We start from the raw sequence: 64,655 nt of genomic DNA on the forward strand, positions 1-64,655 counted from the left end.
ACAAGCTGTCAAACATAACAATAAATATTTTTGCTTGATCTCAAAATATAATGTCACATGCTAGATGACAGGCCATGGTATAGTCATATCAAAGCTAGGGGAGGTGTTTTTTTATCTTGCAAAATCCTCACAAAAGGCCCAAATCGTCAACAGGTTTTTCCAGCCACAATCCTTCCATGTTCTTGAACTGGTTGATGTGTTGTCGGGTATGCAATACATGTTGTACCCAATGTCAGAGTATGTATTGCAGTACCCATTATCATGGTTCTTGGAGGCCAGTTTATGATGTCAGTACTGGCATCATATTGATGACATCAGGTATCTTCATATATGCAGATTTGCAGATTTTTATCATGTTTATTATGTCCTCAACTTCATTCAAATAGGATTTGGGTGCAAAATCAGCAAAGTTGCCTTTTAAGACAACTGTATTTATGTACAGTACGTGACTATAGCTTGTGTAAAGCAAAATATGGATGGGGGAGGAGTAGAATGAGCGATCCTCACCTGTGACTGACCAACAGTAACCATAAGGTAATGGTGAAACATGGTAGTGATGACTCCACTGAGACCTCTCTCCCATGTCTCTACTGAGACTCCTTCTCCACTTCGGCCTTCAAAGTTCTCATTTGAATATATTCTAATACCACCATGATCTGCACCCGCAGCAGCTCCACCCGGGCCGGCACCAACGTTTTATGCGCCTTCTACTCTTCGCCGTGTTCCTCCTACTTGTCACGGCGTAGCCCTCAAAGCTCCCATTGCCAACAACGGCCGGGTAAGGGTCCGACACTCCATTTTCAGAGCTATTTAATTCGGCAGGTGAGTTGGTACACATGCAATAGCGGCTTCCAACTTCCAGTCTCAAAATCCAAAATCCAAAATCCTGTCTCTCTCCTTCTTGTCATCTGTCAACGAAGTTCCTCTTTTTCCATGATGGTCCTCTGAGCGGAGAACATCTTACCTATGGACACCTGTCTCTGTATGAGGGACAGTGTCTTGTATCCGTCCTCCACCAGTTTCTGGACAGTTTGATGATCCTCTATTGTCCTGTTGGCTTGAAACGCATCTCGCACCCTCCTCAAAGCATAGGTCCTGTAATTGTATGAGGGGAATCCCCTGCTCTCTCTGAGCAACATTCTGTACAGAGACAGAACCTGTGTTCTTGTGGACGCTGCCATATTGATTAACAGCCAGGTCAAAGGCAAGGGGGATGATGTTATTGCCCTGTCTGTTTGTGTCCACGGCTAATCTCGCAAACCGCTACACGGAACAGTAGCGTCTTGTGCACGCTGCCGCAGGCCAAGGAACTCAATCCCCAAATACTGTTATTCTTTGGAATATATAACCTCAGACCCACCGCCCCTCCCGGCTATGGGATCAGATCAGAGTATGTCCAGTCTTGCCCAAATGGAGTTCATCATGGCTTCAGACTGGCCTCTAAGTACTGATGTCACACTGATAATGTCATATTGGTGACATCAGTCTTGCCCAAATATAGAGTTCCATCTGACCGGGCAGAGATATGCTCTCCACTGAGCATCAGGCTAGCCGTCTATGAAAGGGTCTGTCTGTATGACAGAGTGTCTGCCAGTGTCTGTGTGTCCAGAGCTAATCTCACAAACCGCCAGACTCATCAGTGCCAAACTTGGTATGCACACTGCCTGTAGGCCAAAGAAGCTTCCTTTTTTCCAGATGCTTCATACTTTTTGAAATGTAACTTTGCGATGTGATGTGGTGCGAGAATATGGACTTCTGGATCGCTGCCCTCCAGTCCCTCCTGTCTAGCATCAGAGTCTTGAGCTCTGCAGTGTTGCTAGCTCCGCTGTCACGCCGCAGTGTTTCTACGTACGTAAGTGCATGGTGTGCCTCTTTCCTCTTGGGTTGGTTCCCACAGTGTCAGCTTGCTCACTACCAGTTCTGGGTGTCTGACCCAGTGCCCTGAATCCTCTGCAGAGGTCCACGTTTCTGATGTGGCCTGCCTCTGACTGTGTTACACATCAAGTGCCATTCGTAGAATTCTCGTGTAAGGCCTTTCAGGGGCCTTTTACTGCTGTACTGTGAGCACAAAACACGCAAAACGACACAATGTGAGCTTGTAGATCTGCCAAATATTTTCCCCAGAATGGGGACGCTAGGGATGTGGTTAAATGAAAAAAAATAATATCCCATCATTGTGATTCTTATTTTTTTCACTCCTATACATGACTTTGTCTGTGTGTCCGTATGTATGTATGTATGTATGTATGTATGTATGTATGTCCACAAACATTGATGACAACATAAATACGGGGTCAATACGGGGCTCATCAAAGGCACCACTCACTTCACACAGGTGATTTTTTCTTTACTGATGTGCTTGACTGCAGGAGAAAAAGGCCAACACTAATCTAAGCTCTATACTCACATTATCATTATCGTAAAGGCCAAAAAGCTGTGCTGATGGCTTTATTGTGTGTCTAGCTATCCATCTATCTCTCAATCCATCCACCCATAAATTGAGATTGGAATGAATTAAAAAGCCTTTGAGAACTGTAATAATTGCCAATATGTGCATGATATTTATGCTGGCATTGCTGTCACTGCTGTGTCAACAAGTAAGGTGTTCATTAACATATTGTCCACTATGTGAAAAATTAAATAGTACCATGTTGTGATTGTTCTGTGAATGAGGTCCAACTGCAATTCAATGCATAAAACATGAAGGACATTCAGTTGGACAAACCCCATTAATATTGGATGACCTGCCTTTGTGTGCTGCAATCACCTTGGGGAAGGTCATTGTGTGCATGTGAAGATAATGAATCAAATAACCAGACCCACTGTGCAGAAAGTTAAATAGATGTCTGGATACAGGAATTAACCACTTAAACCCAATCATTGGAATGGTGGGGAAAGCTTTCGCTGAAAATAGCAGATCGACAAGCTTGCGTCGCGTTGTGAGCTTGTCGATTGGCTATTTTCAGAGAAAGCTTTCCCCACAATATCAGAAAACAGAAAAGACTATATTGAGCCCTGAGGGACTCCGGTTACCCATATGGGGTTTAAGTGGTTAATGGATGGATTGATAGATGGATTGATAGAGAGACTGTAGAGAGATTTAAATGGTAAATGGTGCATTTACATAGCGCCTTTATCCAAGGCGCTTTACAGTGTGCATTACATTCAGTCATTCACACACCCATTCACACGCACATTCATACACCGACGGCAGAGGAAACCATGCAAGGCACCAACCTGCTCATCGGAAGCAATTAGGGGTTCAGTGTCTTGCTCAAGGACACTTCGACACTAACTCTGGGGGAGCCCGGGATTGAACTGGAAACCTTCTGGTTCCCAAGCAAGCGGCCACTCTACTTCCTAAGCCACTACCGCCCCTATGTGTTGAATGGATGGATTGGATTTCACGAACTGAAACTAAGCCAGCAAGCTGACAGACATGACGGCAAATACTATATGTATGGACGTATAGTATGCATGTATAGTATTAGGCAGGCAGGAGAGATGAAAATCTGATACCAGTCATCTATACTGAATTAAACTGAACTGAATTGGAAAATGGAGAGATGGATGGACCAAGAGGACGGACTGGTGATAAGTCAACATTGCATGGAGAATCCATCACACTGATGCAGTTCATGGATTATCATCTCTAATGTTAAAAATTATAATGAATAACAATCACTCTTTGCTGCAGGAAAAGTAATCCTCACAATTTCACAACAGGAAATCTACAGCAAGTTGTTTAAGGGAAAAAAGATACCAACACTGTAATCAGTGAGTAAAAGCAAGTCTATGTGATGGACAGTAAAAACAAGGTGTCAAACATAATACAAAGTGGAATAACTATTTACAGTGAACAGTGTTTTTTTTCTGCCATGGTGTTTATCCCCTGATCCTCTAATAAACAAGGTCACTGCTAATCACCATGAATATAATTTGGCTGATTAATGGCACTCTTCAATATGAAGCAGCTGAAAGGTGGATTATTTGTCGGGTCTCTTGAAAATGGCTGCTGCTTGCCTTGTGTATGCACACTGCCCAATTACACACTGTGCGCATGCATACTAGATACATACTGTAAATGTCGACACTCAGTATTTCCTCAAATGCTCATTTGAGATGATCAGGTTGTGGCTTAATTTGAATTCACAATTTCCACTTTCACCACATGATCCCTATCGTCCGTATAATGGGCTTGTCATAATAGGCGAACATTCATCAAAAATAGAACTTTCTATGAAAATAGAAGAACATTTTTCAGTCTGCTTCAATCCTCAACACCCTCACTAATTATCACCAGCTGCAAATTGTCACTGTATGTCCAAAACTTTTCAGGAAAAGGAAAATGTGTCCCAATGGATCCAATGTAGTCTTTATTCACAAGCATTTATTAACACTTGTTAAATATCTTATATAAATAAAATTCTCTTATGGGTGGACATTGGACATCACACACCTAACATGCCCATATATGGAGTTTTTCCAGACCATTATGTTTGTAAAACTGGCCATGTCACATCATGTCACAAGATGCCCATACTGTAGTAGTAGTGTAGCATAGATTTTTTGAGAGCCTAAACATGCTCAAAAGGTTGTGCACTTGCACACACACATCACAAGTGGTGAAAAATTACGTATATTTATTTCTGCATTTTTTACATTGGATGACGTAGTGTAGCCTGGCAATTTTTTATGTTTTTTTATGGGGTTACCATTACATGGAGACTATTCTGACACGTTGAATGATAAGCTGAGAGGACAGTCAGTCAGATCAGTGGATGTCCAAAAAATATTGGTAAATCCCCATATATGGAGTGCCCTGATGTCATCAATATGACGTCATAGTACTGACGTCAAAGACTGGCCTGGACTCCATATTTGGACATGCCTCACATGGAACTCCATGCATGGCCATAAAAGGGACACAGACAGGCAGATCATGAAATCTCTGTGTATTGGACATTTAAAGGACACATTCAAATAGACAGGTACAACGGATACTCTCACAATGGGTACAACAGGTATTGCATAACCGGGTGGGGCATACATTCCCAACTTGCATCGTTCCCGACCTGTGTGGTCCCAGAGTAGGTCAGAGCCTGAAGGGCACAGTCTAGTTTATAAAACACACAGACAGACATAACCACTTTCAACCTGGCGTCCTTATTTTGGGTTTGTCATTAGAGTGAAGAATTTCACAAAATAGTGAAAATAGCTAATCTACAAGGTAACAAATTGTCACATTGCAATGCATTGTGCCCTTATATAATTTGCTACTTTTGAACAACACGGTCATAAAATGAGGTATAAAATAGAACATAATTTTTTGCCTGACAGCGATGAAATGCGATGCAAGGTACAACACAAAGAATTCTTCCTATATGGTGCATATGGTCTCCTATTCACACTGGTGGCATTCCCATGGTTACAAGCTACAGAAAATAGCAGTGAGCTTGACCTACAAGACCTGGGAGGCCGGGTGTGGATTATGTCACCTCTCATTGTCATCTGGAACAGAAACGCGTATGCAATAAACGTGGTACATTACATTACATTACAGTCATTTAGCAGACGCTTTTATCCAAAGCGACTTACAATAAGTGCATTCAACATAGGTAGGCAAGGAAACTACTAATCACCAGAAGTTTTAAGTGCTTTCTCTTCTAAAGCAAGCAACTAAGAGTATACCTAGCGCTAAGGTAAAAGTGCAGATGAGACATCTGCACTGATACAAATAGATGAGACAAATAGGAAAATCAAATGAGCAAGAGCTAAAACAAATAAGTGTATTGAATAAACAAGATCCAATAAGACAAGAGCTCGTACAACTAATTGACAACAAGTAGGCAAAGCAAAGAGGAAGGGTAGTGTTTCCTGAAGAGGTGGGTTTTCAGCCTGCGGCGAAAGATGGGCAGTGACTCTGCTGTCCTGACATCAGTGGGAAGTTCATTCCACCACTGTGGGGCCAGAACAGAAAAAAGCAGTGACCGTGTAGATCGGCCGGAAGGACCACTGAGCGACGAGGCAACCAGATGCCCCGAGGCGGCAGACCGAAGTGGTAAGTGGTAAGAAGGAGTAAGTGCTGCATGGTTCTGAGTGACAGGTGCACAGTAAAGTCTGCAATGTTAATTTAGCCATTTGTAACTCAGAGAGTGTACAAATGTATGCAATGCAATGAGATACTATGTGATGGGAGAGTGCGGACAGGCCAACACCAACTCGGGACTCGCATGCCCTCCACACACTCCTTGTCAGTTTCTGATAGTTTCAATTGATTGGCTCAGATTGAACCGGAAAAAATGTTATTGCGTGTCAGAAACTGACCCGGAACAGGAAATGCTACCTTCTGGAAAAGGGAACTACAGTCATGCACAGAGCCGATCGTTTGCAATGACTATTATAAAGGACTTCATGCATTGTCCAGAGCTACAGTATGGGCTCACGTTTGGTATTGAGTCGAGTCTGAATTTGTTTGATTTGGACGGTTAGGTGTGTAATGTGACTCTTTTAGGAACTACCTAGCGGATAAGGAGGACGCTAATCCCTGAGGTCAGGTCTGGCGCCATAGCTGACGTTTTGGCGAGGTCTCTGTTCTGGCTGTGGTACAGTTGTTTGGTTTCTCTGTCGGTGAGCACAGGAATTAGCCTGTGTGTTATCAGAGATAGTTGAAAGTGGATGAAAGCAATTTGATTTGATTTTGTGCAACAATTTTGGATTACCTCCAAACAGACCTCACAGCCTCCCTGTGATCTTTTGCGCCCCCCCCCCCCAAAGGGTTGGGAAACACTGGTTTCAAGGAAATTTGCAATGTGGCTCTGCCCTCCAGTTCCAACTAATTGAAAGCTCCTCACTGGCTGCTGTTACATGGACAGTTGTATTCGGAATGAATACACTTCTATTCGGAATGAATGAATGGATGAATTCATTCCGAATAGATTTGCTCATGTAAACACCCCAATTGGAATAGAATATTCCATTCCAGTCTGACCCGAATGCATTTTCATTCGGAATAGGAGGGGTGGTATAGACCGTTTGAATCGGGTTAAATCAATCGGAATTGACCATGTAAACACTTTATTCCAAACGCTCCTGTCTGTTTGGAATACATGCATTCCTTTGCGCATGTCCGTGCTTAGAAGGGCTGTCAGAATTGTCCAAAAATGACCTATCAAATCTCTAATTCGGCCACGGTTGGTGCAGAGAAGCGCTCGCTCCTGCGGGATAAAATTAATGATTCTAATAGCGTAATTTAATAAGCCTGTAATGGTTAAGCCCAGACTTGTCCAGGAGAACGGACGCTCCGAGGATTGCTGGCCTAGGCTACACTTATATGGATCTTTTTCTAAACAGGTATTTTAGTCCTCAGTTTTTAAAAAGAATCCCTGGCCACATGACAAAGATTTTTTTTTTTAAATCCCTGTACACACGTAAACGCAGAAACGCATTGATCAGCATGCAAGTTTAAATTTTAAATCAGATTTTATTTTATTATTTTTATTTATTTTATATATGAGGTGCCAAATACATATACATTTTTAATCGCATGTTAAGGCCCAATACTGCAATAGCTGCATTATTTTAATAGCATACGTGAACAAAAATAAATGAAAACAACATTATTAGGGGATTTAGGGCACAACTGCAGCGAAAATAGATGAGTTTTACTTCATCAATTCATTACATGGGCAGCCGGAACGGTTGTCCCAAAACACCCCGCCCCACGCACCTTTTGAGCGGGCCATCCACGGCTGCTCCATGGTGGCTGGATTTTGACCGGGGGCGATTATGTTTTAGGGCGACAGACCCGTTATATTATACCTCTATGGACAGACCCCGTGTGCGCACCGCGCGCTACTCGGCGCAGAAAGAGGGTTTTCGTCACAGTGAATGAGTTACAGCATGTTTCAAAGCTTTTTCATAATAATACAAGAAAACGTGACACTCGGCATAATGAGTAGGCTAGCTTATACTTTCTACTTTTGATGCCAATACTTTTGTACTTTTGCCATAAATGAGCGTGCCTTGTTTCATAGACTGCAGTGTTTCTCTCTCTCTCTCTCTCTCTCTCTCTCTCTCTCTCTCTCTCTCTCTCTCTCTCTCTCTCTCTCTCTCTCTCTCTCTCTCTCTCTCTCTCTCTCTCTCTCTCTCTCTCTCTCTCTCTCTCTCTCTCTCTCTCTCTCTCTCTCTCTCTCTCTCTCTCTCTCTCTCTCTCTCTCTCTCTCTCTCTCTCTCTCTCTCTCTCTCTCTCTCTCTCTCTCTCTCTCTCTCTCTCTCTCTCTCTCTCTCTCTCTCTCTCTCTCTCTCTCTCTCTCTCTCTCTCTCTCATTATAATGACCATGAGCGGTCCGGTGTTTATTATTATTATAATGACCATGTGCGAATGCGCGATGACATCATCGTACGGTACCTACATGAGAATTGTGACAAATATAGGCTAGTCTACGTTTTACCGTGTCTGGTACCAATACAAAAAGAGAAACTGGTCTGAACTTGTAGATCTGCTACTTTTGCATTAAAACAGCAAGGACAAAGGAACACAGGCTTGCACCGCATACAACGCTGCCTGGTGCGTTGCTTCCGGGCCTGCCTACGACCGATAGACCTCCGCCGCGGAGGCACAAGGGGGCTATTGCCTCCTCCCATGCCCACCAGGGGAAGCTCTGCTCCGGGTAGTGGCCCCTGGTCCATGCCCGGGCGTAGGCGGGAACCACTTTGCGCATGTCAAAAGTTATATTCTGAATGAATGATTTGGTCATGTAAACGAGGAATACTTTTATTCAGGTCCCATGTAAACAGGTGAGTGGATCAGATTCCTCTATTCAGAATGAGTTCATTCGGAATGAATTCATTCTGAATGAATACATGATGGTCCATGTAACTGTGGCCACTGATAACCCTCATTGCAGAACCTTTTCTTTTGCTTATTGTTTCATTTGCTCAGTGGGTTGTGAATCTACTCACTAGGTTGATTATCATGGACCCACTCACCCATCTTTGCTCCCTCGGGCAAATATGCTGAGGCATCATATGTCAAGAAAAGGTTGCAGTAAGACAAACATGACCAGCATAATCATTAGAGAGCGGCAGACAGACGCTAAATCGATCTTGGTCTTATTACATGTTGCTGTACTATCGTGAAAGTGATGGTGGAATAAGAACTCAGATTAAGTAAGAGTGGCAATACCACAATGTAGAAATGCTCTGTTACAAGTAAAAGGCCTGTATTCAAAATGTTACTTAAATGAAAGTACAAACGTATTGGCATCATTATACACTTGAAAGTACCATAGTAAAAGCACTCATTCTTTTTCTAGACTAGAGAATATTCGCACTAACAAGGGAGGGATGGTCACACGTGGATCCAGGACACAATCACACGTGCAAATAAATATTCTCCTCCCGTTCACCTCCATTCTATGCTAATGAAGTGGCAGTGATTCAAGTGGCAAAGCAAATTATCATCTTCTGCTTTGCGTGGAATAACTATGACCAGGGTCAACCAGTAGCAAAGTAGTGGGTGTGGTCGATCCCACTTGGCTGTCATTGCCCACCCTACATTTTTCAAATTGACCTCATGGTGGCGCTATAACAGGCCAATTCACGTTTTGGCCTTAAACTCTTGAACCGAAGGTCATAGTAACAATCAAAATGATTTTCCCCTTGGATTCCTTTACAGAATTTCCTGAATAAGCCACGGCCATTTCCACCTGACAAGTTTTCCGTCATATTGCGTTTCCTTTGCAAAACACAGTTTTTGCTACTACTCCTGCCGATTATGTCCAAACCTCACCCAAATTGGTAAACATTATCTCTATGGTCATGTGATCAAGAAGTATCTGTCCGATTTTTCGGATTGTATTCCGAATGACTACGATTGGCTTTCAAAGTTTGCTGGAGGGGCCCGTTTTGCACGACATGCTACAAGCACCACTGGACCGATCAGCAGGAAACGTTGCACGCACAATCACAGAAGGCTAAGGAAGAATCTGCACCCAATTCGTTTGCTATATAGCGGCACCATGAGACTAGATTTTTCAAATCACATTTTTTATATACTACTCCTACAGATTCACACAAATCGATATACCTTATCTCTGGGGTCAAGATGTACAAGTTTGATTATTCTGATCCCATTCCAAGTGGCTATGACCACAGACCTGGCAGAGACTTGTGCTCTGAGGAACACACTTTTCTAGTTTTAACTGTGGTGAAATTGGTAGTGAATATTAAAACCCAACGGGGACATCTGGTCACTGTACCATACCCTCAGTGTTGTAGCTCAACTCATGTAGTCTCTCCCCTAGACCACTCCCCTGTAGACCACACCCACATTCATTCCACCTCACCTCATTGACGATCTACTCACCTGTTCCCACGCCATTCATCAGCCCTGCACTTACATGGCCCCTCTCATCTGTGTCCATTTTCCCTAATCTAACCCTCATTAAGCTCTGAGGATCCCTGTTTTCACTTCCAGATTGTGAACTACAGTATATGTTACCTTGTGGACACAAGCCACCCTGTTCGGTTCTTGCTCCTGCCATCTAAAAATTGTTAATGGGACATCAAATTACACACCACCCATCTCAGTAGCACTTTCTTTCCACAGATTGTGAATGCTGTATAACATGTCATGTTATTGCATACTGTATATTGTGTATATAATGTCTATATGAGTGCATTGTGTACACAATCTACTGTATGTGCTGGAGGTGTTTTTTGGTTGGTTTTGGAATGATGCATCCTTTGTGTTAAGGCAGAATGAGCCAGAGCACAAACTGTAACCATGTGTATAATAATACACATGACAATAAACTTGAACTTGTGTCCCTGCATTAGAGCTCGAGCCATTGTCCATACATATTGTTCCTGAGTGCTGCTTCAGGCTCTGCCTGCCATACCTTTGTTTTTGACCTTTGCCTGTCCTTGGCCTTCTCACTTTTGGATTTGTTTGCCTTCAGAAGGCAAACAATTTTCCAAGAAAATTCCTGGTTTTGGCATTTGCCTTTTTCACCTTGCTATATGCCTTGTCCCTCTTGCATCTGTCACCTTGCTGTAATCATTGTCCCTCCTGTATCTGTCACCTTGCTGTAAGCCCAGCCCCTATTTGTCAATAAATCCTTTGTATTGAACCTGCTATGCTGGTCGTCTGCGTCTGCATCGTCCTTTCCCCTGACACTGTGGCATGCCCATTGCATCCGTGAAGCTTTCACTATATTCCCTTATGTCTCCTCAGTGCCTCAAGATTTATTTGGCACGTTATACTTTATTTCATGTAGGAGAGTATTGAAAGACAGTAAACCATGGGGCAAAGATATGAGAGACTTGAGGGGTCAGTCTGTTTAGAACTGTGATCCTCATGCTTATAAGGATCATAGGTCTGTGCACTAACCAGCACAGCCACCAGGCACCCCCAACACCACAAGTTAACATAGTTAACTCTATCCTATGAAACTATCAATTTTCAATCCTCGCCACTACAGCAAGTCTAAAACTATGATGCTAGTCTGTTATTTGCAGCTTACTAGCAATTCCTTGATAGTTGTAGTAGACCATAATTCAAGACCGTGTTCCCTGTCCCCCTCATCTGTGTTACTCTGTGATTAATAATGAAATGGCAGGAAATTTGTGTTGAGTTGGAGAGAAAATATTATATTCTTAAGGGGCTGACTACCATATATTGAGTCAAGCTGGGCTGTGTGGTTCCTGAGCTAACACCCTGAGAGGGAGACAAACAGATCAGCTCAATGACAGAAAGATGTTCAGATATTCACCCGCAAAAATATTCATGATGAGCAAGTGGCATTTTCCTTTCTTTATTCAGTAAAGCAATCAGTCCAGTATGCTACTTGGGGGGAAAAAGAAAGGAGAGTTTTATTAACTCTCAGTTGGCACACATGCACATGCACACACGTGTGGGCATGTGCAAGTGGATCTAGGTTACTGGAACGAGCGTGGGAGTTCATGTTTTAGAAAGAAGAGAAATAATAAATAAGAGATTTCAATTAACTTTGAGGCTTTTCCTCACGGACGTCGTAAGCTTAAACTTCCTCCACTAATTGATAATAGACCAAATTACGGATGCTGCCACGGTGCTACGGCTGATGTCACATCCTAATGAGAAGTGTTAACTTATCACTACCACAGCAGCAGCAGCTTTATTAATTTATGAGTTTGAACCAAATTATGGACAGCGTTACTGCCATTGACTCATAAAGACCTTAAATGAAGCCTATTTTTCAGCAATTTCAAACCCGCCATATTTCTATATCGTGTCATATCGCGTCATATCCTATGCACAAGGAAATGAATGCGATTGGTTGGGACCACAGCGGGGGTGGGGAATGAATGCTATTGGTTGTGTAGCTTGTCAATCAAATCATCACAAGGTAGCCACGCCCACTCCTACAGCATACCCTACTTTACCATCAATTTTAAAATAAATGGGACCATTCATGTGAACATTTCCTATTTACAACAATTTACAACTCAGAAGCTGGCGACTCAACTATGCACCTCTAGGTTGCCCTTGTTACTGTATGCTTGCAACACACACACACACACACACACACACACACACACACACACACACACACACACACACACACACACACACACACACACACACACACACACACACACACACACACACACACACACACACACACACACACACACTTAACATTCCACTCAAGGAGCACTTCACCTATTAATATCTAATGTGCATTATAAGATGGTACAATTTCTGTCTACTTGCTCTGTGTCTCAGAGGTGGGCTGTGGAAAGTTCAGAAACCTTACCTTAATGACATCATCGGTAGATTCAAACAAGATTTCATACTTTAAAGAAGAGGTGCAAGACAAGAGAACAAATCTAACAGGGGCTTTCAGTAAAGTGATTGCACAAGTTGTCTATTTGACAATACTGAATCAAGTCAAAAACGGGCTCATCCACAATCAGAGAACAGATTCTCATCAAATTCTGATGTTTGTGTACAAATTGACAAATATGCGGGTAATTATATAAAAAAGAAAATTCTTGGAATACTGATTCTATAGGCCTACTGGTAAGAAGAATGTGCTAAAATAATTGCAGGCAAATATGCACCACATAAATAACTATCACACATGAACAGCATGTGTCTGTCTGTCATTGAGGTTATTTGTTACAGCAATGTGCTCAGTCACACCCTATAAACAGTAGAGTAGGTCACACACATCTGTCCGTTTGCCCAGGGGCAGTGAGAGACACAGAGAGCAAAAGGGTGGTACAGCTGGGGCAGACTGGCACACCCAGCCCCATAATAGCCACAACACAGACACAAGCCCCAACCAGCAGGGTCACGCTGAGGTAACAGATATGACAGCATGTGGCAGATAGAGATACAAACCACCTCCCAGTCAACCCCTGTCCACCTGACACCTAGCCAGACACGGCTTCTGTGTCTCTGACCATGGGGAGATGAGTTGGACTGAGAGGACAAACTGTGCAAGGAGACAAGAGGATTGAATAGCCTCTGCAGCCACCATCTTCTAACAGTCTCTGGTTTCCGCCCCCCCGCTGACTACGAATCTTTGGGGCCCAGTGGGGTCTGGTGAATGAGTATAGGACTGACACCCGAGTTTTTAATTTTCTTTCATCGGCTTTCCCTGGGAGGGCAATGCTGCTGTATCACATAGCAGACAGTATGGCATTCATTCTGGATGCTAAACTGAACCTCAGATACCGTAGGCCTACAACTACAGGCTGCTTTTGATTTATCACCAAATCAACCTACAAGCTGGCTCTGCAATGTGCTTTTTCCAAGAAATTATGAGCACTTGCAGTTTGCAATGTGCTCAAAAAAAATAATTCCCCCAGAGTTGGTCAGAATGCAGGTCAGCATCTCGCTTTTTCCACTGGGAGTGCTGTGTCTCGTTCAAGGACATTCTGCATGGATAACTATTGGCTGTTGCAGGGACTGAAACAGTGACTTTTCAGTTGAACCTGTCCACCCTGTTATTCTGTTCTACTGAGTCATGTTTGTCATCGATAAAATCAGTTCACAAAACTAATAACCACACCAGATAAAACAGTATTTGTACTGTCTACTATTCTTGAATGCATGGGGTACATCTACCACACCATCAGTACCAGTGGGCTTTGTCCAAACATTCTCATTGACGTACCTGATCAAGCGGCAAAATGTATGACAAGTAGGGGATGATGACGAAATGTGTTCCGTGTAGACTCAACATTGAAAACAAGGCAGTGTGCCGTCAGAGGCGGGCTTGAGCTCCATGAGGCTTCAGCTCTAAAAAGAAAAAGAAAAGATTAAACTTATTTGAGAAGCATTTACTCATTAAACTTCATCAAAATGATAACGATGTCATTGGCTTTTGTCATGACATTCTTGAGAACGTGTCCAACAGGGAAAATAGATTGTGCCCTAAGAGAGGAGGCTCTTGGAGATAGTAGAGATAAAGGTACAGAATGAATGCCATCATCAGCTATCATTTCCATCTAATCCTGGCTGACACAGCCAAAAGCAGGTAGGTTGGGGTAAAAAAATAAGGTGAGAGCAGAGGAAAGCTGGAAGCCATCTCTTACACAGGTTAGTCTTCTTTCATATCGTCAGATGTCCAGCTCAACTTCGTATAGGTCCCACGTCGAAGAGGCCAGCTTCTGAAGGTGGTCTGTATAGGGGGGCAGGTTATATTTGGCAGCCTGCTCAGACTCGCCACACTTGCATGCTGTGCTGCACTGCTGTCTGCCAAGCCCCACTTCTTCACAGATGATCGGCCGACCCCAGTATGTAGGCGGTTCAGCAAGGTCCATTGCCGGTATGGTCACCTTTGACGGAATCTCACGGGTCACAGATGTAGCCATGGACTTGTCTTGTGTGGGCCCGGCCATCTCACACTCCTGCTTCCAAGATACAGTACCACCCATGCATTAAGTTGTGAAGACTGATCTTTATCAACACAGATACGAAGTCAGTTCCAATGTTCAATGACAGCTTGTTAAAGGACGACTCTTCATATTATTGGTCCTTACTAGTGCTCATGATACTATGCTAACATTTTTGTCTACTCAGTCTGTGTCTCAGAGGAGGCCAGTGGACAGTCCAGAAACCTGCCTACCAATGACATCATCGATGGGGAATCCAAGCAAATAAAATGGCAGGCTTTCTATTCCTGGAAGGTTAGCATGCTATAATAGAAGCCATTGTTCTCCATTAATAATTTTTTTTTTTTTTTTTTAAATCTTCCTGCCTAATGATGATAGGCAGGTTTCTGAACTGTCCACAGCCCTCAGACGAGTATAATTTTATTTTATTTTTGTTACCATATTATCATCATGAGCAGTAGTGAGTGAGGATCAATTACATGAAGATAGGTTGAAAATGGGTCAAAGGAAAGGTTACAACGTCAGGTGAGGGGGATAAAGCAATTCACAACATAAATTCATCCAGGGGTTAAGACCATTGCAAACACAAACTGAAGTTTTCAGTCAAGCTCATCAGTTTTCTATCCAGAGTTTCCAGTGTCCCATGGGGCATTGAGGGAATTATGGGCATCACTTCCTGTTGTCAGTCGTTCAATTCACATTCCTACAGGAAGTGATGCCTAAAATTCCCTAGGAAAATTGTGGATAAATGAATAGAAAAAACAATTTGCAGGTTTGCAGTGGTGGAAAAAGTACTACATTTCTTTACTTAAAAACAGAAAAAGTGCAAAACCATGGCACCACCTCTTTAAGTAAAAGTATCAATACTGCAATGTAGAAATACTCTGTTACTTGAGCAAAAGTCCAAAAGTATTGGCATCAAAATATACTTAAAGGTAGGGTAAGTTATATTTTTTGGTTAAAACAAAAGGTATTTTGTTAAAAGGTTAAAATACTATATTCTGATAGTAATCATTGCTATAGAGTGTTTTTTCAGTAACAGATGTCTCCCTGTCTCTCCAGCTCTTTAATAAACAGAAAATACATTTTTCGGTAGGTGTCAAAATCTCAGCCAATCAGGAGAATTAAGCTTAATTTAAGCTTAATTTGTATAGTGTTCCAGTTCCAATTTTGTCTGCTCATTTCTTAGTGTCATCACTTCCAATTTCACTTGTTTAATCTGTATCCTGATTGAGTTCTCTGTCCTGGTTGGATACAATTGGAAATTAAACTGAAACTGAAACGAAAATGCATTTTGTGTTTAATAAAGAGGTGGAGAGACAAGGAGACTCCTTTTACTGAACAAACACTCTATGAGCACTATCAGAATATAGAGGTATTTAACACTTATTTTAAATCACTTACCCTACCTTTAAAGTGCTAAAAGTAAAAGTACTCATCATTATGCAGAAGGTCCCATTTCACAAGTTTTCAAATGTATAAAATGTATGAAAATCCTTTGAAAATAGCAGATCTACAAGCTTACAACTGGTAGCAAACGCCAATTGTAGATGAGCTTGTAGATGGCTGTTTTCAAATTCTGAAGTAGTTTGGTAATAATAATCAAAATCTAACAAGTAACTAATGTGTTCAAATAATTGTAATGGAGTAAAAGTACAATATTTGTCTCTGAGATGTAGAAGTAAAAGTATTGAAAATTGGAAATAGGCCTACTCCAGTGAAGTAAAAGTACCTCAAAATTGTACTTAAGTACAAGTACTTCGTTACTTTCCGCCACTGCAGGTTTGTACATGAATCACCCTGCTAACCATGTCGAAGAAGTAGAGTATATGGCTTATCCTTCCACCAATGAAAGTCAGCGAAGAGTGAGCGCTACACATAGCAAAAGGTTGGTCAGACCCAAATCAGCCAGCTGCCTCCAGCCAGACCTTCCTCCAGCCTGTTAGTTAGTGCGCAGGTGTCATCATATCAAGCTGATTGATAATAGAGATTGGCGCCTCCCCTCGGAGCCGGTGCTGTCCGAGGTGCTGAACTCTGGGTCCTCGGGGATTTGATTTGATTATATTTATTTCAAACATGTAGGTAAAAATAGAATAACAATCAAAAACAAATAACAATGGATTTCATAATATATAAAAAAAAAAGACAAAACAAACAAAAATGTCATCATTGATCATACTTAAACATGACCAAAAAGGAGTAGGAAGAAATAAAGACTTATTTACTCCTACCCCCTTCTTATATAATATTTATAATAGGTCTACATAAATCCTATGATATCTATATATATATAATACACATATACTGTACCCATATACTTACTATACATGACTTATATATACTTGCTGTATATTAATTATGTGTCATATATAGGGTTTAATATACTCCCAATATATCACTATACTACTCATACCATAATTTATACACAATCTCCCAGTGCAGGCCAATTCACCACCCAGTGTCATAAAATAAATAAAAAAGCCAATACAATCAACACACCCCTTCCTCGTCTCTACAACAGCTAAGGATGTATTTTTTTATACATCCTCTTAAACTGTACAATATCCAGACCATTCCATAAATTGACCCCACATATTGTGATACACTGACTTTTCATAGCGGTACAAGAAGTTTCGTTTCTTTAAGTTAAGCTCCCCGGTAGTAAATGATTTCTTGCTTTAAACATGATTTGAGCTGTTTAGAATTCGAACAAAGGGATAGATCATCTCTTGTGCCAAAGTATTGGATGCCCGGACTTGAGTCTGCTTGGGGGCGCTGCTGGCATTGTGGTGTAAATGCAGGATGCGCAAGTCATAATGGGATTTCCTTGCCAAGGGCGAGGGTAGCAGCCTTCAGAGGCCGGCTGGGGCGACTCCCACTAGGACTGGCAGGGGGAATACAGGGGAGGGACACAGGTTAGTGTTGTGTGTGTATGGGGGACCCGTGATCCGTATCCACTTAGGGGTTTCCTTTCCATGACAGAAAAGGACACTGATGTTGACACCAATTTTGCTAGCAGCAAGCTGATGGGACATTGTAGATCTTGTAAGGCCTAATAGCACAAGTGTGCTGGCATGACAAACATACACAGCCAGCACTTACATAATGTGACATCACACAGGTGGGGACATGTTGAATGGCCTCTAGAGCATAAGAATCAATAGATAACATTAACAGACACAGAGTCACCTTGTGTTCGGGCAGCAAAGTGTCCAATTGTATAAGACATAAAGAACACCTGCAGAGGCAACTGTGCTGTAATGACAAAAAGAGGTATAGCATTATGTGGATACGTGCTGGCATGTGCATTATGTGTAGGCCTACGTGACTGTGTGCATGCAGGTGTGCCCATAAGCATGTATGCCTGTCCATAGATGGAGTTGGCCCACTTTTACCAAACAACATCGCCTGCCCTTAAACTCTCAATCTGGGGAGTAAAAACCCTCACGAAAAAAAAACTGTTATGGGAATGGTTAAGGAAGAAACCTTGGAAAAGATCACAAAATAGCCCCTTCCAGGGCAGCCAGGCATAGGCTCTGTGCATAACTGTAGTCCCAGGTTTTCAGAAGGTGGCAAACCTGTTTCTTGTTCAGTTCATTTGATCTATTTGTCTGTCTGTCTGTCTGTTCCGGTCTAACGTAGGAGGTAGGCCCCCAGCTCTGGGGCTGGGGCCGCGGGCCGGAAGTGAGAAGATATTGAATGAAGCAACACACAGAGACAAACTGGAGAAGAAGGCCAGGAGTAAGGTGAATACATTCCACACGACAATTCGTTAAAATAGAGTTCTACAAGTTCACAACGAGGCGTTGTGAACTTGTAGATGTGCAATTTTCCTATTTTTGAATTATGTATTTATTTGCCAGTTTTTGACAAATCTGCCAAATATTAGGAATTCCATCATTCACTCAGGACCCACAGCCAAGGCACCGCCTCAACACACCAAGTAGTCACTAGTGGAAGTTAGGAACTTTTTTTATTTTTATTTATTTTAAGCGAAGGAATGTGTGATAACATAAATGTTTTAATTAAATTGTGATATTATCAAACAGAAATATCAAACATTTCATTCTGCATGTATTTAATTCAGTCTAATCTCTCAAGACACCACTGCCTTAAACATGTAGCGTTGCTGTTAGTAGGACTAAACACAGAAGCACCCGGGAGGAAGTGGACTAAGAATGGGGGAGGAGCCAAACTGAGTTCCTACCCCCCCCCCCCCCAGCAATTTCACCCCTGATTGTATGTACCACATACATACAGCAGTGCAGTGCTGGCTCAATGGATTTCTGTGGCAGCTCACTGCAAGGACGTGTGTCCATGCATTAAAACCAGTGTAATGGATGAATCAACAGGGAATGGATCTTGGCGTCTCTTAAATGTACAGGGCAACAGCGCTACACCAGTTAATTCCCGAGTGCAGGGGATCATTTACCCAGGCAACCACTGCTGCATGAGTGGATACTCAGTGAAATCCTCATTGTTAATTTAAGTTAACCACTGAACCGTTGAACCACTTGACCTCTAAACAATTCTAAATTATTTCAAAACTTGGTGATGCTCACAATGGGTCGCACAGCAACATGTTGTATAGATCTGATATTTAAAAAAGAATACAAATACAAAAATAAACATTTTTTTTTCACCTATAATGACATGTCCAAAATGTGGATGCCAGGGTTGAAGTTGTAAACTCTTGGAGTAACAAATGGATAAATTAACACTGTGCAGTAACAGCACTGCTAAAAAACTGATAATTGACATTATGAATCTTACATATATTGTATTGTTGATAAAAAAACAAAAACACTGAAACAACTAGGGTCATACTGTAGGTGTCACAGTTTATGACTGTGAAAAACTGAGGGAATCTCATTAAACCTGGTCATGGTGCATGAATTGAAACATTAAGGGAATGGAATTACATCCGAGAGTGCTGCAATGGCTACCTGTCTGTATTAATATATAGGCTAATGATTGACAGAAAAGCTCATTCTGACTCTCGAACTCGTTTGATCTAGACTAAACCCTAATTTATAATTTGTTGTACGACAATACGAAAATAATGGCAGCTGATGAACAAAGAAGGTTGTTTTTAGTTGAAAATCTGTTATTCTCCGCAAGCAATATGAGAACGGCTGATTTTCTCGAGTAGTAGTAATGATCTTCTACGGCAATCTTTACACAGAGGTATTGATCGCATGGAATCGACATGGTGTGTGACATCATCCTACAGGAAACTGAGCCTCTGACCTCAATGCCATCAGTGTCATTCTACAGAATATTGTATCTGTATGCTTTGTGATTAAATGGACAATGCAATTATGTACAATGCTGGTGGTGTTGACATAGAAAATGATCTGTAACTTTATGGGTGTATCTAATGGTTCAAAGAGGAGATTGTGTGCACATCTGTGTAGTATTTAGGCCAGGTGCTGGACATCAAGGCAAGAATCAAATAAAAACATCTGCACACTGGTTTAAAGCTCCCTAACATTTTTTGCCTGATGAAGACCTATATTAGATATTTATATTTTAAATAAATCAACCTCTGGGCAAATGAGAAATTTGATCAAATGCAGCAGCCTCCCAAGAATCCAACATTTGACCACAATGACATTTCCCTCTTGACACAACTTGATGATGATTTGTATTGTATTATATGTCTTGTATGTTTCTTATATGTCTTGATTATGAATTGAAAACATAGCACCACAATGGAAACAAGCCATCAAGGCTTTTTTTGTTATCCTTTTAGCATTGCTTGCTTAATTGTACTTGCTGTACTATTTGCAAATGTTGATGAAGTATTCAATCAATCAATCAAACCTACTTTGTTTACATCGGCAAACCTGTGATGTTACAATAAGGTTCCTTCATCATATTTTAAATTGAATTTTAAATGGACCTGTAACACTGCAGATTTTACTGTGTGATTTCTATTCTTTTCCAAACAAATATATCTCCATGCCTCCTTTTTCTCCCAGTCATGTATTTACACCTCTCTCCTCCCCCATCATCCTTTGGTACTCCCAGTGCATCACCCCAGTCCACCAGTCCCCAGCTATGAATGCCCTGTCAGGATCCAGCTGTGCATTCTGAATTCACATTTCCACTCAGACAGGATCATAATTGAATCTTGGCTGTGGGGCTTGCCAAGTGGCTGTGGTCTTTTCATCTCAGCATATACGTATGATAGAGGACCTGCGGGGAAGAAACATGCACCTGGAAAGGGCAAGATGTTAGTCATAGCCTTGTTTATTGTAAGAATCAGGTAAGAACTGTCTGCACTGGTAAGCATGGTCTGTGATATAGCCTATAATTGGTTTCATTGTAAGCCAGATGTTAGACTTTTATGATAGCTTCATAGGCTTATGGAGGATTAGACATTGTTCGAGATGCCATCTGTTATATAAACCATACAGTTTCCTTATGCTATAGATATTATCGTTTTCCCACCTATTTGTGCCATGCAGTGTTCTCTCTGAAAAGCCACAATAGGAACAACTTCAAGATGACATTCTGAAATAAAAATATAAACAACTGACACCACTGTCAGTTGGCTTGCTAAATCCAAAAATCCATAAGTAAAAACGCTGATTACCTTGCCATGATGACTACATGACAAGCCCCCCTCCCTCTCTCTCTCTGTTTGTTTGTTTGTGTGTATGTGTGTCTGTCTGTTTGTCTATCTGTCTACACAAGACAGTTGACCCAGATTCTACAAACATAAGTACCCTACAAGACAAGTTAATTGAGTTACATGCGTCAGGAGTGGATGAAGAGCTGCGGACATTGGCTACTACTTCTGCAAAAGGATAGGATAGTAGGCTACATGGTCATTGCGCGCACAGACAGCACAATGTTGGAAACCAAATGATCCACGCAATGAATCCTGCGAACGAAACCAGAACAGAGAGAAGTAGTACAGACACAGAACACCACATCTTTGCAGTCGGCACGTACAAACTTCTGGCTTTTACCATCGGAACGATTGGAGTGTTTGGCTTTTGTAACAACGTCGTTGTCATCGTACTTTACTACAAATTCAAGAGACTGCGGACGCCCACGAATCTGTTGTTGCTCAATATAAGTGTGAGTGATTTACTGGTGTCGGTCACCGGGACGAACTTTACTTTGGTTTCGTGCATCCGAGGCGGTTGGATATGGAGCTCCACGACATGCGTCTGGGACGGATTCAGCAACAGCTTGTTTGGTGAGGAATCCAGGTTTATCCTCACTTCAGAAACTATAGCCCCGTTTGGAACCTCTCCCTCCCACCACCACAGTGTATAGCTCCGAGATGAAGTCCCGCTGCGTAGGGTGTTGGCAGAGTGCGAAACCGGCGAACGATGGCCAGTATTGTAGATTCTTACCTTTTCCCGCACATCGATCGTATCCAAAAAGTAAACCTCTCAGATGTTTGACATTTTAGCGGTAAAGACATTTTAAGTGACGGGTTGAAACAAGCGTTTAAATCTCTTTTTTTAGTAATTCTGTGCCATGTTTTCCCAATGCAACCTTAAGGGGAGCAGTAGCCTACAACGCATGCGGACGGGGGTTGACTGGCCACAGGCTGAATAAATAAGCGATTTAAACGCTTGTATCAACCCGTCGGTTAAAATGTCTTGACCGCTAAAATGTAAAACATTTGAGAGCAGGGGGGAATACCTTTACTTTTTGGATACGATGTGCAGAAAAAGGTAAGAATCAACAATATTGGCCACCGTTCGCCGGTGTCGCACTCTGCTGGCACCCTACGCAGCGGGACCTCATCAGGGAGAGGTTCCGATTGGAGAGCTCTCTAACTGGCAACATGCCTAATTGAATCCCTCCCTGTGTTCTTCCAGCATTAACACATGCATTTGGTGAATGTCGTCTGTCAAAGAATGAAAGAAAAGAAACATTTTGTATACCGGTATTATTAGCAATTGCCATCAGAAATAATGACACAATGGACACTAAATTGTTTCCCAAATGGCCCTGGCTTTGAACTGTGATTATTATTAGTTTATTTAGTATTATTATGGCGTGCGTAACGCACGCCATAATAATGCGGTGCGTTATGCGTTTGGCGACCGTTTTTACGCAGATATTGAGACGCAAGGAATTCTAATTAGCCTAGTATGAACAGTATGATGCCAATTCTCACTATTGTTGCGACGACAATGTATTCATTAATAGAGTTGTCATTCTGTCATGATTAGTTGTATGTCTACTTCAGCTTTATTATCATGTTCAATAGCTCTGGTCCGTATGGATAGCGTTAGAAGGAGACATGGTTGAAAAAGTACTCAAATTCACTTAAGTAAAAGTATCAATAGGCCTACTGCAATACAGAAATACTCTGTTACAAGTAGGCTAAAAGTCCGGAATTAAAAATGTACTTGAGTGAAAGTACAAAAATATTGCCATCAAAATAGACTTAATTACTAAAAGTAAAAGTACTCATTATGCAGAATGTCCCATTTCAAGTTTTCAAATGTATAAATATCTTTTGAAAATAGCAGATCTACAAGCTCACAATGTGTAGCTCGTAGATTGGCTATTTTCAAATGGCCATATATAGGGCTGAAGTGGTTAACATATGTACCAATATTTGTCTCTGAGATGTAATGGAGTAGAAGCAAAAGTTTTGGAAATAGGAAATACTCAAGTAAAGTACAAATACCTCAAAATTGTACTTAAGTACAGTAAGTAAATGTTCTTAGTTACTTTACACCACTGTGGAAGCAGAGAACTCCTTAACCTATGGACCAGAGCTACATCATGTTCAATAGCTACCAGAACGCTTGCTGCCGCCCACTTACAAATTACTAGAAATGTGTGGTAATGAGGTAATTAGTTCAAACTTGCAGCCTTGACAGTTCTCTATAAATATGCACAATGAATGATGATTTCCCCTACTCCTGTCACCTGAAAGGGTTTAGAATGTCTTTAAAATGTGAAGGACACTACATATTCACTATGCCCCTCTGGCAATATAATATGCTTGCATTTCTTCCCCATCAAATAGTCAGCCTAAGCCATTTATTAACCCTGCCTCCTTTCATCATTGAAATGTCATTGAGCAGAAATTACATGGGAAATGCCATACCTATTTTGGGCATGTCATTCATTATAGGTGGAGATTTTCACACATTTTCAAAACGTTTTTACTGTGTACTGCATTGAAAAAATATATCTTAAAAAGGAGGGCGGGCGGACCACGGCCACGGCCACGTCACTATGATGCAGATATAACCATAAACAAACCTGATGCGCCCATATATAGGCATGTCACTATGACTCAGATACAACCATAAACAAAACGATAGGCCCATATAGGCATATATGGAGATTTGGTTATCCAGAGCCACGGATCAGACCGCTATACCCATATATGGTGATATGCATATACTGTATGGGACCAACCGACTTCAAACTCGGCACTCGCATCATCAAGGACTCGAGGGAGTGCGGCTATGCGGTTGTCCAGAACCACCGATCCAACCGATGGGCATACCAATATATGGGCATATACTGATGACACCAGGGATATATATATATGGGCATAAAAGGGACGAGGACTGACAGGTCCTCCCTTTTCACTATGCACCAGGACAGTTTGTCTCTGAATTATTTGATTTGATAGTAGTTGACGGTTTGAGCATTGCAGCCAAGTGGTACCAGGTTGAATGATTCTACCCTATGTCTCTCTGCCAAAACGTGTATGCTTATTAATAATGTCTCTGATGGATATGGATGGCCACAGATTCATAAAGTGGCACTTGAGGTGGTCTCTTGTTTTGTACTGGGTGGCCTTCCTTACCCTGTGTCAGTCTGGGCATAAACAGTCAAATCTGTGTTAATTTATCCAATTGAAACTCAGAGACTAAGGATTTTACTGTACACTCACAGCTCACGCTCATCCACAATAGAGTCAGATAGTCATTTGTGTGAGAACACAGCGTCCTCTTCACACGTGCACCTTATGTGTGTTGTGTGTATGTATTAGACCTTGGTGAGCAATGTGATCTGTGGGAGCAGACACGTGGCAGGTGAGTCTGGAACAATGTGCCTGCGGAGGTCTACACTTGCAACACCGCCACCACGGCACCGAAAGAGAAGCTTTGGGGGGTGAAACTAAACAGTAAAATCCCCAGTGTTACTTTAACTCTGAGAATGTGGGTCCATTTGGTTATATTTGTACATTCCCAGAGTTAAATTGATCTGCAGGGGGCCCCCAAGGGCTGCGGTGTTCCACCAGCTGGCCGACCCATTAGGCAATTTCAATATGGGTTACAGGTACAATGATTAAAAGGTTTGTACCAATATACAAGATTGAAAATCAGTGTGAATCACAGCTGTTGGTCTGTGAGTGGTTATGCCATCTGTTAGGCTTGATGCTTTGATGGGTTCACAATGAAGACAAATGTTTGCATTAAATATCCGTTACATACCATTCAAACAAAACAAAAAATATCTGGGAATCAGAAGGTTGCCACCTGGGCTACCCAGTATATGTTTTGAAGTGTCACTGAGCAAGACAATTAAGAATGAACCCCTAACAGCTCCCTCCATGCACTCAATATAACCTGAGCAGCCATCAGCTGGGTGAAGCTGAAACTGAATTGTAACTGAAGCTTTGTTTTTCCTTTTCTATTGACCCATATAGAGTATTCGGCATTAAGGACTTCACACGGGACTGACGCTCCTAGTAATTCATTTGTATTGGGAGAGGCGAGCTCAGGTGTGTTTGTGGGGGTCAGTCTGACAGGCGTAGTGACAAGCGGGTGCGATCCCGTGAAATTGTCGCATTCGTGCTCATCTCACGCGCACGCGCGCCCACGTCAAGAGTTGAATTGTGTTGAACTTTTTCCTATACTGCCACCACGGCACCGAAAGAGTAGCTGTGGGGGGTGAAACTACACAGTAAAATCCCAGTAGAAACACATCTACTCACATGAGGAACGAGTGTCGCTCCCTGTGTGAAAAGCCCTTTACTCAACATGACTGCCTCTCTGCCTCCCCTGCCAGGCATCGTATCGATCATGACTCTGTCCACCCTGGCGTACGAGCGCTACACCCGAGTGGTCCATGCCAGGGTAGTGGACTTCTCCTGGGCCTGGAGGGCCATCACTCACATCTGGCTCTATTCCCTGGCCTGGACGGGGGCTCCCCTGCTGGGCTGGAACCGCTATACCCTGGAAATCCACCGGCTGGGCTGCTCCCTCGACTGGGCCTCCAAAGACCCCAATGATGCCTCCTTTATCCTCTTCTTCCTGCTGGGCTGTTTCATTGTGCCTGTGGGGGTCATGATCTACTGCTATGGAAACATACTCTATACAGTAAGAATGGTAAGTGCTGGTTTGCTCAATGCCATGTGATGGTCTATTAGACTGCATATAAGAGAGTCATAATCCATTATTACTAACGCTAGATATTAGATTTGTTTTTTTTATTTAGTCAGTATTATAAAGGTTAGAGAAGCAGGGATGGGAATGGAAGGTTTCCAATTAAGGTTGCCTACATACATGGTTCTCTTGAGCAAGGCATGGTTGAAAAAGTAAAAATAAGTTATTGTATAAGATCCATGCAAAAACTCCTTTGGGTATTACTTATTATGAAATATCCCCAGATGAAAAATGGTCTTACTCACTGTTTCTTTTCTTCTGACTAAAACTAAACTTGATTCACTCTCCCATTCATACCGTTCACTCTTATTATCCTACTGTACCCTCAGGGCCAGTCCTGTGCAGTTATAAATAATTTGTACGCTCATTGTTCTCGGTTAAACCCATGCTGCTTATAGACTGCGCCTCACATCCACGTGTGGTACTGATCTAATCAGTTAGTACAAGTCATCTTGGTAAGAAAAAAAGGCTGTCTGTCCCCAAGGATAAATAGTTTACCTGTTTTCACGGCATGGTGTGTGTGTGTGTGTGTGTGTGTGTGTGTGTGTGTGTGTGTGTGTGTGTGTGTGTGTGTGTGTGTGTGTGTGTGTGTGTGTGTGTGTGTGTGTGTGTGTGTGTGTGTGTGCTCACTGGGTAGCTGTAGATGAGTCACTAACTATTTGCTACTGACAATGAGCAGACAATCACTTAATATCTGGACTGTGTAGGCACCCACCCTATGTCTATTGCAGCTGCTATCCATCTGTTGTACAGAACATAACACACTCACCATGACACATCACTACACAGAACAGCAATTCCAAACATTGCTTAACTCAGACAATTCAAAGAGAACAAATTTGCTAGAGTTTAGTATTTTTTTTACCTGAACAAAAAACTTTTTGGCTGCTTTACCAAAGCATGAACATGGGAGAGTAGGTAGCTGGGATAATAGCAGATATTTTTCATAGAAATTGAAGTTACAATGTTTTATTTTTGATTAAAGAATAAAGTGTTGTGTTCCATCTCTGGGGAAGTTTTGGTACCAGCTGCTCGTATTTTCATCTACAGACAGTAGTCCAATTAATGCAAGTCATGGGCTTCTAAGGGGAAAAAAATATTATGACTAAAAGAGGCAGTACAACTTTTAGATTCATTCATTGATGTATGTATTTACAAAAATGCATACACAATGACATGAACATATTTGTACATATCCGTTTTGTTTGGTTTTTGTTTTATAGAATTTCAACATTCTAGACAACTGAAATAGCAACAAAACAAAAAACTTTGGTACTGTAAATGGAACTGATGGTTAGGTCAGCCAGCTCTTAATGGAGGACGTCAAGGGCTTGCAGGTAACACATTCAACATAACTGCTGCAGAGTAATTAGTGGGAGGGGCAACATCCAATCAACAAATTGGAACAGCAAGGCCTCTTTAGAGCGCACCTCCAAGAGGATTTTCTCTGGGGGCACCCAAATGTAAAAAGTTTAACCATACGTCATAAGTAATATTGTGCTCAGCAAGTTTCGTAGCAATCTGCACATTAGAATTTGAGATATACTGGCCTAATGGTGCCACCGAGGAAAGGCTATGGGGTCACACTACATTCATTTTTGGTCAAAGTTACATTATTGATGTATTTGAAAATGCATTCTGATGTGCGGATTGACATGCAGATTAGCGAGTGTAATATCTTTTTACCTTAATTACTACTCTTCCAATTTTCTCGTTCTCAGCTACGCTCCATCCAGGATCTGCAGACAGTTCAGATTGTTAAGATCCTGCGCTACGAGAAGAAGGTGGCTGTGATGTTCCTGCTGATGATCTCCTGCTTCTTGATCTGTTGGACGCCCTATGCAGTGGTGTCCATGATGGAGGCATTTGGCAGGAGGAGCATGGTCTCCCCCACTGTGGCCATTGTCCCCTCTTTTTTTGCCAAGTCCAGTACGGCCTACAACCCCCTCATCTACATGTTCATGAGTAGGAAGGTGAGATTAACTATTTTTTTTGTTGTTTGGTTGTTGATGAAAAAGTACCTGAAAATGTATATACACATACATTTCAAAAGTCTCAGTGTCATACACTGTAAATCCTGAGTTTTCATTTGATAACTGTAGTTGTGTAGTCTTATGAGGGTTGTGAATTCCCATGCTCATACAGCATGTGTTGGCAGTGGCAGTCAACTCCTTGGAACATGTGCCAAAAACGTGCAAAATCATGTGGCAAAGCACGAATAGTAAGAAGATAGGTAAATTGTATTCTCACTGCCAGATAACTCATTTGATTAACACTAATAAGCGATAAAGGGAAGTGTGCAAATTCTTTGTGCAGGAGGCAGTAATCCCATAATTGGGAAAGGAAATCGTTAGGTTTCTAATAAAGGCTTAGTCTGTTTGGCAAACTGTGTGTCTGCTATCTTGTGCATTTGATACTGATAAGAAATCACAGCTACTGTAATTATACTCACTGTTTAAAAGGCCGTTCACACTGGCATTTGGTATGCGGTGAAACAACGGACGAGTCTGTGTTGATCATCCAACGTCCTCATCAGCTGCAGGTGGTGACGTTTGATGAACCTGCTGACAGCATGGCCTGCAATATAAGATAATATTCAGAGCGGAATATTATCTTATTATTGCATGGCCGACAGTATATGAAGGCTTATCACAAGCCTTGTGCTTCCTCAAAGAAGGATCATACTACTCTGGAAAGTTAATTACAACAGCTACATGTTTCTCCATGTTGATACTGGTTGATGTTGACAAGGTATCACAAGTTGGTTCTGGATGACGTTGTAATGGAAACTTTTCCACGGTTGCTTTGCAACAAGCTTTGTGCTCCGTCAAGATTTGTTGTTTTGCCGCATAGCAAATGTCAGTGTGAACATCCCCCTAAATATCACAGTTTTTTCCACTCTCCATCCCCTCTTGCCGCCTCATCCTCTGACAGATCCGGCGCTGTCTGCTGCAGCTGCTGTGTTCGCGAATCTCATGGCTGCAACACAGCATCAAGGACCGCCCGCTTGCTCCAGTCGAGCGGCCCATCCGTCCAATCGTCATGTCACATGGGTGTGGGGGTAGGGACCGGCCCAAAAAGCGGGTGACCTTCAGCTCCTCCTCCATTGTCTTCATCATTGCCAGTAATGACACCCACCAGCAGCTGGAGATGACCTCCAGGAATGGTGACGCTTCGGAGGTCAACATCATCCAGGTTCGGCCGCTGTGATTCAGGATCTTTTGAGGGATCGTGCTCCAGTTTAACCTGTCTCTCTTTCGAGTATGCCTTAGGACAATTCCAAGCCAAATTAACCCTATCTGACCTCGTAAGATGGCTTTCTTTTATGCCACTTACCTTTTTCAGGATCCATTGTTGCAGACTTTTACAGGCAATTCTGAAAATCCAGTCAGTCAGATGCATTTCCTGTTATTGTTTCATATTGTTTGAGCATTATAGTACAGCACTACTGTATTACAACCTGTACATGGTAGTATTATGGAGCTTTTACACTGCATGGTACTGGGTCAACGCGACTTGACTCGTTTTCTTGTTTGTTTTTCCATTGGGCAAAAGTAGTACTTAGTACCTGATACTTTTTTTGGTATCACCTCTGGTCAAGGTTCCAAGCCAGCTGAGGCTGTACCAAAAGTTGCCGTGAAAACACGGCATGCTAATGATTTTTCTGAGAGAATCTTGACTAGCATCACGACAGACTAGCCATTATAAATGTGAAATATGAAACAATATTGAGCTATTTCTCTCTTAAAATGTCATCAAAAACTGTTTCTGTTTCAGCGCTCAGTGGACAATTAACTGGTATGTGATACCAAAAGCAAGTATAGTCAAGTAGAGTACCATACTGTGGAAGCGCCATTACACTAGTCTCAGTAATGGCATTTCCCATGGTCTAAAATCAGTTGTGGTCACATACTGCACACTGTAGTTGTACTGTAGCTAGAACGTGTTGAGCTAATCCACCATCATTTCAATAGCACAATTGTCATTAACACTATGTATGACCACCGTCGGACTATGAACCTGTGCTTGGCTCTATCTGTTGAATCTGTGAATGAGTAAAAGCCTTAGCTCTTCAGCCACAGAATGTTGCTCACAAATGCTCATTATTGTGTTCAATAAAGAGATCTTATTTTTACGCTACATGTGTGCTTTTCTTATCATCTCGTGTCATCCAAGTGGGCAGCCTTCATCAGGGAAATGGTATTTGATGGAATTTACTTCATGACCATATTGGAGTGTAATTAGATGAGAGGACTGGCCCATAGGCAGCTGCAGCGAGAAATCCCTTTCATATTCTCCTCGTCTATCAGCTGTGAATAGATGAATACTGTGATAATTGATAATAAGTGATAATTACTTCATTCACTTGTGACTGAGTAAATGTAAGCAAATTAACTAGTGGACCTTGCGGCCATTGTAATTTGTGAATTTGTGATAATTATTACTTAAAATCAGAATGTCAGCAGTGGCTTAACATTTAATTTCAGTTAATTTTTCAATTAGCTACTGTTAGAATTCCACAAAGATGCCCTACATACATACCCCCAATACAGGTCTCACCAAAAGAGAGGCGCAGTAGATTCAGAACGCTGCTGCTCGAGTCCTCACTGAGACCAAGAAAGTGGATCACATACTGTAACTATTAGTCATACTACACTGGCTTCCTGACTGTCAAATAATTGATTTAAAAATATTACTGTTGGTTTATAAAGCACTGAATGGTTTAGGGCCAAAAGACATTTCTGATCTTCTGATATATGTAACGAACCATCAGGTCTGCTTTCTGTCACCAGAGTCAAAACTAAACATGGAGAAGCAGAATTCAGTTTATGAACAAATTCCCAGAAAACTGCAGGTCTCCTACAATGCAAAGGTGAAGACGTTTCTGTTTGCTGTTGCTTTTTCTGAAGCCTTTGATTAATTTCTTGCGCTGTACTGTAACATTATTCTATTTTTCTGTTTTATTTTAGCTTATTTTCTATTCTCTTAACTCTAAATAACTATTTTAAATTGTATTTATATATTAAAACTATATTATTTTATAACATGTTTCTATTGCACTTTGTCTCAACACTCTTAATGGTTTGTGTAAAGCACTTTCAATTGCCTTGTTATTAAAATATGCTAAATAAACTAGCCAGCAGTTGGTGTCGTGGAGGATCTGTGACTTAAGAGAACGGATAAGGAGAATAGACAGTGCCAGTGCCAAATTTGATGTGGAACTTTGGAGTTAAATGCCAGGGTCCAGTCCAATGGCCATTTATAATAACCCTCCCTGTTCTTGACACATTCATGATTTGCATATTTTAGTCTTGCAACTGGCTGCACAGAAAGATCACAAGCAATGACAGTCTGTATGTGTGTGTTAGATTTCTTTTCTTCTCAGATGAACATTCTGAACATTTATATTACACTTTCATTGTGTTCATTTATTTGATTAATTTGGCTTCAGAATCTGTACAATGACAAGTTGTCACTGGGCATGAAGAACACTGAAATTGTCAAATCAATCACTAAAAATAAACTTTAATACACAGTAAAACCCACAGTAAATGGATTGCTATAAAATAATATAGAATTGTAGAAATAATGACTGGAATTGCCATGAGCGACTGCCAAGACTTCATTATAACAGTAGATTAGCACAATCTGACCTACACAGCCTTCAATTACTGCTAATTAAAATACTCAATCAAACTCTAATTGGGTCATTGTCTTTTCGTTGTGAAACACTCTCACTGCTCTCCTTGTTTGGACTGGAGATGGCACAGTTTGCAGATGCTCAGAAGGTCTTTAGGGCTAGCATCCTGCTCCACATTTTCTCAATGGTAACGTTGGACATATCGGGCGGATATTTAATGACCAGGTACGAGCCTCCCAGAATAGCAGCTGTAGCACAACATAGTAGGCCTTGGTTGATCACCTGTGAAACAAGAGTCATACAGACTGTAACGCCATGAAGATCAAGTACACTTGTGTATATTGTCATATTTTAAAAAAAGGTCAAAAGCATGTTCTCTCATCATGGAGCATATGGCAACACTCCAACACATGTGAGGTGTCACATAATATGTGCAATAATAAAGCATTTATGGCATTACAAGTGTGCAGACATGATACATTGGTGCAACATGGATCTGAATAATTTTGTGTTGTGTGTGCTTAAAATGCACTCTTTATTGAACTATTGCCCCGTCCACGCTAAGGATATTTAGCAAAACGCACATTTTCCTCTATGTGTGGGCCTCTCATCCACACAGAAACTGTTTTCGGACACTAAAAATGTTCGAAAACTGATGAAAGAGTGAAGATAAGCCATTAAAACAGGTAAAACGTAGCATTTGTGGAAATGATTACTTTAACACGATTACTTTAACAAGCCTCTCGTGCAAGAGTCGACATAACCTCACTCTATGAATGATTGATGGACATGCCAATAACATATTTGTTATGGATGCTCTGTGAGGACAATACAGTATTTTGCTCTCCAGTTTAAACCAGGGGTTCCCAAACATTTTAATGCCAAGGACCCCCAAATTACCATAGCCTCTGGCTGCAGCCTCCCTAGCCCTGGTCCAGAGTGTTTGTGAGTTCTCTCTAACGCCCTGCCCGGCGCTCAGCTCTGCTTATAGACAAAGAATTCCACTGCCCTGCGAGGGGTCCAACTCAGAACTGTAGTAAAAATAAACAAAACTACTTCCCTACTCACCCAAACAAAGGCTGTTATGTGTTGTTGAAAGTCTATTATCCACGGTGGGAAGTCTCTCAGCACCCACCTTCTCTGTATAATATACTTCTTGGGCAGAAAATACAACATGTCCGCCAGATGGAAATTATTTTATTTACTCCACTGTGCCCTCTACAGATATGGTACATGGTAATTTATATTGACCAGATCTGTAGAGGGCGCAGTGGAGTTTACTAACTATTTATTTTTACTACAGTTGGACCCCTCGCAGGGCAGTGGAATTCTTTGTCTATAAGCAGAGCCCAGCGCCTGGCAGGGCGTTAGAGAGAACTGCTGAGAGAAACGCTCTGGACCAGGGCTACAGCCTCCCTACCTACTGTACTGCAAAGTGGCTTACAGCAAAAATAACCAATCTACAAGCTCACAATGCATCACATCTTGATGTGTTGTGAATTATTCATCTATCTTTCACTCCTTTCCAATAGCCTCCTCTGGGGGCCCCCACTTATAAAACCACTGGTTTGAACATGCTAATCTAGGAGGGCGAATGTCATTTTTTCTGATGACACTGCTACTTCAAAAGAGTGCTGGGGGATTGCAATAGAAAGGCCTTCAATGGTCTTAAAATGTAATTCCATAAATTTGAATGTCAATGAGAGCAAGAGAGCAAACATTTGTCTTACTTTGTCTTGCCAGTGCCAGCGTTTCACTGCATCATGGTACCTTGTCCTGGTGAAGGTGACCTGAGTGGGACAAAGAATGCCAGATTTACAATAAGAGTTTTTCAGATGGACCAAACCAAATATACCTTTGGTTTTGTGAAATAGGAGAAACTTGCCATTGTGTACAGGGGAATTATTGTCTTTGGCATGAGAGCGTGGAGGATGGTATCGACATGTTTTCTGAAGAGGAACCACTTTGAGTTGACGTGTGCTCGCATCTGTAAAAACAAAAGGGTACATCTGTTAGGAATGTGAACCAGCTGTCTCTCAGATGTACAGTCATTTAGGGGATTAATATATTTCACAAAAATAAATACTACGGCCATTTGAAAAACCTTCATAGAGCACAACCACTTATACCCTATAATATAGGGTACAGTATAAGTATATAGGGCTTATATACTTGGTCTATACTTGGTCCGGTCCCCTCCTCTTTTCCCTCTACACCAAACCTCTTTGCCAAAAATAGCCAATCTACAAGTTCACAACATGCCGCAATGACGCATTGTGATCTTGCAGACTGGCTACTTTACCCAAATATTCACCTATTATGCCCAGAATAGGTATGCTAGGGTTCATGTGGTAAAACGAAAACTCGTCTCATCTGTGCTGCACACTTCAAATTCCCTTTTTCATCTTCCCGTGTCAGCAAACAAAATGAGCCCCATCTATTCTCTCAAGTTTAAAATAACCGTGGAGGAGATGGAATCAGGTGTTATAAGTCCTGATGAGATGTTGTACAGTAAATTAGAGTCTCATATAGCAGCAACCGTGCCTGAGGCCAATTACTGGCATCGCATGATAGATTTAACTCGCAGGTGGATAAGGAGAGAAGCCATTCAGCCCAGTCGTGATGGAGAGAATTCACGTTATTTCACACAGTTGATTGGGTACAGCAGAGTCAGTCTCTCAATGTCCCTGTACCTGCTGCGCCTGACCTTACCCTGTGTCACTGTGGCCAAAAGAATGTTTGAAAATTGTGAAAACAATCTGAAGTCTTCATGTGATTCTAGACTTCCGTTATTATCGGTTATTTTTGTTTTATTTAAAAATGTACAGTAGGACATTCCTTACTCTGTATCTGCATATACAGTGAGTGTTAAATTATCCATTTGTAACTGAGTGTAAAAATGGACCCATAACTAGAAAAGGGCGCTGCTCTGAGCGCAGATCTCCACCAGGCCAAGTTGCCTACCCAAGGCTGTGTTAGTCGTGGGGTGCAGCCGTCAGGACACTAGGAAGCTGCAAGGGAAATAGAGTTTGTACGATAGACAGTGCAACTGTTCATGTGTGTGGCGCCTCCTATGGGCAGAAGTGAAAGCGGGTTTGGAGAGGTGCAAGTTTCCTAGGGAGCTTACTGGGGAAAAGAGGGTGTGTGAATTATGGGCATCGCTTTCTGTTGGCAGTCTTTCAATTCATATGAGTGAGCCATGTCAGTCAACAATAATGTGGGAACACAACCTGACAGAAATCAAAAAGAGTCATATTAGTCTGCCTACTTTCCCTACAAGATATCCCTCCACACAGCTATTTAAAATTAATGATCAATGCTTATTATCAAGCAGAGATTCAGGTGTCACAGCAGCAACAGCAGCCAGTCAGAATGAAACACAGGAGTTAGGCTACTGCTAAGAGCAAATGTCAAAAGCTTGTAGGGTAAGTAGTAGTCAGACTAATGAGGCCCTTTCTGATTTCTGTCTGGTTGTGTTCCAACATTATCATCGACTGACACAGAGCACTCAAATGAATTGAATGACAGGAAGTGATGACCATCTCTCACGCAAGGCCTCACGGGAGTGTCCCAAATTTGTGAAGACAATTACAGGCAAACGTATGGAGTATCAAAAGTAAAACCCTGTTTGACAGTCATTGTCACATGGCTCACAATACCATTTATCTCTAATTTGGTTGGAAATTAAATCACATTTATGCAACAATCGCTTTTGGCTCTACGTTATTTAAAGGTAGGGTAAGTGATATTTTTGGGTTAAAACAAAAAGTATTTTGTTAAAAGGTTAAAGCACTATATTCTGATAGTAATCATTGCTATTGAGTGTTTGTTCAGTAACAGGAGTCTCCCTGTCTCTCCAGCTCTTTAATAAACAGAAAATACATTTTCTGGTAGGTGTCAAAATCTCAGCCAATCGGGAGAAAGTACCCATTTTTAAGCTTCATTTTTATAGTGTTCCAGTTCCAATTTTGCCTGCTCATTTCGTAGTGTCATCACTTCCAATTTCACTTGTTTAATCTATATCCTGATTGAGTTCTCTATCCTGATTGGATAAAATTGGAAATGAAACTGAAACTGAAACGAAAATGCATTTTCTGTTTTATAAAGAGCTGGAGAGACATGGAGACTCTTTATATGGACAGGACACTCTATAGTAATGAGCACTATCAGAACATAGACCCATTTTGCAATTTTTTGAATAATTGCAAATCACTTACCCTACCTTTAATGTGCAGTTGAAATTTGGGGCAGATCGGACATGATTTTATGGCATTTTGTTGGTAAATAGGCCCCTCCTGAAAAATCTGACTTGTACAACGTATCACATGACTCCAGAGAGACGATTTGGACAAAATCTGTAGGAGTAGAGAGCGCAAAATGGTGGAAAACCCAGTCAGGCAGAAATGGTTGTGGCATATATATACTGGGAGTTCCTCGTCGTCAGTGAAGCCTCTGTGTGGAGACGCTCTAGTCTTCGCTCTAGTCTTCTCCCACGCTGCACCGTCAACAAGGAAGGGGGCGAACTCATTGTCAAGTAACAGTGTATACAGGAGATTCTGTCTCCAGTTTTCAAAAGAGTTCACATTCTCTATCTTGGTTAAGCACCATTGCTTCAGAGCTCTTAGTGACGTTGCCATATTGCACGCTGCACGCTTGTAATCACTATCCACTCGTGTTCTGACGGTAGAATAAATCCACAGTGCGACTGTCTCTTCACGAGACTTATGGTATGAAATCCTTTTTCGGCATGATGAGTCCAATCACTGCTGCCACCATGCCAGTTTAGGTAAAGGCACACATTCAATGAGTAACAGACACGAGAGGTTTCGCAGTGCGAACGTTTACTGAAGGTACACGTTCAAAAATGTATAAAAAATATCCCCCGGCACCTGGATCTACAGGTAAGTATTGTTACCATGACAACATGTAACCATGACAACCACACGCCCATTCCTGGTGCAGAGTAAAAGGGTGCAGAATAGCTGTACAAATTGCCGTTGTTAAGGCATGCATGGCAGGAGTATGCGTTGGGTGTGATTTCACACTAGAATATATAAGATGATGCACTGTGTTGAAAAGGACTGTAGATATCGAGAGACAGAGACAGAGACAGAGACAGAGACAGGGACGGACGGACGGACGGACAGACAGACAGACAAGGTGATGTTGTGTTGGACCATTTTCAAAGAAAAAGGACCAAATCGAGCCTATCATACTGCTGTAGCAGTGATGAACAAACTTTATTCCTTTGGAGGCTGGGATGGAGGGACATACAACAACATGGATCAGATTGATGTCCATGTCTTAAACACAGTGTCTTTATGCTGGATGAAGTTACCTCCAGGGACAACTGGAAGAGGAGAACGTCACCTTGAGGTTCCCTCCATGCTCTACGGCCACACTGCTGTGCTGATAGAATATAAAGTCTACATATGGGGAGGGTGTCACTCTTATAAAGATGTGCTTTATGCATTTGATGTCAACACCCACAGATGGTTCAAACCCAGGATTTCTGGGACTGTTCCAGAGGGGAGGGTCTACCACTCAGCCTGTGTCTTGGGGATGGTCATGTATGTCTATGGAGGATACAACAAACTGCACGCAAACTACACTAATGATATCTACAAGTTGGACACCACCACAATGGTCTGGTCTTTAATTAACACCAGAGGACCTAAACCACTTGCTTCATCAGGTCACTCTGTCACCATCATCGGGACAAAGATGTTTGTATTTTGGGGGTATAGGGAGAGGCCGATGCCCCACCGCAACATCATCAGCGTGTTTGACACAGAGACCAACTGCTGGAGCATACCTTCTGCACAGCGTACATCTGATGGACCAGATGGACGCTGGAGTCATTCAACATTTACCTACAATGGAAAGCTGTATATATTTGGTGGCTGTGTCTTAGGCAAGACCTTCAATGATCTGTGGAAATTCAATCCAAAGACCTTCTCCTGGAAGACGGTTGAGCCCAAGGGGAAAGGACCACGTCCAATGACTAATATGTGCTGTTGCATGGTGGGAGATCGTATAATCCTCTTTGGAGAAAACACAATGTACATCTTAGACTTAAGTCCTAGTCTTAAGACCTTATGCAAGCTAGCAATTATTCAGTATGGTCTGGTGCAGTCTGAACTCCCACACAACATCAGGTGGGAACTGGCAGCCATGACAACCAACAACAACATAATAATAACATGAGTGTGTTCACTGCAGTGCCAACAAGCTCACTAAAAGAAGGAAAAATCACACCTGTGTGAAGGTAGCGGCGCCTTTGATATATTTTGTCATAGATATGTGTTTATAATGTGTTTATAGCCATGTGTCACGTGAAGCTTGACCAATCACTTTGTTGACGGGTCTGACCAATCACTTTGTTGACGGGTCTGACCAATCAGAACGTTGACGGGTCTGACCAATCAGAACGTTGACGGGTCTGACCAATCAGAACGTTGACGGCTCTGACCAATCAGAACGTTGACGGACCTGACCAATCAGAACCTTGGCGAGCCTGACCAATCAGAACGTTGACGGACCTGACCAATCAGAACCTTGGCGAGCCTGACCAATCAGAACGTTGGCGAGCCTGACCAATCAGAACGTTGACGCAAAAGCCAGGTATAGAGGGCTAATATCCGCTCTATACCTAAAGGTATAGAGCGGCTAGCGCCGCTAAAAACAGAAAACATTGAGTCAACTAAACAGGACGCTGTGGCTTCCATTCGACCAGTCTATGACATCACTTATGTACTGTATGACATAACTACTTTGACAACAGTCATCTCCATATTTGGGCAAGGTTTCAGCCAAAGCCGATCTGTAATGACTTCCAACAAAAGAAATTCACTTAAGAAAAACGTTTTTAAAAGGTATAAAACATGAGAAAGATAATATTTTCTTGTCCTAATGGCAGCGTGGACAAGACACTTGATGATTCGTCCAGTGGTTTGGGGGATTAGCCCTGTACACACACGCAAGCATACACACAGACCCTCTTCTAGTCCAGAGATTCCCAAATTGTTTAGCTCGAGACCGAAAAGAGTACAGTATGTCTTCCCAGGACTCAAACTACTGAAAATAGCTCAGAGTCGATACGTGGTCTAAATCACGCACCGACTCTGAGCCCAACCAAGGCTACCAAAGGAGGAGATGAGTTCTGGGGAGGAGCTTGTGGATCAACCTAACTAGTTTATTTTGAGAGGTCTGCAATAAATACAAAAAATAGGATCATAGAGATACCTTCCTGGTTAAAAGGATACTTTGTCCAGATCATTTATTGTCTACAATACAACCCAAGTAAGCTATTTCTTCCTTAGCTGTTATTTCAGTGTCACCTACTACCACTTTGAAGCCAGGGTACCTCTTTAATTTGACATTTGACCCGAAAAGTAGTAGTGACTTCAAATAAATGTTTTGAATGTATTACACCTACTGATATTTACAAAATGCATGGAACGGATGGCATTTTTTTTTTTTGCTGTGACCTCTTTGTTTTCATTTATGCGTAGAACTAATAGCTTTTTCTAAGTCATCAAATAAATGAATCCATATTTGAAAGACACAAAAACAAACCTTAACCTTAAAGGAGCGGTCCCACCAAAATATGGTTGCCCGCTGTAAAACTGATAGTTGGGTCATTTATGGCACTTCCGTGACCGTGGAGAGCGAAGGTCCGTTTCTCAATGGATTTGTCATCTAGGAGGGTTATTAAACAAATTTAGCCGGGGTGTCTTTTTTAAAACGGCGGGGAAAATTTGTGGGAGACCAAAATCCAAAATGGCTGCCGTGAAAATGCACTTTTTAATGGTTTGACCTACAATGATGCACAATACATGGTTTCAGAGCTTATTTTGGTCAAGGAATACATATAAGGTGTTTATATAATGATTTGACCTATTGTCGACCTTCAAAAGCAAGATGGCTGCCAATTATGAGCTCCAAAAGGGAGTTTTTTCAAAATCGTCACAGAGCCTTCATATTAGGCTCAAATGAAAGCTCTGCTCATGATGAGTTGAATAATATACAGTATAAGTACACAGAAGTAATCTCTGAGGTCAATAAAGTCAATGTTTGTGTGTAAACAACAGTTACTGATTTGCAGTTCCCCATTAATAGTGTAGCCTACTGAGAATATGGTGTCCAGTTCATCCCATCACATTTTCATAATGAACCAAAAATAAATGAGCACTATAGCCTAACATAAAATAGTATTCTGTATGCAAAGATAGAAAGGTTAGTTGCTTGAGGTGAATTTAAAGGTCAACTCATTTGTCACCCTTATTTTGTAGTGTTTCCTGTCTGCCTAGTTACTTTTACCTGCCTTAACCAGTCTTGTAATTTTGTCAGTGTTTCCACCTGTGTCCTCCTAGTCCCCCAGCCTATCCCAGTGTTGATTGTCAGTTGAGTTCACCTGTGTCCTGTTAATCCCTGTCTATTTAAGGCCTGTGTTTGCACTGTGGTCTTGTTGGTCTGTAGTCATGTGAGGTGAGGTTTTTAGTTGTTGTTCTTTGTGCTCAAGAATCTTGGACATTAGAGCGTCTGCCATTCCAGATCCCTTGAATCGCTTGTAGATGGCATAGATGTAGGACATCAGCTGGTGGAAAGTTACGAGGATTGGGAGGATGTCCTTGAACATTTCTGGATTCTCCGCCTTGAGCTGAGTGAGCGTCTTGTGGGTGGGCAGGTCACCAACAAGAAAGGAGAATGGAATATTCTTCTGCCGCATGGCCTCCACATGTTTCACCATTATGTCATTCACCACTGACTTGCTTGGAGGTTCATTGTATGTTGTGTGGTAATTAGGCTTGCTCTTGTTGGGTGGTGGATGACAGCAGGACTGGGCACCACTGTATACTGGAACTCGCTGCTCATCAGGTGGTGGTCTTGTGCCATGATTGTCTACACGAGACAGTGCATGTATTACAGAGCGAGCACGCTGCGGAGCTGACCCATCCACTGGTGGATCTACCCTGGGACAAGCAGGTGGCTCACTCTTGCTACCAGGGGGGCATCTGTACTGGCAAACCTTCGTCAGTTCTGCACACTTCTGCTTTAGCTGTGCAGAGATTTCCTTCTTCTTGGTGAGCGTTTCAGCAGTCTCTTCGCCTGGTTTCTTTTCATAGCTCTCTGGCTGCATGTACATGGACTCCTGTAGAGTCACCTGTCATAGTGTCAATCTTGAAGTCGTCATTGTCGAAGATCACGATAGCTGGCTTTCTGTCTGCGATCTTGTGTGGGCAGGTTGCTGATGCCTCCACATCCATCAGAGCCCATCTATGGTCATAGAGGAGCAGTGTGTCTGCATAGCTGATGCAGACACCGCTCTTGTGCAGAGTGTCTACCAGATCTTTACTCCTTGTCATGCCATGGACATTTACTCCCAGGTTGATAGCAGAGCTCCGCAGCGTGCTCGCTCTGCATGCACTGTCTCGTGTAGACAATCATGGCACAAGACCACCACCTGAAGAGCAGCGATTTCCAGGATACAGTGGTGCCCAGTCCTGCTGTCATTCACCACCCAACAAGAGCAAGCCTTATTACCACACAACATACAATGAACCTTCAAGCAAGTCAGTGGTGAATGACATCATGGTGAAACATGTGGAGGCCATGCGGCAGAAGAATATTCCATTCTCCTTTCTTGTTGGTGACCTGCCCACCTACAGGACGCTCACTGAGCTCAAGGCGGAGAATCCAGAAATGTTGGAATGAAGGACATCCTCCCAATTACAAAGAACAACGACTAAAAACCTCACATGACAAAGGTCTACAGACCAACAAGAACACAATGCAAACACAGGGCTTAAATAGACAGGGATTAACAGGACACAGGCAAACTCACTCAACAGACAATTAACATTGGGATAGGCTGGGGGACTAAGAGGACACAGGTGGAAACACTGACAAAATTACAAGACTGGTTAAGGCAGGTAAAAGTAACTAGGCAGATAGGAAACACTGGGATCAATACTACCAAAATAAGGGTGACAAATGAGTTGACCTTTAAATTCACCTCAAGCAACTAACCTTTCTAGCTTTGCATACATAATACTATGTTATGTTAGGCTATACTGCACAATTACTTTTTGGTTCATTATGAAAATGTGATGGGATGAACTGGACACCATTTTCTCAGTAGCCTACCCTATTTAATGGGAAACCGCAAATCAGCAACTGCTGTTTACACACAAACATTGACTTTATTGACCTCAGAGATTACTTCTGTGTACTTATACTGTATATTATTCAACTCATCATGAGCAGAGCTTTCATTTGAGCCTAATATGAAGGCTCTGTAACGATTTTGAAAAAAACTCCCTTTTGGAGCTCATAATTGGCAGCCATCTTGCATTTGAAGGTCGACAATAGGTCAAATCATTATATAAACACCTTACATGTATTCCTTGACCAAAATAAGCTCTGAAACCATGTATTGTGCATCATTGTAGGTCAAACCATTAAAAAGTTCATTTTCACGGCAGCCATTTTGGATTTTGGTCTACCACAAATTTTCCCCGCCGTTTTAAAAAAGACACCCCGGCTAAATTTGTTTAATAACCCTCCTAGATGACAAATCCATTGAGAAACGGACCTTCGCTCTCCACGGTCACGGAAGTGCCATAAATGACCCAACTATGAGGTTGAGCGCGGCCGACAGTGTTTTTGCAGGCAGTATTATGGTATGGCATACCAGCAGGTGTATAGAGCGCATAAACGCCAGGTGTGCGCGACGCGCGGAAAGACGCGCAAGACCATTAATCCACGCATTCTCATTGAAAAAGCATTGGCAGAATCCGCCCCATAGGTAGAATAAAATTGCTGTAACTGTGGATTGTTTTGGTCTGCAGTTAATTGTTTTCGGGCAAAACCAGTTTTGGACATGTGCGGTTTCCACCCGACAGAGACCATAATATTGTATGAATACCTTTTGCTTGAATGCCTTCTGGATTGTGCTTTGGGTGGAATACTGTGATGACACTGTGACCTTGGGTTTTTTATTCTGCATAGTGCAGGCTATTTGTGTAGGTGTATACTATTGTATACTGTTGTTCATTGTTGATGGTGCCTCTGTAATGCTATTTCTTAACTTTGTATTTCTTACCTTTGTATCATGATCCAATTTTTGGATCGTACAACCTACGGAAATAACACTGAGGATTTTACTGTGTAGCTGTTCCGTATGTCTCTAGTGGCAAAACAACACGCAGAAATACCTGCAATCAGTGTTAATTAGCCGATGATAAATTACATATTGGATGAAAGGTTTCAGGGGTACCTTCTGATTTATGTGTCTTCAACTTTTGTCTTTGAGCCACTAAGTTCTAGGCACAGCCACAGTGTCTGGCAGATGGTGCAGCTGGCAATGAATCACTTCAATTATACTCTTAAGCAGTAATTGAGAAATAATGAAAGCAGAACAGAGAGTGAGAGATTGGCTAAATAAAGGTTCTGGATTAAAGAAAGGATGACATGCAGGGGCCACATCTGATTACTTTGGTTAAAGTACAGGCCAGGGTTATGTGATATTGATTGAATTACTCAAATTCACAGTTGCAGAAGTCGTTAATGCTTGGTGTATGTACTGTGCAGAATGTTGTGAATTCAGACATGTTTTGCAAGCTGCTATTGATCAAAAGATCTGCCTTACTTCAACGTAGTTGTACATGGCTAGGTCTGCAATTGCATGGTCATCTGGAACCCTCACTCTGGTGTACTCGGGAAGCACAGCACCTGTGAAAAGTTGTGAGAGAGTGTATTGTATTTATATAATTGATTGATCTTTGAATAGCCTAGGCTTTATGCTTATGTTTGCTGGATCTGCAATGGTTTGTGACTCTGGCTTAGTCAAATTCTATTGATTATGGCTCTGTCTCATTTGGAAGGATACATCCTATTATACCACCTCAGCTCTTTGGTCCAATGCTGTTATTTTTAAATGTTCCCTATAAATAAAGTAGATTGGCTTGGAACCATTCAAATAACAGGTTGTAAGGATTGATGGCCTCGCCGCACAGCCTTATGTCAAATAACGTATCTCATATTCAGTATTAGGTAAGGCCCTGCTTTCATGTTTTGATGTTATTCACCCTTGGCCTTATGATAAGCTCTGACAATCTGAATACTATAGAATCAAGACACCATGGCGTAGGCCTGGTATTACCATTTTTTCCCCTATAACAGTTACTCCCCCCATATATTGTGTATAACTACCGTATGCTCTGATTCGCTGTTTCCTATTGTAATGCGACACTCCTAATCAGCCATATTTTCGGTCATAGGATCTTCTTTGCCAATGAGACAAAGCCTAGATGACTTTGATAATCTGCACTCATATTACTCACTGAAATCCTCGTTGCACTGATCCATTACTTCATTGAAGACAAGGCAGTCCTCAAATCCCTGCAAAATAAAGGTTGACTGCCATAGGATCCCAAATACATTTCCTTTTATCTTTTGTAGCTGTGTCATTATGTGTTTTATATTACTTACAGCATTCATCCCCTGCCCATAGAAAGGCACTATAGCGTGGGCGGCATCGCCCATGAGGACACACTTGTCGTCGATGTGATAAGGTGAGCATTTGACAGACACCATGGGCTGGGCTGGCAGTCGGAAAAAATCCCTCTTGAGTGCATCACTGCAAGGCACACAAAAAAATACAAGAATACACAGTAAAATCCTTTTAACTATGGAACTAAATCAACCTATCAACCAATCATTTGTTTCCTTTTGTACACTCTTCTGAGTTAAAATACACTAAGGATTTTACTTACAAAATACATACAGAATTTTGTTTGTTGTTTTGTTGCAAAATGTCATCCAATCTTAATTCTAAGAGCTGCATCTTCTCCACTGGAGAAAGGTGTTCAAACGTATATATATATTTATTGTTATTCTTCTTTTTATTTTTTCATACTGTTATTCAAAAGAATCCATGTCTTTCGACTAAACCGAATGAGCCGAGGTCTCCGTGAGCTGCTGGAGTCAGTTTACACTGAAAAGTAAACAACCATGCAGCTCATTAATGCTCTTAATGCATGAGCGCTCCAAATGAAGTAAACCCGGAGAGGAAGCAAATGAATTACACACCTCGTCCGTTTCCATACCTCATCCTCTATCTCCCTGTCACCTGCAACATACTGTCTGCCTCAAATTAAAACCTCATCACTCTTATCCATGTAACTGTAGGTCTGCAATTTCACACTTCACAGAACGTGGCCATGGATGTGGTTACAGGCCACTGCAAGATGGAAAATGAAAGCGTTTCGAGGTTGGATTGGCAGGGTGGAGGTAGAGATGTGGGAAAGGAGAATAGTTGGTGGTGGGGGGGTGAAAGAGGAGATTAAGGAGGGGTGGAGGAAGAGATGAAGGGATGAAGAGAGAGTGTGGAAATGTTACTTACACTCCTATTAGTGGTATAGCATCTGTGAAGTATGTTTGGAAAAATTCAATGACTTCATCTCCTGTGGTGATCTTCTCAAACTCATCAAAGGGCATGAAGAGGGTGCAGGTGAAAGTCTTGTCCTAGATTAGAAAGAAACGGACACAATCACACATCGAGTTGGCCATGTTCGAACATGCTTGTGGACATGCAGAGGCCCTAATGGATGTAATGTTTCCGAATGTAAATACAACACGTTGTATCATGCAATGTAAGCATACAGTACATGTCAGATGCTAGGGATGTCACTAAAGGATAATGAATTAACGGTTATTACAAATAATTGAATAATTAAAGCTGCAAGCAGCGATGCCCAGGCTCTCGCAGCTTTGTCCACATCAGTAGCCACTAGTGATGAGCGGGTCGGGTTTTTTCATGACCCGCCCCGCCCCGCCCCGCGACGGAACCCAACCCGCCTCAACCCGCCCCGCGAACCCATATATAAATCTATGGCTCAACCCCCCGCGATTTTTTTTTAATTCTGTAAAATCATGGTCAGAAAAGAATCCCCAAGTATATTCAAACTGTTTTATTGTTATTATTCTTATTCTTATTAGGAATACAGACAAAACAAGAGCATGTGATTAATTTTATTTTTTTTGCGTGTGAGAGCGGCTGACCCGCTCACCCACAGCCCGCATAATTGCCTCTGAAATTCTGACTCGACCCACCCGCGCCGCGGGTTGACCCGCGGGTCCCGCGGGTTACGGGTCGACCCGCTCATCACTAGTAGCCACCGTGCTGTTACTGCGGAGGTGTGGAAATCCAACCTCCGCCGACCCTTCAAGATCAGTTTATTTTCTGCGACTGTGGAGTCCTTTCTCCTTTACGGCTGTGAATGCTGGACACTGACGCAAGCCCTACAGAAGTCCCTGGACGGGTGCTACACCAGAATGCTCTGTGTGGTACTGAACATCAAACAGGAGGAACACATTATCACAACGGGGCGCTGTGTATCAGAGAAGACAGCAGTCAAGAGGATGAGACTAGCCGGTCACTACCATCGACTGAACTCCCTGCCAAAAAGCTTGTACTGTGGGAACCAACACACGGGCAAAAGGACGTCCCACACCTACCTACGTATGTGGATGTGCTAAAGAAAAGTGTAGAAAGTACAAACGAGCTGCCCAGATGTATGGAGAATCGAGATGACTGGAGACGCCAATGAAGGACTTGTCTGAGGACGACGTAGAGAGAGATGCAACATTGTCATCGTCTTTATTAGTGAAATGGTCCCAAACCGAATGACACTTTGTATGTTTCATTTTCGCTCACGCTATTGATCATTCTCTAAACTAGTAGACTTCCCAGTGCCCAAATGTGTAGTATTTATTATTATGCAAATTTACCAATAAACATATAATCATGTTTGGATTTCTTTTTAATAACTGGCCAATCAAATAACTGTATCGGGTATTCCCATTAGCTGATGCTGCATTTTTTATTTTTTAAATGTTATTATTATAGCTTGCTTGATACTTATAGGACTAGTACTTAGGAGTATTGGTCCTCACTAATGCCGATTATAAGATGGAACCATTTACTTGGTCTGTGTTTCAGAGGAGGGCTGTGGACAGTTCAGAAACCTGCCAACTAATAACATTATCAGTAGGCAGGTTTGGTCATTTCAAAGACAATTTAAAACTTTTATTTTGTTTTACTTTGTATTAATGCAAGGACAATGTTAACTTTCAAGGAAGGGAAAGGCTGTAGTTTCTATACGCTTGGAATGCCCAAAGATGATGTAATTGGCAGGCAGGTTTCTGAACTGTCCACATGACACGTAAAGTTAGTAGACAGAAATCTTATGAGCATTAGTGAGGATCAATTATATGAAGATAAGGTTGAAAATGGGTGAAGTGGTCCTTTAAGTGGAAAATGGGCCAAATGTAGGGACAACTCTCCAGTGCCAGTGCTGGATAAAGGTTAAGGGGAGTTGTGGGTATGCTATTATCTGCCAGTTAGCTGCTGTTATCCATCAACACCAAAGATCTCTCTTTAGGGAATGTCGCGTTACCATGGCATATCCACGGCAGCAAGGTTATTTATTTATTTCTATCTTAGGCACAGATGGTAAGAATTAAGTAAAACTACTTTGCTGCTCTACCTCAGTACTTTTCCTAAGGACGTGTACTTTTGTTTATTTGTTTATACAAATTTAAAGACAAGATTTTTTTTTAATCCAATACATTTATCCATACCATTCAATGTACTCGTTATATTGGCATTATGTTTAAAATCAAGGTCTTATATACTATATATATATACTGTATATATATATTTAAATAAATAATCAGCTAGTTAACTTCGCATTGTCATATTACAGTACATTACGTGCAGAGTGCAAATATGTGTTTAGTCTCCGAATGGATAATACTGGTATCCCAACATGAAAATGTAGTTATTTTCTGTTTAACAGAGAGCTGGAAAGACCCATGTTACTGAACAAACACTCTATAGCAATGATTACTATCAGAATAGAGCTCCAGGGTGGGGAATGGGGGATAGTTGTCCGTGAGAACCAATCATAAAACAGGTTTATGAAGCTCTTTGAGAATCACTTTGAGAATGCATTGAAATGGCTGGGATTAAACAAAAGAAAAGGGGGGAATGATATTATTGTAACATTGAAGTCAATGAGACCACCTGGGTGCAAATCACGTTTTAAAGCTGCTTGCCCCCAAAGGAGTGGGCCTATTGGATTGTGACATTCGGTAGGTTTGAAGGCACCACTTTTTGTGTAACACCATACAATGGCCACAAACTGTATAGACAAGCCCTCACTGACTTTGACCACTGAAATCAAATCACTTCATTCTTAAGTCGAAGTAGAAGTTTGTTCCAAATTTGAAGAAATTCCCTCAAGGTGTTTCTGAGATATAGTATTCACGATAATGGGAAGTAGGTACAGAAAACCTGAAATCATAATGCCTCCGGGCAGACATTTTTGGAAATCCCCAAAACGTGTCCGGCCACACTATTGCTGGTGGTGGCATAACTAGAGAGAGCAGAGTAATTAAAAGCAAACAAAAATTTGAAATACTGAGTAAGCCTGATAGGTGTAAAGTAGGGTTGGTGCTCTGGGAGACAGGAGACACCGGGTTCTGATGAGTCAGCGTGTGGTGGCTTGAGGGATTTCTATGAGCTGAGGTGGGAACTAGGTTTGAGTTCAATTAGAGTACTAAAGATAAGGAGGATTAGCGGTGCCGTGACCTCCCAAGGGTCAATCACTGTCATGTGGTTATGGTTTTGTCATATTTTATTGTCTACTACAGCTCACACTTCCCAAATACAATACGTAATAATTATGCCACTGCAAATAACAGAGAAGAAAACTCACCAAGTTGGGCAGCGCAATCATCATGAACGTGTTCCGTGGCCAGATGTGCAGATAATGAGGTTTCATTGCAAACTGGAACACAACATAGAAAACAAGGGCGTAAACCTTATGATGGTTACAAAATTTGACCATACACAAACTCATTTCATATTTTTTGAAATATACAGAGTGAAATCCCTTTGACCGCAACGCCAACTAAGGCTTGTTAAATCTGTATCAGCACGTGTATAGCAGTGTTGCAGTGAAACTTAGCTTTTGTCCTAATGATTGTTCTATTTGGTGCTAGGGCGCATTCACCTGCTTGGTTTGTGTGTGCAGATACTGTTCCCCTTTACACATCAGACTGAAATTAACACAGGATTTAGCTGTGTACCAAAATTTGCCAAAGAGAAAATATAAAGAACATAAAGTGAGTGGCTGAGCAGCATTTCATTAATTATCAAAAAGCGTATTCTTTTCACTTACTCACTTCAATCCTGGCATTTCTATTTTATGCATGTCATTGTACGCTAAATCTTTCAAAGAATTGTGAAAATTGCAGATCTACAAGCTCACAATGGCAGCTTGTAGATCTGCTATTTGCGCTATTTGTACAAAGTCTATAGTGTACGGCTAAAGTGGTCAAGTGCATTAAAACCATGCATTTGTATTGACAGCAGTGATAGCAGTGGGAACCAAACCCAGAACCGTGGCATGTTAGCATCATGTCCTGTCTACTGTACGTAGCCACTAGCCTGAAATGAGTTGCACACAACAGCTTTCATCAAATCACTGTGGCATGCCAGACCTATAGCCTGGAACAGCGGTAGTGGACAGACCTCTCCATCGATGGGTGGCATGGTCAGCTCCAGGTAGCCATGGGGGATATAAGTCTGGCTGAAATTGAAGCGGCTCCTTCGAAGGAACTGTTTGCGAATGGCAGAGAAGGCTCCATCACAGCCAACAATGAGGTCTACGTTGATATGTTCCTTGGCCCCATCAGGCCTGAAAGACATCCCCATGTCATGGAAGGTTGATGAAATCGTTTTTTAAAGAGAACCGTAACATTACAATGACACAGCTATGTCAAAATGTAGCACACTTGTGTGAAAGAACTGGTGGTGCTTGTCTCCAATTTGGCTTCCCATGTGATAGCTCCTTACTGTGCTGAGCCACTAGACATTTACAGGCATGTAAACAGCCCTGAGGTGAAAAAGGTGACAACATGTTGTTTTCTTTCGGGTCAGGTGTCACACAATTGCCCTATTTGGGTTCAAAAAGGTGACTGTAGCTGAAAAGTGACACTTTTGCATGTCTGCATTTAATTGAGCATTCAGACTGTCCATTACTGTGGGGCGTTTTAAGAAATATACATAGAAGGGATACTGTAAGCTACGTACGCACCTTGTGTTAATGTAAGACAGTGTACGAATGTTACGGGTCCATTTGGTTCCATTTGCACACTGAGGATTTTACTGTATAGAGAGGGGGGTTACAGGTTTATACTGGAAACTAGAAAAGGTCTGGAGTGCATGGGAGGCCAAATGTGTGTGATGAAGGTGCTCTTTGGTAGGGAACACAAACATTCAACAAAAGATCATTCTTCTACCAAAAAGTTAAAAAGAAGATGGCTATTTCATGGTGAAATTGTTAAAAACAGTACATGTGCATGTTAAGTTAGACGTGGGTTACACGTCTAACTAACTTAACGTTAGACGTGTAACCCACGTTATTGAAACTATGAAATAGCCATTTTAATAAAGGCTTATTAGCTTTTTGCTAGCCTTAGATCAAGACTATAGTAGATGTATTATATTGATTTTGACATATTTATAAAAATGTCAAAATCGATAAAATACATCTACGATATTTTGATCTAAGGCTAGGCTTTTTGCCATAAAACTGCCTTGGATATTTTTTATTTTGTACAACTACAGTGAGTACTGTTTTAAATGTTTATTTAAGAACAATATACCGTATGTCACACTACAGAGAAGAAATGACAACCTGTTGCTAAAACTAGAAAGGAGGAGAGAGAATATTGTTGCTGTCGGTCATTTGATTTAACAATAAGAGTTAAATTAACACTGTATTTTACTGGGTACCTGTTTCAGATATGTTGCATAATCAGTAAGAGAGTCACAGTACTGAGTCATTGTGGCTTTACATGCCATGTTAATTATTCACCACGTGGCTTTGTTAAATCCCACAACAAAACCCACCTGCAGGTATTTCACTGCTAATTTGGTTGTAAATCATGTCACATTTACCTCAAGGACAACCAATTATAGCACTACTAAAATGTCACATGCTTAAAAGCAGCCTGTTCATAACCATCTACCAACACACATGCATGGCGACATGTGTTTACTTAAAGGAGCATGATCAATAAAGACAGAACATACAGTATGATCCATGGTAGCAGGAGTCAAAACACAGGCTCGAGGTTTAGCATACCATTACGTACGTCTTAAAAAGATGTGTGTGTGTGTGTGTGTGTGTGTGTGTGTGTGTGTGTGTGTGTGTGTGTGTGTGTGTGTGTGTGTGTGTGTGTGTGTGTGTGTGTGTGTGTGTGTGTGTGTGTGTGTGTGTGTGTGTGTGTGTGTGTGTGTGCGTGTGCGTGTGCGCGTGCGCGTGCGCGTGTGCGTGTGTGTGTGTGCGCGCATGAGTTTATGTTTTGCTTGCTTGAGTTCATGTATATAAAATCAGTTATTAACTACTTACCCGGCAAAGGTCATTGCCCCTGTTTCAGCGCTCCAGTCCAACAGTTTGTAGTCAAAGTTCAACTTTGTATTGGGATACATCTCTGCCGCTGTGGTTAAAGGAGGAGAGGAGAGTGTTACCAAAAAAAACTTATATCACAGGTATGATATAACAACAGGATTGTTATGACAGCAAAATAAAGGAAAACTCCATATTGGGGACAAAACCTGTTCTCCCCTTCCATATAATGTGTAAGCCCAGCCCATACTACCGGATAATCGGGGATATTTGGGGTCGGAAACGTACCTCCCGAATATCAGCGATTGTCTGACAAGATTATCCTCTAGTTTACTTTGAGATGTTCAAGGATCCAATCTTAAACCTCCCCATTTGCACACAGACGATCGGGCCACCCCGATCATTTTCAAGCATGTTTGATATTTATCTGGATGATTACATCACTACTGTCTGAGTGGCATGGTGAACTGGCTCGTGACAGAGAGAAACATTGTTGTTGACAATATGCAAATCCCTTAATAACTAACTCTTTGTGGACATTAAAGACCTGGACAGCATTCTGTAAACCATGGGGGAATCTGAAATGGAAATTAAGCTAAGCTCAGTAGAGAAAAGTCTAGTCTACAGTAAAGTTGCACATAATATTCAGCGAGGAGGAATACAGACTAAATTCTGTCGATTTGTAAGGTATTCTTTACACCAGAATGAGAGTTTTCGATATATTTAAACAATATCTATGCCATACATGGGCAACTAGCGGCCCCCACCTTCACTTAATGCGGCCCGCAGGTTAATTTCGTAATACTGATATATTATTGATTGCAGCTGTTACAATTCCAAACATGCAAACATGACTCACTTTAATTACTTCAGTCTATATTAGTAGCTTAGTGACTAGATTTTAAATTCTATTGTCTTTTTATGGCCAATGTATTTGTATTTAAGTTCATAAAGTTAACATAAGTATAACTAAATGCATTTGAGCTTGTAGATCTGCTATTTTTGCTACATAGAAGAACAGCATTCATTTACGAAAAATGTACGTAAAATACGGTGTCTGCCCAACAGTATATATGCAATGTGGCCCTCTGGAGTGAGTGTGGAAATATAGTGGCCCTCTACATCATCAAGTTGCCCACCCCTGATCTATGCAATCTTTGACAGAAAAAGACACTGCTGGAGTAGTAATGTAAAATCCCCTAAAGGTGTACTACTTCAATGTGAAATTAAGAGTTAAAGAACATTTCAGTAACTTCCTGTCATACTGTAGTCTTACACTGACATATTAATTAAAGCAACATTAAACATCTCCTTGTTATTACTCCGAGGTAATAATGGAAAATGTTAGCCTTCAAATCCAGACAATGTTACACCAGCCACATGACGAAAAGATGCTACTACTGTTCCTACCTGTTAGCAGTTCTTTGTTGAGGTTGGCTCTGTCTACTGATAGGATGTACTGTAATGAAAACAAGCGGTTAGGTTTCAGTAAAGTCATACAGCTGTATTATAGCAGTTTCACAAGCAAGGCTGTGACACTGTGGTAAGGCAGGAATAATATCTACACGCACACACTTTAGATATTTTGTATTCATAAATCCACTTTAAAAGGCTCATATACCTATTGCAAACAAGATGTCATTTTTTTTTTTTTTTCATCAGTCAAACAATCTTTTCTCAAGGGACATTTTTTGGCTAGACTATTCAATTCAATTCAGGCTTAAAACAACAATCACAGTTTCTTTTTTTGCGACAGTGAGAGAGATACAGAAAAGGCGGGAGCGGGACAGAGCCACAGGTCGGATTTGGATTTTGTGGGAAGGGTAACCGGAACACTCGCCCCAAACCGGAACGCTCTGCCCCATTTTTTCCGCGGACCGCTCGCCCCCAGTGGTGGACCACTCACCCCGCCCCGCCGGTGCGGAAAGCTCACCCGGAACACTTGCCCCGCCGATGTGGAATGCTCGCCCCGCTTGGTGAGAATAGACTACAGCCCCTAACAGTAAATTAGGAAGTAGTTACGCAAAAAAACTGTCCAACCGTTCCAAGGACAACAGATTTGTGGTTCTGATCGTTCCGAGGTCACCGGAATTGACCCGAGGCCAGTGTGATTAGGGGCGACCCTTCTTGTATTCATGGGAAGTACAATAACATTATTCCAGGTGGTGATCCACCAGGGCACCAACAATAACATAACTCTGACAAAAAATAGGACTATATTATAAAAAAAAATATTATGTGCCTTAATGTCAAGTCTCTGTAAGTTGATTTTCATTCCATACTCACATGAATAGCATCCGAATTTCATTCTCCTCTTTTTCAAGATCAGTGATTACGGTTGTATATAGATTCATGTGTCATTCCATCTTCCAGTCTATGTATCACAGGTGCAGCTGCTGTCTCCTAATTTAAGTCCTTTTCAGCTATTTTATTACGCACACAGATGCATTTAATAGTGAATAGACCTTTACTGAAGGCCAATCTCAGTCACAATTTGTCTGTGGAGTCAGTTTCTCCATCAGGGACTGAGAGCAATTATGCAGGTGTGTGGTTAATTATCCGATGCCAATGTATCCTGCTATATGACAGGGACGTTACTGTTGCATTCACGAGCACGGTTTGAGCAAACAGAGTGGTGTGCATGGTTCAGAAAATCTGCAACCTATATTTGAGACCCTGTTTGTACATTTGGTATTTACCAAGGCTTGGCATTGTTTATTACATTCCGAACAGAATAAAACTGCCTTTGAATGACCTGATACTGATGGAGGGGCATGTCATATTTCTCTATTATGTTGCAGTATGTCACAGTTTTAATTATTTTTTAATTGTGACACATATATTCTCTGTCCGCGACACAGCTGTATGATGGAGTATAAATGAAGCATAAGTCTCCACATGTCTTCACTTAATCATAACCTGAGTCATTGTACACTTGTTCTTTTGCAATTAACTGATACTACTGGTAAACTAATAGTAATTACCTGGCCTTTCTTGCCATAAGGGATTTCAGACTGTTTCCCACCCACAGAATGAATCATTCTAGCATCCATGGGGATTCCCTTGGAGACAATCTGAGGGGGAAAACATAATATTTATTTATAGACAGATGGTTACAATTTTAATACATATTGCAATAAATAAATAAATGTATATTTCCAACCACAGATGACTGGTAAAAGTCGTAAACGCTCTGTTCGCAAGAAGGGTCGACTCGTCCTCATGACCTAGGTCATGGACACAGTTCATTTTATCTCCCATTATGGCCGCCCTTGAAAGTTTATTTGAAAAGCCAACAAAGCAAACCCCGTTCTGTCAAGCTGAAAAGTCATGCAAGTGTAAAACAAGCATCTGACTCAGACGGCTCCCAAGCGTGCATAACATGCATGGTGTGCCAAATGTGGTGGACCCACAAAAAGATCATAATTGCTCTCCTCAGACACCGGAATTAAACATCTGAACGGACTGTAAAGCAAAGAGTACATCGTGGATGGATTCCCTGAGGCTTATTTTCACACTTTGTATATTTCATTATTAAGAATACAGCTAAACATAAACAGGATGCCCATCTGCTTACTTCCACTCCAGTTTCTCATTATGTTGTTTGAGACAAGGGCACACACTGTATTACACTGGCAGTACAATATGGAACATATAAGAATGAATCCACGCATTTGCATTGACAAAGCATTGGCAGATTCCGCCCCATAGGTAAAATAAAAGTGCGGTGTGACCATGCCTAAGTTCAGAACAACACACACGCCAAATTGCTTTACTCTCTTCCCGCAAACACTAGATCACCTCTGCATTAACTCAAAAAGATAAACGTTTCGGTCACACAGTTTCGGTATCCTCAAGATAACGGTTATCTTGAGGAAGGTTGTGTGACCAAAACATTGATCTTTTAAAATGCCAACGCAGAGCAGAGGTGCACAGTGTGTGCGGGACTTAATTTCTTTAATATATTTTCACTGGTACAATAAAAAAACACACACATACCGTCTCTTCCATTCCCACGTGCTGTAGAGCCTGCCGTCCCCTATGGGACAGAGCCAGGTTGATGCTCCTTCCCTTTACAATTTTGGCTTGGCGAATATCTGTCCAGAATCAGACAAAATATGAACTATCATAACTTCTCTGTACTTGTAATCAATTGATGGATGTCTACATTTTCTCAATCCTTTGCATGTGCACTATATATTGCATAGAATATTGGTTATATTTTTCCAGCCTATTCTCCAAGTACAACATAAATATCAAATACCTTCTCGAGATTCAAAGACTTGAACCTCAAAACCTCTTTTGGCAAAGTAGCAGGCATTCAACGCACCAACCTATGGGGTGGATGAATGAATATACTGTAAGAGTTATGAAAAGATTACCACAGAGTGCATATCATACCAGGCAGGCATCACTGGATACCAGGCAATGCAGGAACTTCATATTATCAATAGTACATTAGACTATCGCTGGTACAGGCAGGCTTTGCATTGCCAGTCTGGTCAGCTCTGTTTTGATTTAGCCAAGCAAAGACGCTGTTAGGACCAGTGGTGGAATGTAAACTAAGTACATTTACTCAAGTACTGTATGAACAATTTTGAGGTACTTTTACTTTACTTGGGTATTTACATTCTTAAAAATACTTTATAATCAACTCCACAACAGCCCAGGCAAATATCATACTTCATACTCCACTACAATTATTTGACAGCAAGTTACTTTGCAGATTTAGATTTAATTAGACTTTTTTTTTTTTTTTTTTAAAGCATACACTAACTGATAAATTATGATTGTAGGTTAAGCTACCCAGCAGCAATTATAATCAGTCCCAGGCAGATGTGACATTGTGATGGTGAACACATTAATACAATACTCATTACAATCCATATGATTGTGAAATGGGTACATTTTCATGCCAATGCTTTTGTACTCTGGACTTTTACTTGTAACAGTATTTCAACATTGTGGCATTCTTTTACTTTTAAATCTGAGTTATAGTTCTGAGCGGTTGGGTGCTATACATTTACAAAGAAGAACCTAACATCACAACCCTATCCACAAAATGAATCTTTTTACACAGCATAGCCTACAGAATCTTTCTATATCACAGTGCCATTTGAAACGTGTCTGTCAATCAACAACAACACATATATGATTCACTTTCATTTTCGTCTTACCAATCCACCTCCTACTACAGCCACAGTTTTTTTCTTGGTTGGCTTGATGTGCTGGTCCATTGTGTATTCGGTATGCTCTGGAATTATCATGCAAGATCTGTTCGTGGTGAAGTGCTTCGCAAATGGCCTCGATGGAACCACAGTTGTGGAGGAGGAGCATAGTGGATCGCATTAAGTAGATGGTTGGGATTGGTCATTCTCTTGTTCTTTTTTAGAAGGTAAACAAAACTGGGAGATAAACCAAACCAATCAACTGAACTGAACTGATGAACTGAATGGCTTGCGTATGTAACTTTAGGTCACTGACCCCCACATGTTCGTCTTTCATAAGCCCAATAAGTCTGTTTAAGCAATAACTATCCATCTTAAGTTACTTAAAGTAAATACCACATACAAGTTTGTGTTAAAAGCTATTGGTCACATTATAACAGAAACGTCACTGACCACTAGAAACAACCCACTATCGACGTCAGATGGCTGTCTCCATCTAGTGGCCATGAGAGGGTATTGAGGGTAACACGCAGTGTTGCCAGATTCTGTGAGAGAAACAAGCAGCCCGGTCTAGGAAAACCAGCCCAAAAGCAGCGACTATGGGCCACATGAGCACTTTAACATATACATCAGCTATTTGAAAATAGCAGATCTACAAGTTCACAACGCGTCGCGGTGCGACGCGTTGTGAGCTTGTAGATCTGCTATTTTCAAATAAGATCTTGCGAGGAAATTATAATAAGCAGATCTGGCAACCCTGGTAACAAGGTCCAAGGACACACGCGCCCCTACAGTTGTACATACACCATAGAGTTATGACATACACCTTATAAAACGCATGACGCGCCATGCACATACAATATTCATCACGTTTTTATGACGCACGCAATCATATTTTTTGCCAGGTGACTGATGTAAAAACGTATCGGGTACGATATAATATAGCTCTATGGTCAGGTATTAGTAAGTGGTGTAAAGTAACTAAGTACATTTACTCAAGTACTGTACTTATATCATAAGTAAAATGTTGAGGTGTTTTTTTACTTTACTGGAGTATTTACAATTTTCAATAATTTACTTCTACCCCACACATCGCGGCAAATACAAATTTACAGAGGCAAAATATTGTACTTTTACTCCACTACAATTATTTGAAAACTTAGTTACTGGTCACTTTGCAGATATAAATGATTATATTATAAAACATGCATTAACCACTTGCCATTGGAAAATAGCCAATCTACAAGCTCACAGCACGTCGCATTGCGATGCGTTGTGAGTTAGCTAGTTTCAAACATTTTACTTACGTACTTATAGAGTATTAGTACTCCTTCGTGAATGACGTCAAAGAACACACGCAGGATAGTTAATCGATATTAGAAAAATAACAACCTCTTCTTTCATACATAATGAAACAAAATGTAAACGTTGGCTAATCGTCGTTTGAATGTCATTACTGGTCCTATAACCCCACGTTGTCTAACTGATGTTCATTTGTTTTATTTTGGATGAAATGTGTAGTTCATAATGAAATTATTACAGGCTGTAACAGAGGCGAACAGAGCTGTGTTCCGTGAGCAGAAATAACGGAGCAGAAATAAGACTTCCGGTTGACGATCTCTTCAGAATAAGAGTACCCTCTAGAGTAAAAAGAAACCATTGAAAATCATTGAAAAAAGGTTCATTTGCACATTAAAACTATAAATTAAGCACTTAAACGAAGCTATATAACACATATTATGTTTCTGTGTAACAAAAACGTTTTTTAAAACATTAAAACATTATCTAAATGGATAAATGCTGTTCAAAGGACTGCATAGCCTATTCAAATTGGACACTGGACTGGAGAGGTGTAAAAAAAAGTGTGGCGGGCCGTCCAGTGAGGTCAGAGGTCAGAAAAGTGCCCTTTTCTGCCATTTTCAGACAATAGTGGACACTGGACCGGAGACGGCTGCCGATGCCAGCACTTGTGACATACACACGCGTTCAGGGAGACCCCCTCTACAACGCCACACTCTCCGCTAAGCAGGAGAGGTGTAAAAAAAAAAGTGTGGCGGGCCGTCCAGTGAGGTCAGAGGTCAGAAAAGTGCCCTTTTCTGCCATTTTCAGACAATAGTGGACACTGGACCGGAGACGGCTGCCGATGCCAGCACTTGTGACATACACACGCGTTCAGGGAGACCCCCTCTACACTGCCACACTCTCCGCTAAGCAGGAGAGGTGTAAAAAAAAGTGTGGCGGGCCGTCCAGTGAGGTCAGAGGTCAGAAAAGTGCCCTTTTCTGCCATTTTCAGACAATAGTGGACACTGGACCGGAGACGGCTGCCGATGCCAGCACTTGTGACATACACACGCGTTCAGGGAGACCCCCTCTACACTGCCACACTCTCCGCTAAGCAGGAGAGGTGTAAAAAAAAGTGTGGCGGGCCGTCCAGTGAGGTCAGAGGTCAGAAAAGTGCCCTTTTCTGCCATTTTCAGACAATAGTGGACACTGGACCGGAGACGGCTACCGATGCCAGCACTTGTGACATACACACGCGTTCAGGGAGACCCCCTCTACAACGCCACACTCTCCGCTAAGCGGGAGAGGTGTAAAAAAAAGTGTGGCAGGCCGTCCAGTGAGGTCAGAGGTCAGAAAAGTGGCCTTTTCTGCCATTTTCAGACAATAGTGGACACTGGACCGGAGACTGCTGCTGATGCCAGCACTTGTGACATACACACGCGTTCAGGGAGACCCCCTCTACAACGCCACACTCTCCGCTAAGCGGGAGAGGTGTAAAAAAAAGTGTGGCGGCCCGTCCAGTGAGGTCAGAGGTCAGAAAAGTGCCCTTTTCTGCCATTTTCAGACAATAGTGGACACTGGACCGGAGACGGCTGCCGATGCCAGCACTTGTGACATACACACGCGTTCAGGGAGACCCCCTCTACAACGCCACACTCTCCGCTAAGCGGGAGAGGTGTAAAAAAAGTGTGGCGGCCCGTCCAGTGAGGTCAGAGGTCAGAAAAGTGCCCTTTTCTGCCATTTTCAGACAATAGTGGACACTGGACCGGAGACGGCTGCCGATGCCAGCACTTGTGACATACACACGCGTTCAGGGAGACCCCCTCTACAACGCCACACTCTCCGCTAAGCGGGAGAGGTGAAAAAAAAGTGTGGCGGCCCGTCCAGTGAGGTCAGAGGTCAGAAAAGTGCCCTTTTCTGCCATTTTCAGACAATAGTGGACACTGGACCGGAGACGGCTGCCGATGCCAGCACTTGTGACATACACACGCGTTCAGGGAGACCCCCTCTACACTGCCACACTCTCCGCTAAGCGGGAGAGGTGTAAAAAAAAGTGTGGCGGAGTTGGCTAATTGTCTCCGCCAGGCCGAAAGGCATGGCGAGAGAGTATGTTTTACCCCCTGTCCGTCCGTCCGTCCGTCCGTCCGTCCGTCCGTCCGTCCGTCCGTCCGTCCGTCCGTCCGTCCGTCCGTCCGTCCTGTCCGTCCGTTAGCAGCTAATCTCTGGCACCGTTGGCCCGGCCGCTGCGAAACTGTGCACACACACTCCCTGGATGCCAATTCAGAACCTCTGGCCCACATTTTTCAGATTGGCCTGTTATAGCGCCACCAGGAGGCCGATATGTGCAAAACATATTTATTGATACTACTCCTACAGATTTTGTCCAAACATCACACAAATCGGTACACAGTATCTCTACAGTCATGTGATCAACACGGATTGATCCGATTTCCCATATTCCATCCTGATTGCCTAAGATTGGCTTCCAAAGTTTGCAGGATTGGTCCATTTTGAACAAAATGCCTCAAATCACGAACGCAGCTTGCGATTTCCGTGAAATTTCACACGCACATTTCTATTAGGCAGAGGAAAAAATGCCACCCTTTTCACATTGGCCTGTTATAGCGCCACCAGCAGGTCTAATTTTGCACAACACATTTTTGGAACAAAATGCCTCAAATCATGAATGCAGTGTCCGATTGCAGTGAAAAGCCCTTGAACAAATGGCACCCTTTTCACATTGGCCTATTATAGCGCCACCAGGAGGCAACAATAACGTACCTGACCTGGCGGAGACCTGTGCTCCGAGGAGCACCTTTTCTAGTTTTCATCTGTAGTCCCTGAGCAGGCTGTTAAAAAGGTGGTATAGTTATCCATACAAAAAGAGACATCGTCAACTATACAAAACAAGTAGACATAGTACAAAAGACAAAACAATACAGTAAAATAGGAGAAGACACATCAGTGATTAATGGAGCCGAAATGTACTCATGATTACAAATTTGGTTAGCTTTCAGCCACCTTTTAAGGTTGAATTTGAAGGTTAGAAAGTTGTTGGTCTCTCTTACTTCGGTAGGAAGACTGTTCCAGTGATGGGAGGCTCTAACAGAGAAGACTGTTTTACCAAACACACTCCGTCTGAATGGCACCTCACAGTCTCCTCTGGTAGTTGCCCTTGTTGTTCTGTCACCACTCTCCCTTCGCTCTATGAACTGTTTTAGTGGTGGAGGTGCAAGCCCATTTAAAACCTTAAAAATGAGACAGGCATCTGCAAAATGTTTAAAGCTATCAAAATTAAATAAATTATACTTTTGAACTATACGGCAATGGTGGTAACGGTTGGGTTTTTGATCAAGTGTTTTTAATGTCTGTTAGTAAAGTGATTCTATGGGTTTGAGAGAGTTGTTAGATTTGTCTGTCAGTGCATTGTGCAAATAAGTGTAAATAACATTGTGCAAATAAGTGTCAATTGGTCACCTGGTAGTACCAGGTGACACTTTGCCGACTGGGACTGTACGTGTGGGACTGGGACTATTTTGAAATAGTTAAAATAGGCGATATACAAGCTCACAATGCGATTTACAATTTAGGCATTTAGGCATTTAGCAGACGCTCTTAATCCAGAGCGATTTACAGTAAGCAAGGGCATACATCAAATGCATAGAAATAGTAATCTAGGATCATATGTAAACCAAGAATCATCAGTCTAACAGCCCCCTATCCACCAAAAAAAATCTATAATCTCTACATTGAAACTATTCAAACTATAGGATGCCAGGCCAACAATGGTCTGGCTTCTGTCTACATAACATAGTATCTAATTACATTTTAGCCTTTGCATAAGCCAGCAAGCCTGCAATGCGTTGCTATCTTCTATTCTTGCACATTTGGCACTGCTGCTACAGATTATCATACATGTTTTAAGAGGTTTATCATACATGCCATTCCATCTGTACTTTCATTTTATTTCTGTTATCTATAATTTAAAAAAAGACATTGGTTGTGTTAGCACAGTCTCTGTAGAAACAGCTCCCAACATTTCACTGTACCTGTATTGAGTAAGTGACAAATAAATCCCTCTTGATTCTTGTTCAGATTAGTTCCAGAGTTCTCTTTGAAAATGTCACACATTTTGAAATGGCTCCACATCCATTACCTGATAGAAGAAAGTTGCAGATTTTCATGGAACTTGGTAGAAATGATCTCTAGGCTGCCCTATAAAAATGGCTCAAGGTCACAATCATAGTCACAGTCAATGTTACATATTATACATATGTTCATATCTCAGGAACGGAGAGAGACACAGAACGAGATGTTGGTGTGTGCCTTTATTAATGGTATTGAAATTTTATACTGATGTCAAACTGGGGAACTGAAATAGAAGCAAGGCTTGTCCATAGCCATGTCTGTTTTGTGGGAGTATCCACACATATCTATCAATAACTGGTCAACGCAATATACTGTATACACAGAAGATGCTTTAAAACTTCCTGATGATATTCTGTGGCACTTCCTGGGACTTGCATCCTCTGACATGACAACAACAGGTAACCTCAGTCTGTGATATTAATCTACAATTTTTTGTGTTAAATTGTGACTGTAGCCTGAATGATCAGCGGTCAATTGTAAGCAAGAACAGATTGTTATAATTGTAAGTAAGTAATAGTAAGTGCCACGGCAAATATCCAGTCCAATCCATGTCCAGCGTCCAATTTGTGAAGTCTATGCACTGAAAAAGGCCCTTTTCTGACCCCTGACCTCACTGGACGGCCCGCCACTTTTCCAAATACACCTGTCTGGCTTAGCGGAGAGTGTGGCGTTGTAGAGGGGGTCTCCCTGAACGCGTGCGTATGTCACACGTGCCCCCGCAAATAGCTGTCTCGTGTCCAGCACCCAATTTGTGAAGTCTATGCACTGAAAATGGACCTTTTCTGACCCCTGACCTCACTGGACGGCCCGCCACTTTTCCAAATACACCTGTCTGGCTTAGCGGAGAGTGTGGCGTTGTAGAGGGGGTCTCCCTGAACGCGTGCGTATGTCACACGTGCCCCCGCAAATAGCTGTCTCGTGTCCAGCGCCCAATTTGTGAAGTCTATGCACTGAAAATTGACCTTTTCTGACCCCTGACCTCACTGGACGGCCCGCCACTTTTCCAAATACACCTCTCCCGCTTAGCGGAGAGTGTGGCGTTGTAGAGGGGGTCTCCCTGAACGTGTGCGTATGTCAAAAGTGCTGGCGCCAACAGCCGTCTCCTGTCCAGTGTCCAGTATTGTCTGAAAATGGCACTTTTCTTACCTCAGGCCGCACTGGGCGGCCTGCCACTTTCCTTTTTTTTACAAATTATCTCTCAAATGTTCACCAACATTCTGTACTGGTCTGTATCCATTTTCTATCAAGTTTAGGGGCGCTCAGTTATGGAGAAGTACACACACACACACACACACACACACACACACACACACACACACACACACACACACACACACACACACACACACACACAAACTAACTAATATTTCTGTCCTCTATCTTTTTTTATGCTGTGTTTCCATGTTGTATATATGTTGTTAAATAATATACATTTTTAATTATTTTTTTCTGATTACATTTGTATTTGTATTGTATTTTAGTTTTTAAATAGGTGAGATCAACTTTATAAACCCCAAATTCTTCTTTCTTTTTTTATCTCACCTGCACTATCTACTATTATTATTTGTAGCATATTTTGTGGTCTCTTTTATCATTGTTTATTTGCTTCTGCAATAAACAATATTATATCATCATCATTTTCCAAGAGTGACCTGGCCTAGAGTCAGCATTATTACAACAATGGACAAACAATACAAAAACAATACATATATGTAACACACACAAATCAATATCCAGTTAAAGTGCAAAACAGTGCTAAGTGCACATTTTATGGGGGTCAATAGCCAATTTCAAACTGGAACAACCTGGCACTTAGAAGTGATCTAGTATAAGCCATTTAAAAAGACATACTGTACATCATAAATGTATTTTCTAAATACAATTGTGTCTTTTTTTTAAAACTTGCCACTTAGAAGTGTTTTAATATGAGCCATTTAAAAGGCATACATCATAAATGTATTTTTAAATTAGATTTGTGTCTTTTAAAAAACATAAAAAATTCGTGATCTTATTTTGAAGGCAACCGGAAACCTTATTTCTGCTAGCTCGAAAACCGGAAGTCCAATTTCTGCTCACGGAACGGAGCTGGCGAACAGTACCTTTGGACTACAGTCAGTGTTGCCATGTCCGCTTATTATGAGTGACTGTTGGTTTATTGTTCAGTTAAGTTGTTTGTAAATATTGGTAATTGTTGGTTGAGGTTTTTGGGGCAAGTGTAATTGCTTATTTAGGCTTGCTAACTAAATGTTGCTTAAACCAGTGGTTCTCAGACATTTTCATGTCAAGGATCCGACCACAAATGAATATGTATTAGTTTTTTGTCTGCAGACCCCCACCTGAAAATAGTTTATGCCAGGGACCTCCATAAAAAAAGAATCATCTTTTCTCCCCTTCAAAATCCCGGATTTTTTGGGTAAATAGCAGATCTACAAGCTCACAACGCTTCACATCGCGACGCGTTAACTTGTAGATCGGCAATTTTCAAACAGCCAATGTACATTATGTTTAAAGGAGTAGTTCACGTTCACCCCAAAAATGACTTATTTTCAATTAATTACACATACCCCATGAAGCCTTGAATTCATGGAGATTTTCTTTTCTTTTTGTCGCATTCCTGAGCCAATAATTTGATTACCGGTGGAGT

The 64,655-nt window shown here is 41.7% G+C and overlaps 3 protein-coding genes across 3 annotated transcripts; 1 reads left to right on the plus strand and 2 right to left on the minus strand.

The window, feature by feature from the left end:
- Positions 1 to 911: 911 nt before the first annotated feature.
- Positions 912 to 1,181, minus strand: LOC311058586 (LYR motif-containing protein 4B-like; the record flags this gene model as incomplete). The annotated part of the gene is made up of 1 exon (XM_084076048.1): positions 912 to 1,181. The coding sequence occupies one exon, from the start codon at positions 1,179 to 1,181 to the stop codon at positions 912 to 914; it is 270 nt and encodes an 89-aa protein (XP_083932174.1).
- A 20,596-nt stretch (positions 1,182 to 21,777) lies between these two features.
- Positions 21,778 to 29,495, plus strand: opn3 (opsin 3; the record flags this gene model as incomplete). Its single annotated transcript, XM_084076611.1, has 4 exons — positions 21,778 to 22,105; positions 25,909 to 26,228; positions 28,007 to 28,258; positions 29,220 to 29,495. The coding sequence occupies 4 exons, from the start codon at positions 21,778 to 21,780 to the stop codon at positions 29,493 to 29,495; spliced, it is 1,176 nt and encodes a 391-aa protein (XP_083932737.1).
- Positions 29,496 to 32,067: 2,572 nt separating this feature from the next.
- On the minus strand, positions 32,068 to 56,715 carry kmo (kynurenine 3-monooxygenase; the record flags this gene model as incomplete). The annotated part of the gene is made up of 15 exons (XM_084076049.1): positions 56,591 to 56,715; positions 55,678 to 55,747; positions 55,413 to 55,510; positions 54,398 to 54,487; positions 52,824 to 52,872; positions 51,417 to 51,504; positions 49,532 to 49,697; positions 48,714 to 48,785; positions 45,335 to 45,456; positions 44,422 to 44,569; positions 44,274 to 44,331; positions 43,580 to 43,662; positions 33,812 to 33,913; positions 33,657 to 33,716; positions 32,068 to 32,208 (listed from the first exon to the last, which is right to left on the minus strand). The coding sequence occupies exons 1-15, from the start codon at positions 56,678 to 56,680 to the stop codon at positions 32,068 to 32,070; spliced, it is 1,437 nt and encodes a 478-aa protein (XP_083932175.1). The 5' UTR covers positions 56,681 to 56,715.
- Positions 56,716 to 64,655: the final 7,940 nt, after the last annotated feature.

The sequence above is a fragment of the Gymnoscopelus microlampas genome, assembly GCF_963454915.1.
Source record: "Gymnoscopelus microlampas genome assembly, chromosome: 13".
Taxonomy (NCBI): domain Eukaryota; kingdom Metazoa; phylum Chordata; class Actinopteri; order Myctophiformes; family Myctophidae; genus Gymnoscopelus; species Gymnoscopelus microlampas.